At 45.2% G+C, this 72,089-nt stretch overlaps 1 protein-coding gene across 1 annotated transcript; it reads right to left on the bottom strand.

Annotated features, from left to right (window-relative positions):
- Positions 1-62,800: 62,800 nt before the first annotated feature.
- On the bottom strand, positions 62,801-66,054 carry LOC120991637 (bone morphogenetic protein 2-like). Its single transcript, XM_040420429.1, has 5 exons — positions 65,760-66,054; positions 65,388-65,530; positions 65,085-65,207; positions 63,963-64,155; positions 62,801-63,207 (listed from the first exon to the last, which is right to left on the bottom strand). The coding sequence occupies exons 1-5, from the start codon at positions 66,052-66,054 to the stop codon at positions 62,801-62,803; spliced, it is 1,161 nt and encodes a 386-aa protein (XP_040276363.1).
- Positions 66,055-72,089: the final 6,035 nt, after the last annotated feature.

Genomic DNA, 72,089 nt, shown 5'->3' with positions numbered 1-72,089 from the left:
ATCATGGTATTTATATTAACATCATATGTATTTATGAATATTTGATTGATGTGATATATATTATATGTCTCTGATATGCCTTAAAATCATAGGACTTAGATGTTATGCAATATTGGGGAAAAGATTGCGATAGGATATAGTTATATTATAGACTCTCATATAGACCTAGGATATTCCGCTCGACTCCAGTGCGCATTGCGGGTCAGGGGTGGGCGGACTTGAGCTATCCCGTCACTAGTGTTCCTTGTGATGTCAGACATTGTGCTGCCCTTGCTGGGATCACATAGACGGAAAGTTAAAAAGACCTCCAATTAAACATTGTAGCCACTCCTCCTGAAGAAGCAAACGCGAAACGCGCATAGAGGGGCACGCCAGCTAGCGACCGCCAATCCTGTTTGACACACACCTGGGGCATCAGGTAAGAGAGGATTAGATTGAGATACCACATTCCTTGGACATAGTTTAGATATGTGTCGTCATTGACCTATATGAATCCGTTGTGTTCCTTTTCACGCATTTGGAATGTATGGGTATTAGCTAGTATGCACTGTAGTATGTGATTCCCGGATGCATGCCAGGTATGCATTATGTTTGGCTGTTAGGACAATCTGAGAGGAGATGTATATAGATGCGCAGATGGTCACCAGTTGGTAGTCCATGTCATATTTTATACGCGGTCTCACAGGATATACATGAGCTGTCGCTTCTGGCACTTTATGTTGTTTCCACATGTTTGTATATGTGTATGTATGATTTTAATGTGAATTTAATAAACTTTGATACATTGGGTATTTTGGTACTTGATCTTTGTGTTGATAATAGTTAAAGGAAGTACACCCTTGCATACACTGGTGGTGTCGATCCAGTTGAATAGTATTTAAAGCTTGTATTTCACACAGACACATGCAGCAAAGGCCCCAGATGTAGGGTATTGCCAAAAATGGGTGTTTTTTTTAAACCCAGAATATTATTGCAATATTTAAAGCTTGTATTTTACACTGACAAATGTAGCAAAGGCCCCAGATGTAGGATATTGCAAAAAAATATTTAGTTTTTTTAAACCCAGAATATTATTGCAGTATTTAAAGCCTTAATTACACACAGACACATGCAGCAAAGACCCCAGATGTAGGGTATTGCCAAAAAAGGGTGTTTTTTAAAACCCAGAATATTATGGCAGTATTTCAAGCTTGTATTTCACACTGACAGATGCAGCAAGGGCCCAAATTATGTATTTTGTCCAAAATAAGTGTTTTTTAATAACAGAATATTATTGCAGTATTTCAAGCAACTATTTCACACTGAAAAATGCAGCAAAGGCCCCAGAGGTAGTGTATTGCTAAAAATTTGTGTTTTTTTAAATCCAGGATATTATTTCAGTATTTAAAGCTTGTATTTTAGACTGACAGATGCAGCAAAGGCCCCAGATGTAGGGTATTGGAAAAATTGGTGTTTTTTTTAAACCCAGAATATTATTGCTGTATTTCAAGCTTGTATTTAACACTGACAAATGCAGCAAAGGCCCCAGATGTAGGGTATTGCCAAAAATTGGTGTTTTTTTTAAACCCAGAATATTATTGCAGTATTTCAAGCTTGTATTTCACACTGACAAATGTAGCAAAGGCCCCAGATGTAGGGTATTGCAAAAAAAATTGGTGTTTTTTTAAACCTAGAATATTATTGCAGTATTTAAAGATTGTATTTCACACTGACAGATGCAGCAAAGGCCCCAGATGTAGGGTATTGCCAAAATGGGTGCTTTTTTAAACCCAGAATATTATTGCAGTATTTCAAGCTTGTATTTCACACAGACACATGCAGCAAAGGCCCCAGATGTAGGGTATTGCAAAATTTTTTGTTTTTTTAAACCCAGAATATTTTTGCAGTATTTCAAGCTTGTATTTCACACAGACACATGCAGCAAAGGCCCCAGATGTAGGGTATTGCCAAAAATGGGTATTTTTTTAAACTCAGAATATTGTGGCAGTATTTCAAGCTTGTATTTCACACAGAAAAATGCAGCAAAGGCCCCAGATGTAGGGTATTGCCAAAAATGGGTGTTTTTTTTTAAACCCAGAGTATTATTGCAGTATTTCGAGCTTGTATTTCACACTGACAGATGCAGCAAAGGCCGCAAATTATGTATTTTGTCCAAAATAAGTGTTTTTTAATAACAGAATATTATTGCAATATTTCAAGCTTGTATTTCACACTGACAAATGCAGCAAAGGCCCCAGATGTAGGGTATTGCCAAAAATGGGTGTTTTTTTAAACCCAGAATATTATTGCAGTATTTAAAGCTTGTATTTCACACTGACAGATGCAGCAAAGGCCCCAGATGTAGAGTATTCCAAAATATGTGTTTTTTTAACCCAAAATATTATTGCAGTATTTAAAGCTTGTATTTCACACTCACAGATGCAGCAAAGGCCCCAGATGTAGGGTATTGCCAAAAATGGGTGTTTTTTTTAAACCCAGAGTATTATTGCAGTATTTCGAGCTTGTATTTCACACTGACAGATGCAGCAAAGGCCGCAAATTATGTATTTTGTCCAAAATAAGTGTTTTTTAATAACAGAATATTATTGCAATATTTCAAGCTTGTATTTCACACTGACAAATGCAGCAAAGGCCCCAGATGTAGGGTATTGCCAAAAATGGGTGTTTTTTTAAACCCAGAATATTATTGCAGTATTTAAAGCTTGTATTTCACACTGACAGATGCAGCAAAGGCCCCAGATGTAGAGTATTCCAAAATATGTGTTTTTTTAACCCAAAATATTATTGCAGTATTTAAAGCTTGTATTTCACACTCACAGATGCAGCAAAGGCCCCAGATGTAGGGTATTGCCAAAATGGGTGTTTTTTTAAACCCAGAATATTTTTGCAGTATTTCAAGCTTGTATTTCACAAAGAAACATGCAGCAAAGGCCCCAGATGTAGGGTTTTGCAAAAATGGGTGTTTTTTTAAACCCAGAATATTATTGCAGTATTTCAAGCTTGTATTTCTTACAGACACATGCAGCAAAGGCCCCAGATGTAGGGTATTGCCAAAAATGGTTGTTTTTTTAAACCCAGAATATTATTGCAGTATTTCAAGCTTGTATTTCACACTGAAAAATGCAGCAAAGGCCCCAGATGTAGGGTATTGCCAAAAATTTGTGTTTTTTTAAACCCAGAATATTATGGCATTTTTTTCAAACTTGTATTTCACACTGATAAATTCAGCAAAGGCCTCAGATGTAGGGTATTGCCAAAAATGGGTGTTTTTTTAAACCTAGAATATTATGGCAGTATTTCAAGCTTGTATTTCACAATGACACGTGCAGCAAAGGCACCAGATGTAGAGTATTGCCCAAAATGGGTGTTTTTTTTAAACCCAGAGTATTATTGCAGTATTTAAAGCTTGTATTTTACATTGACAGATGCAGGAAAGGCCCCAGATGTAGGGTATTGCCACAAATGGGTGTTTTTTTAAACCCAGAATATTATTGCAGTATTTCAAGCTTGTATTTCACACTGACACATGCGCAAAGGCCCCAGATGTAGGGTATTACCAAAAATGGGTGTTTTTTTAAACCCAAAATATTATTCGAAGTATTTAAAGCTTGTATTTTACACTGAAAAATGCAGCAAATGTCCCAGATGTAGGGTATTGCCCAAAATGGGTGTTTTTTTAAACCCAGAGTATTATTGTAGTATTTCAAGCTTGTATTTGACTGTTACAAAAGCACATATGCTGTGCTGGTGCACTGAACTTGCATAAAATGGCCGCCAACGCCCACCTAACTAACAGACAGATAAAAGTTATTTTCCTGTGTCACTGGGCTCAGGGAAGGGTAAAAAAATGGTGCACTGCACCCACAAAACAAAATCTCTGTAGACCGTTGAGTTAGGCCTCATGCACACGACCGTATTTTTTTGCGGTCCGCAAAACGGGGTTCCGTTTTTCCGTGATCCATGACCGTTTTTTCGTCCGTGGGTCTTCCTTGATTTTTGGAGGATCCACGGACATGAAAAAAAAGTTGTTTTGGTGTCCGCCTGGCCATGCGGAGCCAAACGGATCCGTCCTGAATTACAATGCAAGTCAATGGGGACTGATCCGTTTGACGTTGACATAATATAGTGCAATTTTAAACGGATCCATCCCCCATTGACTTTCAATGTAAAGTCAGGAGTTAATATACCATCGGATCGGAGTTTTCTCCAATCCGATGGTATATTTTAACTTGAAGCGTCCCCATCACCATGGGAACGCCTCTATGTTAGAATATACCGTCGGATTTGAGTTACATCGTGAAACTCAAATCCGACAGTATATTCTAACACAGAGGCGTTCCCATGGTGATGGGGACGCTTCAGGTTAGAATATACTAAAAGAACTGTGTACATGACTGCACCTTGCTGCCTGGCAGGTGCTGCCAGGCAGCAGGGGGCAGCCCCTCCCCACTGTAGTTAACACATTGGTGGCCAGTGTGGCCGGCCCCCCCCTCCCTCCCCTGTAGTTAACTCATTGGTGGCCAGTGGGCCCCCCCTCCCCTGTAGTTAACTCATTGGTGGCCAGTGGGCCCCCCCTCCCCTGTAGTTAACTCATTGGTGGCCAGTGTGGCCGGCCCCCCTCCCTCCCCTGTAGTTAACTCGTTGGTGGCCAGTGGGCCCCCCCTCCTAATTAAAATCTCCCCCCTATCATTGGTGGCAGCGGAGTGTACCGATCGGAGTCCCAGTTTAATCGCTGGGGCTCCGATCGGTAACCATGGCAACCAGGACGCTACTGCAGTCCCGGTTGCCATGGTTACTTAGCAATTTGTAGAACCATTATACTTACCTGCGAGCTGCGATGGTCTGCGTCCGGTCGGGAGCTCCTTCTACTGGTAAGTGACAGGTCCGGCCGGGAGCTCCTCCTACTGGTAAGTGACATGACCTGTCACTTACCAGTAGGAGGAGCTCCCGACCGGACGCAGACCATCGCAGCTCGCAGGTAAGTATAATGGTTCTACAAATTGCTAAGTAACCATGGCAACCGGGACTGCAGTAGCGTCCTGGTTGCCATGGTTACCGATCGGAGCCCCAGCGATTAAACTGGGACTCCGATCGGTACACTCCGCTGCCACCAATGATAGGGGGGAGATTTTAATTAGGAGGGGGAGGGAGGGGGGGCCCACTGGCCACCAACGAGTTAACTACAGGGGAGGGAGGGGGGCCGGCCGCACTGGCCACCAATGAGTTAACTACAGGGGAGGGGGGGCCCACTGGCCACCAATGAGTTAACTACAGGGGAGGAGGGGGGGCCCACTGGCCACCAATGAGTTAACTACAGGGGAGGGGGGGGGCCCACTGGCCACCAATGAGTTAACTACAGGGGAGGGAGGGGGGGGGCTGCCCCCTGCTGCCTGTCAGCACCTTCCAGGCAGCAGGGGGCAGTCATGTACACAGTTCTGTTAGTATATTCTAACCTGAAGCGTCCCCATCACCATGGGAACGCCTCTGTGTTAGAATATACTGTCGGTTCTGAGTTTTCACGAAGTGAAAACTCAGCTATGAAAAAGCTTTTATGCAGACGGATCCTCGGATCCGTCTGTATAAAAACTAACCTACGATCACGGACACGGATGCCAATCTTGTGTGCATCCGTGTTCTTTCACGGACCCATTGACTTGAATGGGTCCGTGAACCGTTGGCCGTGAAAAAAATAGGACAGGTCATATTTTTTTCACGGCCAGGAAACACGGATCATGGATGCGGCTGCAAAACGGTGCATTTTCCGATTTTTCCACGGACCCATTGAAAGTCAATGGGTCCGCGAAAAAAAACGGAAAACGGCACAACGGCCACGGGTGCACACAACGGTCGTGTGCATGAGGCCTTAAACAAGCACTTCTGATAAAAGTTTCTTTCCTATTCTCTCCCTCACAGTAGCAGCATCCAATCCCTACACTAATAAGAGCAGAGTGACTTGCAGCGCTAAGTGACTCAAGCTTATATAGAGGCTTGGTCACATGCTGCACTGGCCAATCACAGCCATGCCATTAGTAGGCATGGCTGTGATGGCTTCTAAGGGCACACGAGTTAAACGCTTGTTGATTGGCTGCCCTGCAGCCTTTCAAAAAGCGCCATTAACTCGCCGGGTTCGGGTCCGGGGTCCAGTTCTGGTTCGGGTCCGGGGTCCAAAAATCCTAAAGTTCGGTATGAACCTGAACTTTACAGTTCGAGTTCGCTCAACCCTAATCATATTCTTTGACACTGAAAAAAATTATGGAATTTAGGTAAAGGGCTTTCATCCAGTCTCCTGGAGGTGGATTCATCAGATAACATATCATACATTTATTAACTATAAGCATCTTTCTCCATAGTTACCACCAAACCACCCTTATCTGCCATTTTAATAATATGGTTGGAGTGTTCACTTAACTGTTTCCGATGTGGGGATTCGCTCTGGTAGGCAGATTAGCGGACGCAGTACAGAGGCAAAAATAAAGTCTTTGACTTAAATAATGCAGTGTTTATTCACACATAAACAAAAATGACAGTTCGTCGTCTTGGTGTTCATTCACACTATGGCAAGTGCACAGAACAAAAAGCATTCACCTTGTCAGCGGTTTTGGCAGTAGCAGTCTCCAACAGGCTTTAGGGCCTGCTTCCCAGCAATGCGTTTCTCACAGCCCTTTAGTACGGCACACATCATGTAGATCTCAAAACCACAGAGACTCCACAGAGAAGATAATCCACACCCAGCTAAGACTGCTGGCTGGGTTTTATATCCCTAACCAAAACCCGGCCTGGAATGTGGGGAACAGCCACGCACCCTACACTTTGGCTGCTCCCAGTAAGAGCCGGCGCGGATCGGCTTTACAGTCACACTAAATAACCAATAGTGGCAGTCAACACTAGCTGCCGCTGACACTTAAAATTTCCGGCTCTTACCTCACCGAGGCCAGCAACCTCGGTGACACATATCTTCCTTCAATGACGGCCCTTTGTGCTTTCCTACATACCTCCCCCCTTTGTTCAACCCAGAGGGGGTGAACACCTGCCAGACAGTGTACCCGGGACAGGGCATCTGCTTTTCCCTGTAACGTGCCTACCCTATGTTTTACTGAAAACTTGAAGTTCTGTAGAGACAAGAACCACCTGGTGACTCGAGCATTCCTCTCTTTGGCTTGGCTCATCCACTTGAGAGGGGAGTGGTCGGTTACCAGACTCGAGTGCCCACTTTTTAAATCGGACACTTCCCAGGTATAATAGAGCTATCATCTGGCCCCAGGAACACATCTCTGGTCACACAGATTAAGAGTTTGTATTAATTCTACTTGCACCTCAAGCAGCTTGGTATGTATGATCCCACTTAGTATCTAATGGAAACAACACAGGACGCAGTGATGCAGGTAATATCAGCCCATGCATTGTGTCACAGTATGACTGTCAAGCAATTGTGATTATGGTCTCATTGATTGGTTTGTTTATAACCCCTCTGTTTCAAACTCAGAATTTCATGAATATATGGTGCATGTAATATTAGTCCTTGCACTGTTGCATAGTATGAATGCTAAGGGACTGTGACTTATGTTGTTTCTATCTGTTGGTTACAACTCTGCCGAATTGTTTTGCCATAAACTCTGTATCTTAGGAGTACATGTGTGTACCACTGGTTCCATTTTTGTGCGTTTTGCACCTATATCAATACGCTGTTAGTCCATTAAGAGGCCGCACACTTTTTCTGTATTGACCCATTTAGGTATTGTCCCCTGATGAACTGTCACCGCCAGTTCTGTGAGAAGGTCTGGCAGACATCCTTCTCTACCTCTTGCATGATGTTCTTTGTTTTGGTTTCACTTTGTCATCTCCTTTCCTTCTCCCAGGTGTCACCTATTTAGACTAATTGTCTCCCTTTATATTCCCTCCCATACTGCCTCACTTTGCGGTTTATACTACTTCCTGGATGAAGTGTTCACTGCTGGAGGCTGCTGCTGTTTACTCAGATAAGTCTTTTCATGTATTGTGTTTCCTTGCTGGCTTGATTCTAGGTGTTAAGCCACTCACTGATATGACTAAAAAGGGGGTGGATTTTTCCTCGTGGTCGGTAGATGCGCTTAAAGCCTTTTCTAGTATCAAAGAGAGTTTTGCTTCCGCTCCCATTTTGGTACAACCTGATGTCTCTCTACCTTTTATTGTTTAGGTGGGTGTGGGTGCGGTCTTATCTCAGGGTCCCTCTCCTGCCAAATGGCGACCGTGTGCCTTTTTCTCAAGGAAACTCTCCTCTGCAGAGAGAAATTACGATGTGGGAGATAGGGAGTTGTTGGCCATCAAATTAGCTTTTGAGGAATGGCGCCATTGGTTAGAGGGAGCCAGACACCCTATTACAGTGTTTACCGACCATAAGAATCTGGCCTACTTGGAATCGGCCAAGCGTCTGAACCCAAGACAGGCCAGATGGTCTTTGTTCTTTTCTAGGTTTAATTTTGTTGTCACGTTCCGCCCTGGGGTTTAAAATGTGAAGGCGGATGCCCTGTCATGTTGTTTTCCGGGAGGGGAGAACTTTGAAGACCCGGGTCCCATTTTGGCTGAAGGGGTGGTCGTCTCTGCTCTTTATCCTGATTTGGAGGCAGAGGTTCAGGCAGACCAGGCAGAGGCTCCTGATCTTTGTCCTCCTGGGAGGTTGTTTGTGCCTCTCGCTTTACGACACAAGGTTTTTAAGGATAGGTCTCATCCTGAGAAGGTGGGCTCTGAGTGTCCGGAGTCCACCCGTAGAGGGAGGGGTACTGTCACCGCCAGTTCTGTGAGAAGGTCTGGCAGACGTCCTTCTCTACCTCTTGCATGATGTTCTTTGTTTTGGTTTCACTTTGTCATCTCCTTTCCTTCTCCCAGGTGTCACCTATTTAGACTAATCGTTTTCCATTATATTTCCTCCCATACTGCCTCACTTTGCGGTTTATACTACTTCCTGGATAAAGTGTTCACTGCTGGAGGCTGCTGCTGCTGTTTACTCAGATAAGTCTTTTCATGTATTGTGTTTCCTTGCTGGCTTGATTCTAGGTGACCCTGACTCCGTCCATATTAAGTGCAGGGAGCCGGTAGTCGTGTCCCCTCACTATTATAGGGTTTTCAGGTGTCACACAGTCTTAGGTACGTGGGCATGCAATCGTCTACCATTGAGACCCTTGCATGGGCCTAGCAGTCAGGGAGAGCTCTTAGGGTTTTATAGGTATCACCTATATGCTCCTTAGTTTGGGATCAAGCCAGTCGGACATTTATTCATAAGTTCCAGCTATCTGCAACTTCATCCGTGACATGAACCCTCTGTTGCATTAAGAGGGGAAACGCGTTGGGCCCTGTGAAATTGAGATACATCTTGTAATTACATCTTGTAATAGGGTCTTTTCAAGGACAGTTCAGTCCTAGGTACACGGGCAGAGTACACCTACCATTAAGGTGTATCTCTGGGCTGAGCAGCTGTGGAGGGAAAGTTTAGGGATAGTTATTCCCTGTACCCCAGTTTCTCAGCCTTTTACCACCCTTCTTTTACCGTTGATAGCTTTCTACACACCAATTAGGATTCCTTATCCAAGTTGTAATTTTATTTTATTGTGATTATAAATAAAAGTTAGGTTTTAGGTCCTTGCCCTCAGTGATACATTATATACATTAGCAAGGATCATTTGCCAATATACCTTCAGTGATTACCAATTCCGAATTGCCTCAATTTTGTTTACCTGAGGTTTAATAATTCCGCGCCCAATTACATACCCCATGTACTTGGTCTCTTCTAACCCTATCGCACACTTTTTTGGGTTAGCGGTTAAGCCAGCCTTCCTAAGGGAATCCACTACAGCCTGTACTTTAGGTAGGTGACTTTCCCAGTCGATGCTATAGATAAGGATATCATCCAGGTACGCCGAAGCGTACCGACGATGTGGATGGAGTACAATGTCTATTAGCCTTTGAAACGTGGCGGGAGCGCCATGTAGACTAAAGGGTAATACCTTGTACTGATACAGCCCCTCTGGTGTGATGAAAGCCATTTTTTCCTTGGCAGCCTCCGTCAAGGGTACCTGCCAGTACCCTTTGGTGAGATCCAACACAGAAAAATACTGGGCTTGGCCTAACTTCTCAATAAGCTCATCTAGTCGGGGCATGGTATACGCGTCAAACTTGGACACCTCATTAAGTTTGCGGAAGTTGTTTCAGAAGCACAATGTTCCATCCGACTTGGGTATTAAGACTATCAGACTGGCCCATTCACTTTTTGACTGTTTGATGACACCTAGCTGTAGCATTAGCGGTACTTCCTCTGCGATGGCTTGTCGCCGAGCCTCGGGTACCCGGTATGGTTTTAATCACAAATATTTTTATTATTTTAAAAGGAATAATAAGCAGGGACAGGGGGCAGGGAGGCAATTGCCCACCAGGCCGCCCTAAAAAAACGGCCGCTGGGCCGTATTTAACAAATAATTTATATTTATTTATTTTATTCCTCAGGGCCGCACCGCCGATCACCACAGGCGGCGCAGCCCTGGATGTAATTGGAGCGGTGGTGGTGGCGGCGGGCAGTAGGAGATGAGCGCTTCCATTGTGAAAGTGTTCATCTCCATATTCATCTGTATCACTGTCCTCAGGACAGCGATACAGATGGCTGTGCTGTGGGGCAGGGGAGGGAGAGGCGTCTCCCTCCCCTGTTCTTCTGATAGGCTGCAGGCACTAATGCCTGCAACCTATCAGAGGCCGGCTCAGGCGTCGCAATGACGTCATTATCATCGCGCCGCCTGAGCTGTGCAGCAGATAGCGCGGGACAGAGGCCGGAGGTAAGTATTAGTGTTTTTTTTCTCTTTGTGGGGGGAGCTGGCACTATGGGGGGGCTGGCACTATGGGAGGGAGCTGGCACTATGGGGGGGCTGGCACTATGGGGGGAGCTGGCACTATAGGGGGGCTGGCACTATGGGGTGAGCTGGCACTATGGGGTGAGCTGGCACTATGGGGTGAGCTGGCACTATGGGGTGGAGCTGGCACTATGGGGGAGCTGGCACTATATGGGGAGCTGGCACTATGGGGGGCTGGCACTATAGGGGGAGCTGGCACAATGGAGGGGAGCTGGCACTATGAGGGGGCTGGCACTATGGGGGGAGCTGGCATTTCTTACAGCCCCATTTTTTTGGGGGTGGCATTCTGGGGGCATTTATTTCTTGCCCATTTTGGGGGAGGCACTATGGGGGCATTTCTTACTGGCACATTATGTGGGGGCACCATGGGGGAGAGAAGCACTATTGGGGTATCTGGGGGCTCTAAAGGGGCTTTTTTATTATTGGCATATTATGGGGGCACTATAGGGGAGAGCGGCACTATGGGGCATCTGGTGTCACTATAGGGGCATTATTTGGGGGCACTATGGGGAAGTGGGGGCTCTAAAGGGGCCTTTTTTATTGGCACATTATGGGGGCACTATGGCATCTGGTGGCACTAAGGGGGCATTTTTTACTGGCACATTATGGGAGGCACTATAGGGGAGAGAGGCACTATGGGACATTATTTGGGGCATATGGTGGCACTAAGAAGGGGCATTTTTTACTGGCACATTATGGGGGAGAGGAGCACTTTAGGGACATCTGCTGGGGGCACTAAGAAGGGGCATTTTTTTACTGGCATATTATGGGGACACTATGGGGAAGGGGGAGAGGAGCACTATGAGGGCATTTACTGGAGCACTATATAGGGGTATTTTATACTGGCATACATTATAGGAACATTAGCTCAACTGCGGGCACTAAGCAGGGGTATTTCATGTATTGTCATATTATAGGGAGAATTATTACTACTAGGGGGTATTATGCGGAGCTTTACTACTACTGGGGGGCTATGAGGAACATGATTACTAGAGTATGGGCACTATATGGGCATTATTACTACTAAGTGTGCTCTGGCAGAGAATTATTTCTATTGGTGGGATTTTGGGGAGCACTGTTACTTTGGGGGGCACCCTGGGATAGTATCAGCTTAGCACAATTATTTTTGGGGGACATTATCTTTATACTATTAGTGTCTGGGCGCAGTTATTTTTTAAAGCACTGTGTGCCAATAATTGTTGAAGGGGGCACTATCTTTGTGGTAGCAGTACTTCCAGGGGGACTGTCTCTGCAGTATAGTATTGGGGTGGCAGGAAAGGGTGTTCAGAAGGTGTGAAGATGATGGAAATGTGGGAAACTAATGTCTGTTTGTCAATCTCTGCAGAGACTGGAGATGAAAAATTATCATGGCGGTCTGGTCTGAATGGAGAAGATGAGGCAAGAGAACGTCTACAACAAAGATGACATCACTGGATGTAAGAGGTATGAGGTGCTATGTAGGGGAGGAGATGCTCCGGCTCCTCCACCTGCCATTTGCAGAAGGAGGATTCAGAACTGGGTGAGGATGGCCAAAGGGGGCAGCAGGCTACGAGCGGGTGGCAGATGGTGGGGGGAACCACAAGCCTTGAGCAGGATCTGGGGAGGGAGGAGAGCGGAGGAGCTTCCTGGCTGTAGCTTGCTGTTTATTGTATAATGTGAAGCAGGCAGTGCAGCCAGGACAGGCCCTCCCCTCTCCGTATGATGTGTAGAGATAGGCCTCAACAATAGAATTTCAGCTGTACAGTGTTTGTTGGGAGTGGCCTATTATATGTAGGAGGGGCTTTTAATAATGGGTGGGGCTGAAATGTCCCACTTGACTGGATTTGCCCCCCAGGACTAAGGCTGCCAGCCCTCCCCTGATATTCAAGCTACAGTAAATGTACACATGTTACAAGGTAATAGAGACGCTAATAATGGTCAATAATGTAACAATGAATACATAATGCATTGAATACGTTCTTCAATGTACAGATGGCAATAATAGTCAATTACATGTGGACAATTATCAGTCTCTAGCCAGGGAGGTATCGGAATGACGAGGAAAGGAAAGGAAGGGAAAGGGGGAGGAAAGGATAAAATAAGAAGGAGGGGGAAAAAACTAAAACACACAAGAATAGAACAAAACTCGATTGTGCCGGAGAAAAACTGAGCAATTTCAATAGTAGTAACGCGTTGCTCACGCAGGTAAGCCAGCCATAAAGCCATGTGGTCAGTTCGGGTACACTACTAGTCACTTAGACCATTGTTTCAAATAAGCATCATAGGCCCCCCTACAAGAAGCTATCGTACCCTCCATTACGCAGTTATAGCCCACTCTGCGTACTATATCATCAAGTGAAGGAGTTAGAGTGGCGCGCCAATGTTTAGCTATTAACATCTTTACAGTTGTAAGAATCTGAAATATTATGATCCTATCTTCTCTCGGATAGTCCTCAATCCCTATAAGCAGTAGACAGAAAGCCGGATCCCTCGACATTGGGGTGTCCAAAATCTTCTCTAGCAATGACAGTGTTTTATCCCAAATGTCAACCAGAACTTCACATCCCCAAAATATGTGTTTTATGTCTCCCATCATTTTCTTACACCTCCAGCAGGTTGCTGACACCTCTGGGTATATTTGTGATAAGCGTTGAGGTGTCATGTACCACCTTTATAGCATTTTACATGAGGACTCAAGATGCATTGCCCAACTCGAGAATTTCCGTGCTGCGGTAAATGTCCCCTGCCAAATTTGCTCTTCATTAGGAAGGCCAAGCTCGGTTGTCCATTTTGCCTGCCCCGACACCCTATCAGTGGTTTCATGCTCCAGAAGTAGTTTGTAAATCTTAGACAAACCTTTAGTACGACCAGATGAACCCAAAAAGTACAACTCAAAAACTGATGTGGCGGGCTTCGGGGTTGTCGAAATGGAGCCTAAAAAGGACCTTAGTTGTAAGTATTTATAAAACTCTTTATTGGATATGTGAAAGGAACTAACCAGGGTTGAGAAGGGGACCAACCTCCCTGCATTCCAAATCTGATGGATTTTGGTGATTCCTGCAGCTATCCAATTTGAGAAAGAGATATCTGGAATAAGCAGTTCCACCATATTTAATGTGATGTCAAGTATTCACCAAGCAACCAATTGCTTTTTAACCATTTTAAGCCACGAATGTACACTTGCTTTCATCGGAGCCAGTGATGGGGAATGTAATGCGTTATTTATAAGAATTGCCATTAAACAATCATTTAGAGGCGCCTGCTTAATAGCATCTTTTTCTATCTGAGCCCACTGAGGTGCACCATCTCCACATAGCCAACACCTTACTTGATCAAGTATTGCAGCATGATAATTACAAAGCAAATTAGGCAGGCCCAATCGACCTTGCGCCTCCGATTTGTATAAGGTGGAAGCAGCTACCCTAGATCTCTTATTATTCCAAACAAAGGCATTTAATAATGACTGTAAATCCGTTATATATTTTTTGGGAAGATTCCTAAAGAGGTACAATATTTTGGGCAAGATCATCATTTTAGCAGTCACCCCCCCCTCCCCACCCAAGACACCTCCACCTTGGAGTAAGCTGCTATATCAGATTTGATCGTCTTAGTCAGAGGGAACATAATTATGGGTAAATAATTCTTTAGAGGGGAATGTGAGTGCTATTCCCAGATAGGGAAAATCTTCCTGAGACCATTTAAATGCGTATTGGGAAGATAGCTGAGCAGATACCCTGGGAGAAAGTCCCATATTTAACATAAGGGATTTGTTAGCGTTGAGCTTGTAATATGATATGTCACTAAATTGCGAAAGAAGGGCTATAACCTCTGGAAGAGACTCCTGGGGATTGGTTAAAGCTATGATGATATCATCAGCAAATAATCCTATTCTATGATCCACTCCACTGATGGGAATACCCGATATCTTTTCTGAGGATTTAATAGCTTCAGCCAGGGGTTCCATGACCAGCATGAATATCAAGGGAGAAAGGGGGCGCTCTTGTCTCACTCCATTTGTGACATGGAAGGAATCTGATAAGTGACCAGAGGTTAATACTTTCGCTGACGGCGTAGAATATAGAGCCAATATAGCTCTTTGGACTACTCCAACAATCCCAAATTTATTCAATATTGCCTCTAGGTATCCCCAGAGCACTCTATCAAATGCCTTCTCTGCGTCAAGTGAAAGCAGCAGTGAAGGCGTTCTACAGGACTCCACACTTCCTACCAGATCCAAAAACCTCCCTGTACCATCTGCTGATTGCCTTCCTTTGACAAATTCCACTTGATCTTTGTGGATCAGTTCAGGGAGAATATCCGCCAATCTGAGAGCTAATATCTTTGCATATAATTTCAAATCCTTGTTCAAGAGAGAAATCGGGCGGAAATTTTCAGGTTTATCCGTTTTTTCCCCCTGGTTTAGGTAAGTTGACTATCGTAGCTGAGAGTAACTCTGCAGGGAAGGACCCTGATTCACGCACGTAGTTGAACAATCTGCAAATATATGGCACCAGAACTGGGTAGAATTGCTTATAATAATCATTGGATAATCTGTCTGGACCTGGGGTCTTATTGGATTTAAGGGATTTGATGGCTGAAGTTATTTCTGCCTGCGTGAATTCTGATGATAAGCCCTCCAATCCAGATTCTTCAATTAGGAGGAGTTTCACAGAATCAAGAAACCTAGCAATATCCTTGGGCTTGGGCTGTTGCGTGTTTTCGTTCTCCCTTAGATTATACAATTTGGAGTAGAACCCAGCTATAGTATCTGCTATTCCCTTAGGGTCAAAGATCTTTTTCCCTTAGATCTTTTTCCCTTCCGGATCGCATATATAGGATACTTCAGATTTAGTCCGTAAGGCCTTCAATCTAGATGCCAGAAGGGAGGTGGCCTTGTTATCGTGACCATAGTATGATGCCTTAAGCCTTCTCAAAGCTAGCTCATATTTATGAAGCTGAAGAAGGTGTAACCTATGATGTAAGTCCTTAAAGGGAATCTGTCACCTGCTTTTAGCATTTTAAGCTGTCACCATCGCTATGTTCACTAAAGTATCTTATTTCCAGCAGTCTTCTTTTTACTTTATTTCGTTTTGTCCTTTTGATATAAAAGCGCTTTTTATGATATGCTAATGAGGGTCCAAGATGCCCAGAGGGGCGTTTTTTCCCCTCTCCGGTGCCCAGTGACGCCCCCCTGCAGTGCCCAAGAACGCCTCCTGATTCTGAAATAACCTCCCACAGCCCGGCAAATGGTTCTGCCCCCTCCCCACGTCATAGTCTACCTTCTAGAAATGCCCCGTCCTTCTTCCTGTCGGCGGCCAGAAAACTCGCGCAGGCGCAGTACCGCCTGCGGCCTGCGCGATCATCAACCTCCTGAGGGAAACCGCCTCAAAAGTCTCACTGGGCATGCGCCGAGCCCAGTGATGTAACCTGAGCACTGTTGCCCTGAGGAGGTTGATGATCGTGCAGGCGGTACTGCGCCTGCGTGAGTTTTCTGGCCGCCGACAGGAAGAAGGACGGGGCATTTCTAGAAGGTAGACTATGACGTGGGGAGGGGGCGGAACCGTTTGCCGGGCTGTGGGAGGTTATTTCAGGATCAGGAGGCGTTCTTAGAAACTGCAGGGGGGCGTCACTGGGCACCGGAGAGGGAAAAAAACGTCCCTCTGGGCACCTTGGACCCTCATTAGCATATCATAAAAAGCGCTTTTATATCAAAAGGACAAAACTAAATCAAGTAAAAAGAAGACTGCTGGAAATAAGATACTTTAGTGAACATAGCGATGGTGACAGCTTAAAATGCTAAAAGCAGGTGACAGATTCCCTTTAAGTTCCTTTTCCCTACTTTGATCGTATGACCTTTTATTCATTTGACTGAGCCGTATAATAGAGTTAGTAAGCTGCACACATTGAGCCTCCCTATCTGCCCTGTCCCGGGATGTTATGCTAATGTAATGGCCATTAATAAAGGCTTTATGAGCACACCACATTGAAGCAATGCTCGTATCGCTCCTATCGTTAAAAGCAAACTATTCTTCAAGAGTTGTCTTAGATTGGGATACATATTTGGTGGAGTGTAAGATCCTTCCGTTAATTCTCCATGGAATGGTAGGAGGAGAATTGTATAGTTCAGAGATCGTGACGGAGATAGGGGCATGGTCCGACATTTCTATGTGACCAATCGTACACAATGTCACCCACGTTATGTATTATAGTCTGTCAGGAAGAGATCTATTCTATAGGGATGAGCGAACCCGAACTGTATAGTTCGGGTTCGTACTGAATTTTGGGGTGTCCGTGACACGGACCTGAACCCGAACATTTTCGTAAAAGTCCGGGTTCGGTGTTCGGCGCTTTCTTGGCGCTTTTTCGATCTACAGCTGTGGATCATTGAACTGCTGCTATTCAATTGCTCAGTGTTTTTAGGGTGCCCAGAGCGTTTTTCAGTCACTTTTTTCTGGGGTGATCGGCGGCCATTTTGTGGCTTACTTGTGCACCAGCACAAGCTGCCACTAAGTACATTTAACCATCATTAGTGTGGTTATTTTTTGCTATATCCTACATCAGGGTCAAGCTTTCATCAAGTGCATTTAACCATCAATAGTGTGGTTATTTTTTGGCCATATACTACATCAGGGGCAAGCTGACCTTGTCACCCAAGTACATTTAACCATCAATAGTGTGGTTATTTTTTGCTATATCCTACATCAGGGTCAAGCTTTCATCAAGTGCATTTAACCATCAATAGTGTGGTTATTTTTTGGCCATATACTACATCAGGGGCAAGCTGACCTTGTCACCCAAGTGCATTTAACCATCAATAGTGTGGTTATTTTTTGCTATATCCTACATCAGGGTCAAGCTTTCATCAAGTGCATTTAACCATCAATAGTGTGGTTATTTTTTGGACATATACTACATCAGGGGCAAGTTGAGCCTGTCACAAAGTGCATTTAACCATCAATAGTGTGGTTATTTTTTGGCCATATACTACATCAGGGGCAAGTTGAGCCTGTCACCCAGCACCTAAAAAATAGGCCTCACATTTATATTAATCCAAATCTGTCATTACTGCTTTAGCTGGTCAAGTTATTTTTAGTGACCGTCAAAGTACAGTTTTTGTTCTGGGTTGAAAAACAATTCCCAAATTTGCAATTCTCAAAATTAGTGGTTTCTGCTGTATCAGGCCAACTTTAAATCTATCGCTAAAAGGGTATATTAGATTCAAGGTGCTGATAGGGTAATTCTCAAAAACTTAACACACACGCTACAGTGCAGATCCAAGTCTAATTCTGTGATTAAACGTATACCTGTCACCCAGCGCCTAAAAAATAGGCCTCACATTTAGATTCATCCAAATCTGTACTGTTTTAGCTGGTCAAGTTATTTTTAGTGACTGTCAAAGCACAGTTTTTGTTCTGGGTTGAAAAACAATTCCCAAATTTGCATTTCTCAAAATTAGTGGTTTCTGCTGTATCAGGCCAACTTTAAATCTATCCCTAAAAGGATATATTAGATTCAAGGTGCTGATAGGGTAATTCTCAAAAACTTAACACACACGCTACAGTGCAGATCCAAGTCTAATTCTGTCCGTAAACGTATACCTGTCACCCAGCGCCTAAATAATAGGCCTCAAATTTATATTCAGCTAAATCTGTCATTACTGGTGTGCGTGTATTAGTGTAATACGGTACCTAAATAGATAGCCAGATAGACTTAGTGTTAGGTGTCTGTAAAAAAAAAGGCCTGAATTTTAATACAATACATTGGCCCGAATAATATTTTTCTTATTGTGGTGAACGGTAACAATGAGGAAAACATCTAGTAAGGGACGCGGACGCGGACATGGTCGTGGTGGTGTTAGTGGACCCTCTGGTGCTGGGAGAGGACGTGGCCGTTCTGCCACAGCCACATGTCCTAGTGTACCAACTACCTCAGGTCCCAGTAGCCGCCAGAATTTACAGCCATATTTGGTGGGGCCCAATGCTGTTCTAAGGATGGTAAGGCCTGAGCAGGTACAGGCATTAGTCAATTGGGTGGCCGACAGTGCATCCAGCACGTTCACATTATCTCCCACCCAGTCTTCTGCAGAAAGCGCACAGATGGCGCATGAAAACCAAGCCCATCAGTCTGTCACATCACCCCCATGCATATCAGGGAAACTGTCTGAGCCTCAAGTTATGCAGCAATCTCTTATGCTGTTTGAAGACTCTGCTGGCAGGGTTTCCCAAGGGCATCCACCTAGCCCTTCCCCAGGGGTGGAAGAGATAGAATGCACTAACGCACAACCACTTATGTTTCCTGATGATGAGGACATGGGAATACCACCTCAGCACGTCTCTGATGATGACGAAACACAGGTGCCAACTGCTGCGTCTTTCTGCAGTGTGCAGACTGAACAGGAGGTCAGGGATCAACACTGGGTGGAAGACGATTCAGGGGACGATGAGGTCCTAGACCCCACATGGAATGAAGGTCGTGCCACTGACTTTCAGAGTTCGGAGGAAGAGGCAGTGGTGAGACCGAGCCAACAGCGTAGCAAAAGACAAAGAGGGAGCAGTGGGCAAAAGCAGAACACCCGGCGCCAAGAGACTCCGCCTGCTACTGACCGCCGCCATCTGGGACCGAGCACCCCAAAAGGCAGCTTCAAGGAGTTCCCTGGCATGGCACTTCTTCAAACAATGTGCTGACGACAAGACCCGAGGGGTTTGCATGCTGTGCCATCAGAGCCTGAAGCGAGGCATTAACGTTCTGAACCTTAGCACAATCTGCATGACCAGGCACCTGCATGCAAAGCATGAACTGCAGTGGAGTAAACACCTTAAAAACAAAGAAGTCACTCCGGCTCCCCCTGCTACATCTTCTGCTGCTGCCGCCGCCTCGGCCTCTTCCTACGCCTCTGGAGGAACGTTGGCACCTGCCGCCCAGCAAACATGGGATGTACCACCAACACCACCACCTGCGTCACCAAGCATCCCAACCATGTCACACGGCAGCGTTCAGCTCTCCAACTCACAAACATTTGAGAGAAAGTGTAAATTCCCACCTAGCCATCCTCGATCCCTGGCCCTGAATGCCAGTATTTCTAAACTACTGGCCTATGAAATGCTGTCATTTAGGCTGGTGGACACAGACAGCTTCAAACAGCTCATGTCGCTTGCTGTCCCACAGTATGTTGTTCCCAGCCGGCACTACTTCTCCAAGAGAGCCGTGCCTTCCCTGCACAACCAAGTATCCGATAAAATCAAGTGTGCACTGCGCAACGCCATCTGTGGCAAGGTCCACCTAACTACAGATACGTGGACCAGTAAGCACGGCCAGGGACGCTATATCTCCCTAACTGCACACTGGGTAAATGTAGTGGCGGCTAGGCTCCAGGCGGAGAGCTGTTTGGCGCACTTCCTTCCGCCGCCAAGGATCGCAGGGCAACATTCTTTGCCTCCTGTCTCCTCCTCCTCCTACTCAGCTTCCTCCTCCTCTTCTTCCACCTGCTCATCCAGTCAGCCACACACCTTCACCACCAACTTCAGCACAGCCCGGGGTAAACGTCAGCAGGCCGTTCTGAAACTCATATGTTTGGGGGACAGGCCCCACACCGCCCAGGAGTTGTGGCTGGGTATAGAACAACAGACCGACGAGTGGTTGCTGCCGGTGAGCCTCAAGCCTGGCCTGGTGGTGTGCGATAATGGGCGAAATCTCGTTGCAGCTCTGGGACTAGCCGGTTTGACGCACATCCCTTGCCTGGCGCATGTGCTGAATTTGGTGGTGCAGAAGTTCATTCACAACTACCCCGACATGTCAGAGCTGCTGCATAAAGTGCGGGCCGTCTGTTCGCGCTTCTGGCGTTCACATACTGCCGCTGCTCGCCTGTCTGCGCTACAGCGTAACTTCGGGCTTCCCGCTCACCGCCTCATATGCGACGTGCCCACCAGGTGGAACTCCACCTTGCACATGCTGGACAGACTGTGCGAGCAGCAGCAGGCCATAGTGGAGTTTCAGCTGCAGCACGCACGGGTCAGTCGCACTGCGGAACAGCACCACTTCACCACCAATGACTGGGCCTCCATGCGAGACCTGTGTGCCCTGTTGCGCTGTTTCGAGTACTCCACCAACATGGCCAGTGGCGATGATGCCGTTATCAGCGTTACAATACCACTTCTATGTCTCCTTGAGAAAACACTTAGGGCGATGATGGAAGAGGAGGTGGCCCAGGAGGAGGAGGAGGAAGAGGGGTCATTTTTAGCACTTTCAGGCCAGTCTCTTCGAAGTGACTCAGAGGGAGGTTTTTTGCAACACCAGAGGCCAGGTACAAATGTGGCCAGACAGGGCCCACTACTGGAGGACGAGGAGGACGAGGATGAGGAGGAGGTGGAGGAGGATGAGGATGAAGCAGGTTCACAGCGGGCTGGCACCCAACGCAGCTCGGGCCCATCACTGGTGCGTGGCTGGGGGGAAACGCAGGACGATGACGATACGCCTCCCACAGAGGACAGCTTGTCCTTACCTCTGGGCAGCCTGGCACATATGAGCGACTACATGCTGCAGTGCCTGCGCAACGACAGCAGAGTTGCCCTCATTTTAACGTGTGCGGACTACTGGGTTGCCACCCTGCTGGATCCACGGTACAAAGACAATGTGCCCACCTTACTTCATGCACTGGAGCGTGATAGTAAGATGCGCGAGTACAAGCGCACATTGGTAGACGCGCTACTGAGAGCATTCCCAAATGTCACAGGGGAACAAGTAAAAGCCCAAGGCGATGGCAGAGGAGGAGCAAGAGGTCGCCAACTCAGCTGTGTCACGGCCAGCTCCTCTGAGGGCAGGGTTAGCATGGCAGAGATGTGGAAAAGTTTTGTCACCACGCCACAGCTAACTGCACCACCACCTGATACGGAACGTGTTAGTAGGAGGCAACATTTCAATAACATGGTGGAACAGTACCTGTGCACAACCCTCCACGTACTGACTGATGGTTCGGCCCCATTCAACTTCTGGGTCTCCAAATTGTCCACGTGGCCAGAGCTAGCCTTTTATGCCTTGGAGGTGCTGGCCTGCCCGGCGGCCAGCGTTTTGTCTGAACGTGTATTCAGCACGGCAGGGGGCGTCATTACAGACAAACGCAGCCGCCTGTCTACAGCCAATGTGGACAAGCTGACGTTCATAAAAATGAACCAGGCATGGATCCCACAGGACCTGTCCATCCCTTGTGCAGATTAGACATTAACTACCTCCCCTTAACAATATATTATTGTACTCCAGGGCACTTCCTCATTCAATCCTATTTTTATTTTCATTTTACCATTATATTGCGGGGCAACCCAAAGTTGAATGAACCTCTCCTCTGTCTGGGTGCCGGGGCCTAAAAATATCTGACAGTGGCCTGTTCCAGTGGTGGGTGACATGAAGCCTGATTCTCTGCTGACATGAAGCCTGAATCTCTGTTATGGGACCTCTCTCCTCTGCCTGAGTGCCTGGGCCTAAATATGTGACAGTGGCCTGTTCCAGTGGTGGGTGACGTGAAGCCTGATTCTCTGCTATGACATGAAGACTGAATCTCTGTTATGGGACCTCTCTCCTCTGCCTGGGCCTAAAAATATCTGACAGTGGCCTGTTCCAGCAGTGGGTGACATGAAGCCTGATTCTCTGCTATGACATGAAGACTGATTCTCTGCTGACATGAAGCCTGAATCTCTGTTATGGGACCTCTCTCCTCTGCCTGAGTGCCTGGGCCTAAATATGTGACAGTGGCCTGTTCCAGTGGTGGGTGACGTGAAGCCTGATTCTCTGCTATGACATGAAGACTGATTCTCTGCTGACATGAAGCCTGAATCTCTGTTATGGGACCTCTCTCATCTGCCTGGGTGCCGGGGCCTAAAAATATCTGACAGTGGCCTGTTCCAGTGGTGGGTGACATGAAGCCTGATTCTCTGCTATGACATGAAGACTGATTCTCTACTGACATGAAGCCTGAATCTCTGTTATGGGACCTCTCTCCTCTGCCTGGGTGCCGGGGCCTAAAAATATCTGACAGTGGCCTGTTCCAGTGGTGGGTGACGTGAAGCCTGATTCTCTGCTATGACATGAAGACTGATTCTCTGCTGACTTGAAGCCTGAATCTCTGTTATGGGACCTCTCTCCTCTGCCTGGGTGCCTGGGCCTAAATATGTGACAGTGGCCTCTTCCAGTGGTGGGTGACGTGAAGCCTGATTCTCTGCTATGACATGAAGACTGATTCTCTGCTGACATGAAGCCAGATTCTCTGTTACGGGACCTCTCTCCTCTGCCTGGGTGCCTGGGCCTAAATATGTGACAGTGGCCTGTTCCAGTGGTGGGTGACGTGAAGCCGGATTCTCTGCTATGACATGCAGACTGATTCTCTGCTGACATGAAGCCAGATTCTCTGTTACGGGACCTCTCTCCTCTGCCTGGGTGCCTGGGCCTAAATATCTGACAATGGACTGTTCCAGTGTTGGGAGACGTAAAGCATGATTCTCTGCTATGACATGCAGACTGATTCTCTGCTGACATGTAGCCAGATTCTCTGTTACGGGACCTCTCTCCATTGCCTGGGTGCCTGGGCCTAAATATCTGACAATGGACTGTTCCAGTGTTGGGTGACGTAAAGCCTGATTCTCTGCTATGACATGCAGACTGATTCTCTGCTGACATGAAGCCAGATTCTCTGTTACGGGACCTCTCTCCTCTGCCTGGGTGCCTGGGCCTAAATATCTGACAATTGACTGTTCCAGTGTTGGGTGACGTAAAGCCTGATTCTCTGCTATGACATGCAGACTGATTCTCTGCTGACATGAAGCCAGATTCTCTGTTACGGGACCTCTCTCCTCTGCCTGGGTGCCTGGGCCTAAATATCTGACAATGGACTGTTCCAGTGTTGGGTGACGTAAAGCATGATTCTCTGCTATGACATGCAGACTGATTCTCTGCTGACATGAAGCCAGATTCTCTGTTACGGGACCTCTCTCCTCTGCCTGGGTGCCTGGGCCTTGTCGGTGGGTAATAATTCAATTAAGAATTATTAATTATGGTCATAAAAATTATTAACCATAAAAAAATAAAATTTATAAAATTTGTCATAAATTCTTAAAATCATGACCTGGTGAATTGTAGACAACCTAATTGATACAATTCACATCTGAGTCCGACTATTTCCTCAGATAAATAAGTTCTTTTTGACGTGAGATGACGTTAATGATAAAATGTAGTTCTGCATCATACAATAATACACAGGTATTATAAAAATATGCAGATTTATTGGTTACAAGATTATAAACATATATAAGCAAATAAACACAAAGATACATGCTAATGAATATATATAGCTTTAATATAAAGCATTACAAGCTTAACAATACATGTGAGTGGAAAAAACTTGTCACATTATAACCAAGCTATTATTAGGTTAGGATATCAAAATAGGAACATAAGTTATATACATTACTTCTGTTCAGAGAAAACCTCATGATATCAGGATGGGCCTGTCTAATCCTAAACATCAATATAGAATGCTAAATACATTCTGCCCCCCCTAACCAACTACACATCACATGACTTCAAGATGGGCAAATCCATTCAAGGAGATAACTTAGAAGAGACAACTGTATCCTTCCGCCCCATCCTGGACTATTTTCACACATATAACTTTGGTAAGACTATTAAGACAAATAACAGGGATCTAGGATCTTGCTAGACCATATCTTAATGGGAGGGACTTGAAATAAGTCTCTCCTGTGGGAATCCATCACTTAGCTTGGCGAAGAATGTTCTATCAATATATATATATATATATATATATATATATATAAGCAATTATTTAATGCTTTGTTAGATTATGAGTCTAGATTCTTCTGCAGATAGAATGAAGCCTCACAATATCCTAAGACTACATCTCAATATGGAGATGATCAATTAATTTAATTATTTACTTATTCGCCAATCTAGATGGTATAATTTCACCCACACTATCAAATTAGTCTTAATAAAATGAAATATCATTTTCTGTGTCTCTTACCAAGTCCTAGTAGGAATCTCACTTCTGCTCCTAGGAAAGCTGGGTTGTCCATCATAGCGCATCTCACCATGGCTTTCATCTTGATAGACCCCTCTAGAGACTCAACTTCTCTCTTTCCTCCCTCTTTCTCCTCCTTTCTTTACCTCTTACTGTGTATGGCTTATGATCACAAACTTATCAGTTAGACACACCTTCCTAGTTTGGATCTTTCCAATCATTGTCGGATGGGCGTGATCATTGATAAAAAAATGTGACATCATAACCTTACCCAGAATGCACTTTTGCTACTGTTGTAATGTCACCTACTGATACCTAGGTGGCACTGCTGTATAAGCTATCTGCATCATAGTCTAAAGGGTTAACTTATGTAGATCTGAATATACATTTTGACCTTAGAAGCTTTAATTCAAAGCTATAGGGATTAATTCTGACACTTGTAGCAATTAGAGACAGACCTCTAGGCGTCTCTTTTGAATGTTTCTCACACTTAATTTATGGATCGTAAATGGCTTGTTTTCTCAGAGAGATATCAGTACCTCCTGTCATACCAAAGATGTGATTAATTGTTACAAAACACACATCTTCACAGACACTCTTCTAATGAGAAAAATATACAATATACTTGTCACGACTGCTATCCCAGCAGCAGTCGTGTCGCACCAGACGGAGGGGAAGGGGGACCCTTATCTACGGATGGGAATAGAATGGCCACCCCTGACTAACCCTAAGCTGGCACCTGTCTGCCCTGATACCCTAGACGGGGTGTGCACCCGTGCGGCGAGCTGGATGCCTAAACCCTCAGTCACCCTAACAAGCCTAGAGTGGGGAAAGGCCGATGGGAGCACTAGTCACCATCACTCATGTCTAGGAGAACAGCAGGGGAAGACAGCAACAAACAAACTATAGCAGAGATAGACTTATCCAGTCACGAGCAGAGAAGGCGATCCCAATCACTACAGTCCACGCCGGACAAGAGGCTCCACAGCAACACCATCAAACGATCTCCTTCAATGGTCAGAATAGAACTGGAAGTAAGGACTATATCTGGCAATGACTGCAAGTGAAACTGAAACTAATATAGTAGCTGGGAGTGGCAGACAGGACTCACCTGAGAAGGATGCCTACAAACTCCCAGTCAGGACAAAAAGGTTCACAAGGCAAAACCCAGATGACATGCCCTGAACCACGGAGCAAACTCACAAGCTATCGCGAGTAGCAAGTCGCTGCGACCTTCTCCTCCCAGACCTGTCTGGATCAGTCACAGTTGTGACAATACTGGATACATGTTGCCTTCGTACATATAACAATATAATATAAACAAATATATATATGTCCTACTGATTGTCTTATGCTAAGGACTAACTAAGGCTCATTAAATGAATACATACATATCATATATTTTGCTTCATTAATAAATGCCTAATTGTATAGGTAATTATCACCAGCTGCACAGAGCTTATCTTTATCGCCCGTCATAAATTTAAAAGTAAACAAGGAGGCCTCTTCTCAGACTGGTACATTCATGAGAAGAATAACATTAAGCTTTGTGTGACCTTAATTTGGCCAGATTCTCTGTTACGGGACATCTCTCCTCTGTCTGGGTGCCGGGGCCTAAATATGTGACAGTGGCCTGTTCCAGTGGTGGGTGTTGTGAAGCCTGATTCTCTGCTATGACATGAAGACAGATTCTGTGCTGACATGAAGCCAGATTCTCTGTTACGGGACCTCTCTCCTCTGCCTGGGTGCCGGGGCCTAAATATATGACAATGGACTGTTACAGTGGTGGGTGACGTGAAACCAGATTCTCTGCTATGGCATGAAGAGACTGTTTCTCTGCTGACGTGAAGCCAGATTCTCTGCTATGGGACCACTGTCCAATTAATATTGGTTAATTTTTATTTATTTTATTTTAATTCATTTCCCTATCCACATTTGTTTGCAGGGGATTTACCTACATGTTGCTGCCTTTTGCAGCCCTCTAGCTCTTTCCTGGGCTGTTTTACAGCCTTTTTAGTGCCGAAAAGTTCGGGTCCCCATTGACTTCAATGGGGTTCGGGTTCGGGACGAAATTCGGGTCGGGTTCGGATCTCGAACCCGAACATTTCCGGGAAGTTCGGCCGAACTTCTCGAACCCGAACATCCAGGTGTTCGCTCAACTCTACTATTCTAGAATATTTCTTGTGGACAGAGGAGAAGAAACTATAATCTCTCTCGTTGGAGTGTTTCAACCTCCATATATCCAGTAACCCTTCTTTTTGCGTTAGGTAGAAAATCTTAGAGGGGTGGGTTGTTTTAGGAGTCGCCGAGGAGTCTAGCTCAGGCCACATAAGTTAGTTGAAATCCCCCATATACAGAAGGGACCACTTCTTGACTTTCCCCACCCTCGCATAAAGTCTTTTGAAAAATCTAAGTTGGTGCTTATTGGGAGCATATACGGCTACCAGAGTATATACCCTGTTATTAAGTTCACAAAATTTAAATAACTATGGTATCTCGTATTGCTAAAGAGACTCCTCTTTTTTCTGAGTCTGCAGTTGCTGATACTATGACTGGAAATCGCCGATGTTTGAGTCTATGGAGGTCGCCTGCAAGCAAATGCATCTCCTGTACACAAAAAAGGTCAGAATTAGTTTTAATGGCTTCACGCCATAGTTGAGATTTCTTAAATGTGCTATTTAGGCCTTTAGCATTCATTGAAGTAATTTTAAGTACAATTGTAATGTATCAGTAGGACTACTAGATGGCAACCTCCACTCACCCACATCACCGGCGACCTGCGCATTTCCAGTCTTCGAGCAGTGCTATGTTTCTGTGAGGCACTTTCTCCAGCTACAAACAACAAATAAGAACAAACAGCAAGTAAAACACTAAATATTAGATCAGAACACAGTGGTTCCATCTCAAGGAACACCTAACGCCTAGATCAGAGGCTAGAGGGGAAAATACAAAAAGGTCCCAGGATCAGCCAAACAGGCCTGAGACAATGAGAAATTATTCCTTAAAGCAAAAGGGAAGCTCAAGAGAAGAGCTTGTATGCTCACGATTAAGTTCAGTCATTTGGAGAGTTTCTTCGCCTGACTGTGGTCCATTCTTCTTCCAAGTGCGTGGGAGAAGCAGGTTTCGACGATATTGCCACACTAGGAGAACTAGTAAAGTTCCATTTGGAGATCAGTTGTAGAGCTTCTGACGGAGTTGATACCACCAGCTTGCCTCCCTCTCTAGATATTAGCAATTTAGCTGGAAAAGTACACTGCTCAAAAAAATAAAGGGAACACAAAAATAACACATCCTAGATCTGAATTAATTAAATATTCTTCTGAAATACTTTGTTCTTTACATTGTTGAATGTGCTGACAACAAAATCACACAAAAATAAAAAAATGGAAATCTAATTTCAACCCATGGAGGTCTGGATTTGGAGTCACCCTCAAAATTAAAGTGGAAAAACACACTACAGGCTGATCCAACTTTGATGTAATGTCCTTAAAACAAGTCAAAATGAGGCTCAGTAGTGTGTGTGGCCTCCACGTGCCTGTATGACCTCCCTACAACGCCTGTGCATGCTCCTGATGAGGTGGCGGACGGACTCCTGAGGGATCTCCTCCCAGACCTGGACTAAAGCAACTGCCAACTCCTGGACAGTCTGTGGTGCAACGTGACGTTGGTGGATAGAGCGAGACATGATGTCCCAGATGTGCTCAATTGGATTCAGGTCTGGGGAACAGGCGGGCCAGTCCATAGCATCAATGGCTTCATCTTGCAGGAACTGCTGACACACTCCAGCCACATGAGGTCTAGCATTGTCTTGCATTAGGAGGAACCCAGGGCCAACAAGACCAGCATATGGTCTCACAAGGGGTCTGAGGATCTCATCTCGGTACCTAATGGCAGTCAGGCTACCTCTGGCGAGCACATGGAGGGCTGTGCGGCCCTCCAAATAAATGCCAACCACACCATTACTGACCCAATGCCAAACCGGTCATGCTGGAGGATGTTGCAGGCAGCAGAACGTTCTCCACGGCGTCTCCAGACTCTGTCACGTCTGTCACATGTGCTCAGTGTGAACCTGCTTTCATCTGTGAAGAGCACAGGGTGCCAGTGGCGAATTTGCCAATCTTGGTGTTCTCTGGCAAATGCCAAACGTCCTGCACGGTGTTGGGCTGTAAGCACAACCCCCACCTGTGGACGTCGGGTCCTCATATCACCATCATGGAGTCTGTTTCTGACCATTTGAGCAGACACATGCACATTTGTGGCCTGCTGGAGGTCATTTTGCAGGGCTCTGGCAGTGCTCCTCCTGTTCCTCCTTGCACAAAGGCGGAGGTAGCGGTCCTGTTGCTGGGTTGTTGCCCTCCTACGGCCTCCTCCACGTCTCCCGATGTACTGGCCTGTCTCCTGGTAGTGCCTCCATGCTCTGGACACTACGCTGACAGACACAGCAAACCTTCTTGCCACAGCTCGCATTGATGTGCCATCCTGGATAAGCTGCACTACCTGAGCCACTTGTGTGGGTTGCAGACTCCATCTCATGCTACCACTAGAGTGAAAGCACCGCCAGCATTCAAAAGTGACCAAAACATCAGCCAGGAAGCATAGGAACTGAGAAGTGGTTTGTGATCACCACCTGCAGAACCACTCCTTTATTGGGGGTGTCTTGCTAATTGCCTATAATTTCCACCTGTTGTCTATCCCATTTGCACAACAGCATGTGAAATTGATTGTGACTCAGTGTTGCTTCCTAAGTGGACAGTTTGATTTCACAGAATTGTGATTGACTTGGAGTTACATTGTGTTGTTTAAGTGTTCCCTTTATTTTTTTGAGCAGTGTATATAGAGAAACGGGACGAAATCTTATTGGCACCGCCGGATTATTGCGCGCAGCCGCCATGAGGTTTTCCTTAATATGGAAGAAAGTAATGCGCGCTAATACATCCCTGGGAATGTTTGTTGGCAGCCTCTTATGTTTCGGAACCCTGTGCGCCCTATCAATAAAGAGCTGAGTTGGGGATGCGTCAGGTAACAGGACCTTAAAGAAATCTGTCAGATATTCATGCAACTGATCAGGTTTTACCTCTTCCGAAATTCCACGGAAGCGTATATTATTGCGGCGAGACCTATCTTCTAGATCTATGACTTTTGCATGAAGGGCCGCAAGTTCCTCATCTTTTTCATTGGTCGTGTCCACCAGCTCATTATGAGTAGAGTTGAGCGAACACCTGGATGTTCGGGTTCGACGAGTTCGGCCGAACTTTCGAAAAATGTTCGGGTTCGGGATCCGAACTCGACCCGAACTTCATCCCGAACCCGAACCCCATAGAAGTCAATGGGGACCCGAACTTTTGGGCACTAAAAAGGCTGTAAAACACACCCGGAAAGGGCTAGAGGGCTGCAAAAGGCAGCAAAATGTAGTTAAATCCCCTGCAAACAAATGTAGATAGGGAAATGATGAGTTAACATAAAATAAATAAAAATTAAACAATATTAATTGGAGTGAGGTCCCATAGCACAGAATCAGGCTTCAAGTCACCCACCAATGGAGAAGGTCACTTACTATTATTTTGACCACAGCACCCAGACAAAGGAGAGAGGTCCCACAGCAGAGAACCAGGCATCATATCACCCACCACAGGAGTAGGCCACCATTTAGTTACTTTGACCCCTACACCCAGACGGAGGAGAGAGGTTACACAGCAGAGAATCAGGCATTTAGATCACCCACCACAGGAGTAGGCCACCATTGAATCAGACCCCGGCAACCATGTCAGATGGCACAAGCATAAGCTTTATATCAATCAGCACAGGAGAAGGCGACTTTGACAGACTTTGACCCCTACACCCGGACGGAGGAGAGAGGTTTCAAAGCAGAGAATCAGGCATTTAGATCACCCACCACAGGAGTAGGCCCCAATTTAATGGGACCCCGGCAACCATGTCAGATGGCACAACCATCAGCTTCATATCAATCAGCACAGGAGAAGGCGACTTTGAAAGACTTTGACCCGTACACCCAGACGGAGGAGAGAGGTTTCACAGCAGAGAATCAGGCATTTAGATCACCCACCACAGGAGTAGGCCCCCATTGAATCAGACCCTGGCAACCATGTCAGATGGCACAACCATCAGCTTTATATCAATCAGCACAGGAGAAGGCGACTTTGAAAGACTTTGACCCCTACACCCAGATGGAGGAGAGAGGTTTCACAGCAGAGAATCAGGCATCATATCAACCACCACAGGAGAAGCCACCATTTAGTTACTTTGACCCCTGCACCCAGGAAGAGGAGAGAGGCACCACAGCACATATTCTGGCATCATATCAGCCACCACAGGAGAAGCCACCATTGAGTTACTTTGACCCCCGCACCCAGGAAGAGGAGAGAGGCACCACAGCACATATTCTGGCATCATATCAGCCACCACAGGAGAAGCCACCATTGAGTTACTTTGACCCCCGCACCCAGGAAGAGGAGAGAGGCACCACAGCACATATTCTGGCATCATATCAGCCACCACAGGAGAAGCCACCATTGAGTTACTTTGACCCCTGCACCCAGGAAGAGGAGAGAGGCCCCACAGCACATATTCTGGCATCATATCAGCCACCACAGGAGAAGCCACCATTTAGTTACTTTGACCCCTTCACCCAAACAGAGGAGAGAGGTTCCACATCAGAGAATTAGGCATCATATCAACCACCACAGGAGTAGGCCACAATTTAATGGGACCCCGGCAACCATGTCAGATGGCACAACCATCAGCTTCATATCAATCAGCACAGGAGAAGGCGACTTTGAAAGACTTTGACCCCTACACCCAGACGGAGGAGAGAGGTTTCACAGCAGAGAATCAGGCATTTAGATCACCCACCACAGGAGTAGGCCCCCATTGAATCAGACCCTGGCAACCATGTCAGATGGCACAACCATCAGCTTTATATCAATCAGCACAGGAGAAGCCACCATTGAGTTACTTTGACCCCTGCACCCAGGAAGAGGAGAGAGGCCCCACAGCACATATTCTGGCATCATATCAGCCACCACAGGAGAAGCCACCATTGAGTTACTTTGACACCCGCACCCAGGAAGAGGAGAGAGGCACCACAGCACATATTCTGGCATCATATCAGCCACCACAGGAGAAGCCACCATTTAGTTACTTTGACCCCTGCACCCAGGAAGAGGAGAGAGGCCCCACAGCACATATTCTGGCATCATATCAGCCACCACAGGAGAAGCCACCATTTAGTTACTTTGACCCCTGCACCCAGGAAGAGGAGAGAGGCACCACAGCACATATTCTGGCATCATATCAGCCACCACAGGAGAAGCCACCATTGAGTTACTTTGACCCCTGCACCCAGGAAGAGGAGAGAGGCCCCACAGCACATATTCTGGCATCATACTAACCACCACAGGAGAAGCCACCATTGAGTTACTTTGACCCCTGCACCCAGGAAGAGGAGAGAGGCCCCACAGCACATATTCTGGCATCATATCAGCCACCACAGGAGAAGCCACCATTTAGTTACTTTGACCCCTGCACCCAGGAAGAGGAGAGAGGCCCCACAGCACATATTCTGGCATCATATCAGCCACCACAGGAGAAGCCACCATTTAGTTACTTTGACCCCTGCACCCAGGAAGAGGAGAGAGGCACCACAGCACATATTCTGGCATCATATCAGCCACCACAGGAGAAGCCACCATTGAGTTACTTTGACCCCTGCACCCAGGAAGAGGAGAGAGGCCCCACAGCACATATTCTGGCATCATATCAGCCACCACAGGAGAAGCCACCATTGAGTTACTTTGACCCCCGCACCCAGGAAGAGGAGAGAGGCACCACAGCACATATTCAGGCATCATATCACACACCACAGGAGAAGGCCTCTTTCAGTGATTTAGGCCTTTGGACCCAGACAGAGGAGAGAGGCCCCACAGCACATATTCTGGCATCATATCAGCCACCACAGGAGAAGCCACCATTTAGTTACTTTGACCCCTGCACCCAGGAAGAGGAGAGAGGCACCACAGCACATATTCTGGCATCATATCAGCCACCACAGGAGTAGGCCACAATTTAGTTTATTTGACCCCTGCACCCAGGAAGAGGAGAGAGGCCCCACAGCACATATTCTGGCATCATATCACACACCACAGGAGAAGGCCTCTTTCAGTGATTTAGGCCTTTGGACCCAGACAGAGGAGAGAGGTCAGAGATTAGCTTCATATCCCCCAGCACAGCAGAAGACCGCTTTATTTGACTTAGGCCTCAGCACCCAGACAGAAGACAGAGGTAGCATGGCAGAGGTTATGGCTTCATGTCACCCGTTAGTTTAACCGGCCACTTTCATCTGGTTAGGCCCCGGCGCCCAGACAGAGAAGAGTTTCATTCAACTGTGGGTTTCATAAAATTTGTATCAAATAAAGAAGTGGCCCGTAGCACAACAAGACATGTTTTAGGCAGTTAATAAGGACTACTCTGCACAAGGGAGGGACAGGTCCTGTGGGATCCATGCCTGGTTCATCTTTATGAAGGTCAGCTTGTCCACGTTGGCTGTGGACAGGCGGCTGCGCTTGTCAGTAATGACGCCCCCTGCCGTGCTGAATACGCGTTCAGATAAAACGCTGGCCGCCGGGCAGGAAAGCACCTCCAAGGCATAACATGCTAACTCTGGCCACGTGGACAATTTCGAAACCCAGTAGTTGAATGGGACCGAACCATCCGTCAGGATGTGGAGGGGTGTGCAGACATACTGTTCAACCATGTTAGTGAAATGCTGCCTCCTGCTAACACGTTCCGTATCAGGTGTCGGTGCAGATAGCTGTGGCGTGGAGACAAAACTTTTCCACATTTCTGCCATGCTAACCCTGCCCTCAGATGAGCTGGCCGTGACACAGCTGCGTTGGCGACCTCTTGCCACTCCTCTGCCTTCACCTTCCACCTGTTCCCCTGTGACATGTGGGAATGCTCTCAAGAGCGCCTCTATCAGCGTGCGCTTGTACTCGCGCATCTTACGGTCGCGCTCCAGTTCAGGAATTAAAGTGGGCACATTGTCTTTATACCGGGGATCCAGCAGGGTGGCCACCCAGTAGTCTGCACACGTTAAAACGTGGGCAACTCTGCTGTCGTTGCGCAGGCATTGGAGCATATATTCGCTCATGTGGGCCAGGCTACCCATGGGTAAGGACAAGCTGTCCTCTGTGGGAGGCGTATCGTCATCGTCCACCGTATCCCCCCAGCCACGCACCAGTGATGGGCCTGGGCTGCCACCCCGCTGTGAACTTGCGTCATCCTCGTCCCCCTCCACCTCCTCCTCCTCATCCTCCTCGTCTTCCAGTACAGTGCCTTGGCTGGCGACTTGTGAACCTGTCCTCTGCTGCTTAAACAAACCTCCCTCTGAGCCACTTCGAACAGACTGGCCCGAAAGTGTTAGAAACGAGCCCTCATCCTCCTCCACCTGGGCCACCTCCTCTAACATCATTGCCCTAAGTGTTTTCTCAAGGAGACATAGAAGTGGTATTGTAACGCTGATAACAGTGTCATCGCCACTGGCCATGTTGGTGGAGTACTCAAAACAGCGCAGCAGGGCACACAGGTCTCGCATGGAGGCCCAATCATTGGTGGTGAAGTGGTGCTGTTCGGCAGTACGACTGGCGCGAGCGTGCTGCAGCTGAAACTCCACTATGGCCTGCTGCTGCTCGCACAGTCTCTCCAGCATGTGCAAGGTGGAGTTCCACCGGGTGGGCACGTCGCATATGTAGCGCAGACAGACGAGCAGCGGCAGGATGTGAACGGCGGAAGCGCGCACAGACGGCCCGCACTTTATGCAGCAGCTCTGACATGTTGGGGTAGTGGTGAATGAACCTCTGCACCACCAAGTTCAGCACATGCGCCAGGCAAGGGATGTGCGTCAAACCGGCTAGTCCCAGAGCTGCCACGAGATTTCGCCCATTATCGCATACCACCAGGCCTGGCTTGAGGCCCACCGGCAGAAACCACTCGTCGGTCTGTTGTTCAATACCCCGCCACAACTCCTGTGCGGTGTGGGGCCTGTCCCCCAAACATATGAGTTTCAGAATGGCCTGCTGACGTTTACCCCGGGCTGTGCTGAAGTTGGTGGTGAAGGTGTGTGGCTGACCGGATGAGCTGGTGGAAGCAGTGGAGGAGGAAGCCGAGTAGGAGGAGGAGGCTACAGGAGGCAGAGAATGATGCCCTGCGATCCTAGGGGGCGGAAGGACGTGCGCCAAGGAACTGTCCGCCGGGGGCCCAGCCGCCACTACATTCATCCAGTGTGCAGTTAGTGAGATATAGCGTCCCTGGCCGTGCTTACTGGTCCACGTATCTGTGGTTAGGTGGACCTTGCCACAAATGGCGTTGCGCAGTGCACACTTGATTTTATCGGACACTTGCATGTGCAGGGAAGGCACGGCTGTCTTGGAGAAGTAGTGGCGGCTGGGAACCACATACTGCGGGACAGCCATGGCCATCAGCTTTTTGAAGCTGTCTGTGTCCACCAGCCGGAATGACAGCATTTCAAAGGCCAGCAGTTTAGAAATGCTGGCGTTCAGGCCAAGGGCTCGAGGGTGACTCGGGGGGAATTTGCGCTTCCTCTCTAAGGTTTGAGATATTGAGAGCTGAACGCTGCTGTGTGATATAGTGGAGACGCTAGTTGACGGTGGCGGTGGTGGTGGTGTCGGTGGCACATCCTCTGTTTGCTGCTCGGCAGGTGGCAACATTCCTCTCGAGGCGGAAGCCGAGGCAGCAGCGGTAGAGGGAGCAGGGGGAGCCTCAGCGAGTGCCTGGTTTTTAAGGTGTGTACCCCACTGCAGTTCATGCTTTGCATGTAGATGCCTGGTCATGCAGGTTGTGCTGAGGTTCAGAACGTTAATGCCTCGCCTCAGGCTCTGATGGCAGAGCGTGCAAGTCACTCGGGTCTTGTCGGTAGGACATTGTTTAAAGAAGTGCCATGCCAGGGAACTCTTTGAAGCTGCCTTTGTGGGGCTGGGTCCCTGTTGGCGATGTCCAGTAGCAGGCGAACTCTGGGGGCGGCGGCTCGTCTGCTTTGGCCCCCTGCTCCCTCTTTGGCTTCGCTGTTGTCTCGGTCTCACCACTACCTCTTCCTCTGAACTGTGAAAGTCATCGCCACGACCTTCAGTCCATGTGGGGTCTAAGACCTCATCGTCCTCTGCATCGTCTTCCACCCAGTCTCCCTCCCTGACCTTCTCCTGTTCAGTCTGCACACTGCAAAAAGACGCGGCAGTGGGCACCTGTGTTTCGTCATCATCAGAGAGTCGGTGACTCTGCTGTGGTGGTATTCCCATGTCCTCTTCATCTGGAGACATAAGTGGTTGTGCGTCAGTGCATGGTATGTCTTCCTCCACTGGGGAAGGGCTAGGTGGACGCCCCTGGGAAACCCTGGAAGCAGAGTCTTCAAACAGAAGAAGAGACTGCTGCATAACTTGTGGCTCAGACCGTTTCCCTGATATGCTTGGGGGTGATGTGACAGACTGATGGGCTTGGTTTTCAGGTGCCACCTGTGTGCTTTCCGCAGAAGACTGGGTGGAAGACCATGTGGTGAACGTGCTGGAAGCACTGTCGGCCACCCAATCGATTAATGCCTGTACCTGCTCAGGCCTTACCATCCTAAGAGCGGCATTGTGCCCCACGAGATATTGCGGTACATTCTGCCGGCTAGTTGAGGGAGTTCGTTCCCTACTGTGTGCGCCTGGGGCCGAACGGCCACGTCCTCTACCAGCAACAGAGGCTCCACGGACACCACCACGACCGCGTCCTCGTCCCTTAATAGTATTTTTCTTCATTGTTGCGATTCAACTCGCACCACAATGAAATATATTATTTTTTATAAGCAAAATCCCCTCACTGGAATACTTTCAGTCTTTTGACTGTATGGATTACAGATGGAATGACTGTTATATGTGAGTACCGCTTTCTTTGACAGATTCTAGTATGGGTACATATATGTTTTCCCAACCCCAGCACATTAGTTTGCTAATTCCAGATGTATGAAACGCAGGCCTAACTGTATCTAGTATATTGAACGCCAGATAAACTAACTTGGCCTTTTTTAAATAAAAAAAATTCCCTCACTGAAATACTTTCAGTCTTTTGACTGTATGGATTACAGATGGAATGACTGTTATATGTGAGTACCGCTTTCTTTGACAGATTCTAGTATGGGTACATATATGTTTTCCCAACCCCAGCACATTAGTTTGCTAATTCCAGATGTATGAAACGCAGGCCTAACTGTATCTAGTATATTGAACGCCAGATAAACTAACTTGGCCTTTTTTAAATAAAAAAAATTCCCTCACTGGAATACTTTCAGTCTTTTGACTGTATGGATTACAGATGGAATGACTGTTATATGTGAGTACCGCTTTCTTTGACAGATTCTAGTATGGGTACATATATGTTTTCCCAACCCCAGCAAATTAGTTTGCTAATTCCAGATGTATGAAACGCAGGCCTAACTGTATCTAGTATATTGAACGCCAGATAAACTAACTTGGCCTTTTTTAAATAAAAAAAATTCCCTCACTGGAATACTTTCAGTCTTTTGACTGTATGGATTACAGATGGAATGACTGTTATATGTGAGTACCGCTTTCTTTGACAGATTCTAGTATGGGTACATATATGTTTTCCCAACCCCAGCACATTAGTTTGCTAATTCCAGATGTATGAAACGCAGGCCTAACTGTATCTAGTATATTGAACGCCAGATAAACTAACTTGGCCTTTTTTAAATAAAAAAAAAATTCCCTCACTGGAATACTTTATGGCTTTTCACTGTATGGATTACAGGTGGACTGGTATTAGTAGGGGTGACACAAGCACACCCAAGTCCCTGATGTAGGATTTCTATGGCACAGACCACTATTACAAGTGATTAATGGACGTTGGGAGAGATTGTGCTGCAGCACTAGTCCCAAGATGGCCGCCGCCTATCAGCCCAGTAACATGTGCCACAAAATGGTCTGCACAACCTTTAAAAAAAATAGCCTTGGACTGTGCTGCTAAATCGCTATTGGTCTGAATCCCAGGTGTAGATGTCTGACTTGTTTGGAGCTTTGGAATGCACACTGTGGCAGCTTCTGCTGCAGCACTACAAGTCGCAAAATGGCGGCCGGCGGTCAGCCCGGGTACATGTGGATGGAAAAATCACTCTGGCCACTCTAAAAATAGCCAATCCCTATCAAAAAAGCAGCTCAGCTGCAGTTGTTCAGATGAATCACAGGTGGAGGAGAGAAATTTGCTTCCAGTTATTCAATTATCCCTGCCTATTCTCGCCCTAGCATCAGCTGCGTCTAACCCTGTTCTATTCACATCGGGAGTGAGCACGTCCCGACGTGCGCACAAGCTTATAAGAGGCTGAGTCACATGCTGCACTTGGCCAATCACAGCCTTGCCAATAGTAGTCATGGCTGCGATGGCATCTTAGGGCAAGTAGTATGATGCATGTTGATTGGCTGCTTTGCAGCCTTTCAAAATGCGCCAAAATACATGCCGAACGACGAACCCGAACCCGAACTTTTACGAAAAAGTTCGGGTTCGGGTCCGTGTCACGAACACCCCAAAATTCGGTACGGACCCGAACTATGCTCGAACTGTTCGCTCAACACTAATTATGAGCTTTAGCAAATTCAGACATCTTTTTTTCCAAGTGGGATGTGCGGCTTCCCACTTCTGTAATTTCCTTCTGCAAGGGAGTTAACATAGTACGAAAGTCCGCCTGTAAAGAGGCTCTCAGATCACTCATTAATGCTTTAAGAAGCGATTCTGTAACTGGTCTATCTGTACCAGTGTTGCTGATATTAGGATATTGTTGGGGATACATTGCATTTGTGCAATCCCCATATCTGTGATCCAGTGGCACAGCTTGCAGTAGGGATCTCCCATCAGATGTGGAGACCTGCCCTGAAGAGGTGTCCTGGCTGCCCTGTGTTATTGCCACACCAGTCCCCTGTATGCTATGGATGTGTTGCATTCCTGAGCTGCATGGGTAGGAAGCAGGAAACTGCAGCAAGGGCTCCTGTGTGGGAGATGCATGTGGCTGGGTACCTGCAGGAGAGCCTGTCCCCCGTGCTGCTTCCTCCTTACTTTTCAGCGCGCTGCCGCCGCCATCTTGAGGAGCTCATGTGGCGGAGAAGAGCTCCGTTAGCTTGCCAGTGGCCGCTTTTTCTCCTGGTCTTCGTAATACCTGGGTAGGTCAGGGTCCGAATGCCTAGGAGCAGGTGTCACTATGTGCCGGTTTTGAAGGCTTTGAGCCGCTGTCTAAGGGCTGTAGCGCCGGATCTGAGCTAGAACGCAGCTCACTCCATGCGCTGCTGGGCACGCCACCCCTACCAGGTATGGTTTTAACCGGACGTATGCCTGAGGCTCAGTGATAATGTAATGGATTAGGGAAGTGCGTCCAAGAAGGTCCGAGAACACATCCGTGTTCCGACTAACGAACTCCCTGGCTTCCTGAGCCTGTTTAGAGGAGAGGCTGTCAGCAATTTTCATTGTGGCAGCCGCTTCCCTTGCTTCAGACAGAGGGACCGAATCCGCTCTCCCTAGAAACCCTGGACGTGGGCTGTCTAGGGGGAGCGTTTTCCCTATCTTTCCAGGGTTTGAGCAGATTCACATGGTACACCTGCTCCGGCTTTCACCTCCCCGGCTGATGTACCTTGTAATCTACCTCTCCATTCTTTTCAAGTACCTCGTAGGGCCCCTGCCACCTAGCTAGGAACTTACTGTCTACGGTTGGTACCAGCACCAATACCCGATCACCCGGGTTAAAGTTCCTGACCTGAGCCTGCCGATTATAGACCCTACTCTGGGCTCGCTGCGCTGCCTCCATATGCTCCATAACCAGAGGTAACACTGTTTCCATCCGTCCTTGCATCTGGGTGACATACTAAACAACACTTTTGTGCAATGTGGGTTGTTGTTTCCACGTCTCTTTCGCCACGTCCAACAGACCGCGAGGGTGTCTGCCGTATAGCAGTTCGAAGGGCGAGAACCCAGTAGAGGCCTGGGGCACCTCTCGCACTGCGAACATAATATAGGGCAGAAGAAGATCCCAGTCTCTCCCATCCTTAGACACCACTCTTTTTAACATATTTTTAATGTTTGATTAAACCTCTCCACCAGGCCATCCGTTTGTTGGTGATAGACGGACGTCCAGAACTGTTTTATGTGGAGTCCTGGTCAGTCAGGACCTCTTTAGGCAGACCCACTCTGGAAAACATCTCCATTAACCTCTTCAGGACACAGTGTTCTGTCCCCACATGAAGGCGATTGAAGGTGTAACTGATAATGACTTTGTGACTGTCCTACCTTCGTATCCAAGCAGTGGAGCAGACCGGACCGGCAGATGCTCAGGTTAGATGGATCCAGACGTAGACATGAGGATGCAATCAAACGTGGGTTTATTTGATCCAGAGCAGTGACATACAGTGATGCAGTACAGGAATGCAGTAGATGCTGTGATGTGGATGTCTTTTCTGAGGCTAACTGCTGAGGCAACTGCTGGTCAAAAACTGATGCCTTCACAAGCCGAGGTGTGTGTCTCCAGTCACAAAGGATGCAGCACTGAAAAAGGCTACAGGAAGTGACCAGGCCCAAGGCTGCTAAAACCACGCCCAGAGAAAACTTTATAGACAACGAACGAAGCGTGCAGCATACAAATTCCGGCCAGCAGATGGCAGCAGAGAACAATAGATTTAAACAACATAGGTAAAAACAAGAAATAATACAGTGCAGAAATTCAATATGAAAGGAACAGCACACTCCCCGTCTGAAATTCACTTTGGGGATTTCACTATGACGAATGTCCATAAAATATAAACAACCTGTAAAAGAAAACATGTTAGAATGCAAACATAGATTAGTCCTGTTTTCCAACTTGGAACGGAGAAGATCTGCGAAGCTATATACAGTCCTGTTCACCCATCAGGGACGTTCTCGATGGGTCTCATCCAACTGGAGAAACGTTCAAAGCGCTGACAACTGAAGCTGGTGGTTTGCTTTGTATCAGTGACTAATGCACTAACTTCAGCGCGGATTTCTGGATAATTATCCGGATCCTGGATGTTGAAAACTTCCTGTACACATTCGTCTGCCTCTCCAAGCAGAAACTCTGGACCTGTAAGCCAAGTAGAGTTAGTAAAGGAGCCTATAGACATAGGCCTAGTGGCGTGATCTGCTGGATTAAGTTCGGATGGTACATAGTGCCATTGTTCAGGTTTGGAGGACCTCCTGATTCTCTCTATGCGGTTACTAACGTACACATAGAATCGCTTGGTCCGATTGTGGATGTAACCTAAAACGACCTTACTGTCGGTGTAATACTGGACTTCAGCTATGTCGACACCCAGTTCTTGTTGTATGAAATCCGCAATCTCAACTGCCAACACAGTCCCACAAAGTTCCAGTCTGGGAATAGTATGATCGGGCTTGGGGGCTAACTTAGCCTTACCAAAGACGAATCCAACGTGGTTTTGGTTGTTAGGTTCTGTCACTTTCAGATAGGCAACCGCTGCGATGGCCTCCGTGGAAGCGTCTGAGAACACGTGGAGTTCTTTCTTTATGCTAGAGGAAAGTGAGGTTTTAATATAGCATCTCGGGATGTGGATCTCATCCAAGGCACACAAAGATCGCTTCCAGGCTTCCCATTTTTGCTCTTTCTCGGAGGGAAGTGGGGTATCCCAATCCTTGACTGTTTCAGAAAACTGTCTCAATAGAGATTTACCTTGTATGGTAATGGGCGCTACAAATCCCAGCGGATCAAATAGGCTGTTTACCACTGATAGGACGCCTCGTTTTGTGAATGGCTTGTCTGCACAACTTATCTGAAAACCGAAGGAGTCAGCCGAGAGATCCCATCTGAGGCCCAAGCTCCTCTGCACAGGTGGACTGTCCAGTCCCAAGTTAATGTCCTTGAATCCTGGTGCATGATCGCCTGATTCGAAGGCCCTCATAACGGCCAGGCTGTTTGAAGCAATTTTGTGTAGTCTAAGTTTAGCTTGGTACAACATACTTTGAGTCCTTTTGAGCAGATCGATAGCCGCTTCTTCAGTCGGTAGTGATTTGAGTCCATCGTCTACGTAGAAGTCCTTTTCTACAAAGTCTCTGGCGTCTTTACCGTACTTGGATTCTCCCTCTAATGCAGTGCGCCGAAGACCGTAAGTTGCCACGGCAGGTGAAGGGCTGTTTCCAAATACGTGTACCCTCATACGATATTCTGCCATCTCTGCGTTGGTGTCGTTATTCTTGTACCACAGAAACCTGAGGAAATTCCGGTGGTCCTCTCTGACTACGAAACAGTGGAACATCTGTTCAATGTCAGCGGTGATGGCAACGAGCTCTTTTCTGAACCTCATCAGCACTCCAACTAGGTTATTCGTCAGATTAGGACCTGTGAGAAGGACATCATTAAGAGATACACCTTGATGTTTGGCACTTGAGTCGAAAACAACCCTAATTTGATTAGGTTTCCGTGGGTGATACACTCCAAATGAAGGCAAGTACCAGCACTCGTCGTTCTTCCCTAAGGATGGAGCTGGTTCTGCATGGTTGTTGCGAAATATTTTGTCGATAAAGGCAACGATGTGTTCTCTCATCTCAGGCTTGCTGTTCATGGTACGCTGAAGAGAGTTAAATCTAGACAGAGCTTGTTCCCTATTGTTCGGGAGTCTCACCCTGGTAGCTCGGAAGGGTAATGGAGAAACCCAGTGATTGGTTTCGTCTTTAAGGAACTCATTGTCCATTATCTTGATAAATTCTCTGTCCTCTACTGACAAAGCTACTTTATCATCGTCCTTGCTTGTGTGAAAGACCAATCTTCCCAAGTTGTCAGCAAAGGGAGGAATGTCGTCAGGTGGTTGTATGAGGTCTGGAGGCTTCTCTTTCACCTCATAGTGATGAGGGCAAGGCTTAATGCAAGTTGTGCGTCCATCTCCACGCACGTACGTTTTGAATGAGCGGATTCTTAGTTGATCCAAGCATACATTTCCTATGACCACCCATCCCAAGTCCAGTCTCTGGGCGTATGGTGCATAGTCGGGACCATTACACTGTTGACGCACCTTGTGTACCCTTAGATTGTCTCTGCCAAGCAGGAGTAGAATCTCAGCGTTGTTGTCCATAGGTGGGATAACGTTGGCTAGGTGCCTTAGGTGTGGATGGTGAAATGCAGCTTCCGGGGTAGGAATTTCATCCCTATGGTTGGGTATTTGATCGCATTCGATCAGCGTCGGTAGAGGTATTTCTGTATTTCCACTGACGGAACAAGCGATGAATCCTTGTGCCCTCCTGCCGCTAGTCTCTATGCGACCCGAGCAGGTGTTTAAGATGTAGGGTTCTGACGGTCCCTTTATTCCAAAGGCTTCAAAGAATTTAGGTCCTGCTAGGGAGCGGTTGCTTTGGTCGTCAATGATGGCATACATTTTTACTGCCTTTTCTGGTAGCCCCTCCGGGTAGACCTTGATTAGGCATATGCGGGCACAACATTTCTCACTCTGGCCCTCCCCACATACGTCCAAGCATGAGCAGGAAACAGCAGTGGCTGCGTTAGCGTAGTTCTGGGGCTCCCCGCCATGACTCGGAGCAGGACTGGTGGTGACAGCAGCCGGTGAATCCCTTGTGAGTGAAGTTGGGTGCATAGCTGAGGCATGTCTCTCACTATGACACTCCTCACACTTGATAATGGATTTACAGTCCTTAGCCATGTGCTCCAATGAAGCGCAGCACTTGAAACATACCCCAAGCTCGTTCAGGACTTTCCTGCGCTCCTGTATTGTTTTGGATCTAAATCCTCTGCATTTGTTCAGTGAGTGTGGTTTTTTATGAATGGGACATTCACGATTGAAGGCCTTGTCTCCTGATGAGGTAGTGTACTGTCTACCAGTGGGTACTGCAGATGATGGTAGGTTAGTCTTTCTAACATTCACGCTGCTCTTAAAGTCTTTGTGTTTATGTACAATACTTTCATACCTTGATGATGGTGTCACTGAGGCTGTAGTATTGAACTCCAGGAAGTCGAGGCTGGGGTCATTCCTCATCTGGGACTGTTCATCGATGAATCTACAGAAATGAATAAATGGGGGAAAGGTGACGTCATGCACTCTTTTGTACCTTGAGACTGATGCCGCCCACTTCTCTTGCAGGCTGTATGGTAGCTTCACGACAATTGGGTTCACCCCATGGGCAGTATCCAGGTAGCACAGCCCGGACAGACGAGGGTCTCTTTTGGCAAGCTCCAGTTCCATGAGCAAATCACTTAAATCCTGAAGCTTATGGACATCCTTGAGACTGATCTTGGGGACGTTTTGCAGTCTCCTGAATAGTGCCTTCTCTATTGCTTCTGCGCTGCCAAAGGTGCGTTCGAATCTCTGCCAGGCTGCAGCGAGACCTGCTTCTGCTTGTCCCACATAGACAGTTCTAAGGCTCTTGATGCGATTTGTGGAGCCTGGGCCCAGCCAGTTGATCAAGAGGTCGAGCTCCTGCTCTGCAGTTAGGTTGAGGTTGGCGATGGCGGCTATGAAGGTTGCCTTCCAGGCTCTATAGCTCTCCGCACGGTCATCAAATTTTGAGAGACTGGTGTTAATTAGCTCTCTGCTCACCATAAACCTGGCAAACTCAGACATATCTGATTTCTCACTGCTTGTTGCCATGACAACTTGTGATGCCCCTGGGGCGTATAGGTTGCGTGGCGTGAAAGGGTGAGATGCTTCCGGGTAGAATGATGTTGCTGCAGGGTTGAGCTGTGGTCTAGCCTCTGTAGATTCTGATGACTGCTGCTTGAGCTGTGGAGGTAGGCCAGGAAACACCTGGTAGCCATCTTGCTGTAATAACTGCCCTTGAGAGGGCGCGTCTGGGCAACTGTTATTGGATTGCTCGGGTGCTGTGGGTATCGCTGCCACTGCAGGTAGAGCTGACTTGGAGGTTTCAGTGTTGTTGGCTTGGACAGTACTGCACACTGGGGGTGGTGCAGATAACTGTTTCAGTATGTAGTCGCTGGTGCGATCAGCTGGATCGTCTATCTCCTCTGGTGGTAAGCAGACTGAATCAAGGCCTTGGCTCAATGCTTGCTCAAGTAGTCTTACTCTTGCTAATGCGATTTCCTCTTCCCTCTCTGATTCAAGGATCTTTATTCGAGCCTCTGCTTCTGCCCTCTTGGCTTCTGTCTCCGCTTCTGCCCTCTTGGCTTCTGCCTCCGCTTCTGCCCTCTTGGCCGCCGCCGTCTGTGCTTCTGTTCTCGCAAGGACTTCTTTTTCGGTGAAGGAACGCCTCACTTTGGATAGCTCTGCATTTATGCGGGCCTCTAGTAATCTGTCGCTCAGGTTGGAGCTTCTAGAGCATGATGATCTGTAGGACCGTGAGGAATGTTTAGACGAATGTGATCTGTGTGATCTAGTTTCTTGCAAATGAGAGATGCGGAGTTCCACTTTATCTTTAGCATCCAGCACCATGGCGTCTCTTTGTCTGTCTATTGATTCTGCCTTGCACAATTCTGACGGGGCTTCTTCAATATTAGAGTCTTTTAGAAAGGTTATATACCTTGTGGACAGTTTCTTGTACCTTTCATGGGCTGCGTTCAGCCGCCCGACGGCAACTTGTAAACTGGTGGTGTCGCCTGAGGAGGACTTAAGTCCTGATATGAGGGAGGAAACTCTTTCCCATAGCTCTTCCAGGTTGTCACATAGCTTATCTTTCCTGGTGTGATAATTTTCTGTGATCTTTATAGTTGGTTTGAGAGAGCGCCTTGGTCGCGTGACTTGGTCTGCTGGAAGTGTGGGTTCTACCTCCAGCTCTTCATAATGATCAGTATCAGGTTGCATTTGCTTTGTTTCATCACTGGGGAACTGTACAAGGTCCTTTTCGGACATTTTGATTTAAGGTGCGCTGTCTCTTTAAGAAAATGAACTTTTGAATTGGGGGCTGAAAATTGCAGTGCGGCTCGGATGAGGCACCCCGATGAGTTTCCCAAGGTGTTTTAAGTGAATAGCGGGGTTTTGGTTTGAGGGAGGCCCCGCGTGCGTGAACAGTCCTTATATCATGCGAGCAAGGGTTAATATAGGATGTAGAAAGTGGCTTGGCGAGTAGTGGAGGACTTCCAGGCGAGAGTATATCTACTGCGGACACGCCGTGCTTCCCCTTGGGCTTATGGGACGAGCACTGTTGCTGGGCAGATTTGCTGGGAGTGGGCCTGTTGCAGGGGAGGTTCCTGAGTGTGGCACTGGGCTCTGAGGGAACCTGCAGCCGGGCATTGGACATTCAGACGGATATTGACTGGGGTACAAGGCTTTAAGGCAGTTTTTGACTGTTCTGTCCCCACATGAAGGCGATTGAAGGTGTAACTGATAATGACTTTGTGACTGTCCTACCTTCGTATCCAAGCAGTGGAGCAGACCGGACCGGCAGATGCTCAGGTTAGATGGATCCAGACGTAGACATGAGGATGCAATCAAACGTGGGTTTATTTGATCCAGAGCAGTGACATACAGTGATGCAGTACAGGAATGCAGTAGATGCTGTGATGTGGATGTCTTTTCTGAGGCTAACTGCTGAGGCAACTGCTGGTCAAAAACTGATGCCTTCACAAGCCGAGGTGTGTGTCTCCAGTCACAAAGGATGCAGCACTGAAAAAGGCTACAGGAAGTGACCAGGCCCAAGGCTGCTAAAACCACGCCCAGAGAAAACTTTATAGACAATGAACGAAGCGTGCAGCATACAAATTCCGGCCAGCAGATGGCAGCAGAGAACAATAGATTTAAACAACATAGGTAAAAACAAGAAATAATACAGTGCAGAAATTCAATATGAAAGGAACAGCACACACAGGGCGTACAGGTACGCCCTTATGTCCTGGTACTTAAGGACACAGGACGTACATGTACGCCCTGTGTATTTTCGATCACCGCCGTGCAGCGGGCGGTGATCGGAAGCCGGTGCCTGCTCAAATCATTGAGCAGGCACTTCGGCTAAATGCCCGGGGGGGGGTCCCGTGACCCCCCCACATGTCGGCGATCACCGCAAACCGCAGGTCAATTAAGACCTGCTGTTTGCGGCTTTTCTAAGTTGCGGTGGTGGCGTGTGGCGGTGCCATCGGGTCCCCATGCGGCTGTAGGGGGGACCCGATGGCTTGGAAGGCAGTGCGATGTCTATGTCTATGGAAGGCTGCCTTCCGGTGACGAGCCTGTGAGATCCAGCCCCCTGGATCTCACAGGCCGGAAGCTGTATGAGTAATACACACAGTATTACTCATACAGCCAATGCATTCAAATACAGAAGTATTGGAATGCATTGTAAAGGATTAGACCCCCAAAAGTTCAAGTCCCAAAGTGGGAAAAAAAATTAAGTGAAAAAAAAAGTAGAAAAAATAAAGTTTTCCCCCCAAAAAATTAAAAGTTTCAAGTAAAATAAAGAAAAACATAATTTTCCTCAAATAAAGTTAAAAAGAATTGGTAAACAATAGGGGAAAAAAAAAAGTATACATATTAGGTATCGCCGCATCCGTATCGACCAGCTCTATAAACATATCACATGACCTAACCCCTCAGATGAACACCGTAAAAAATAAAAAATAAAAACTGTGCTAAATAAACCATTTTTTTGTCACCTTACATGACAAAAAGTGTAATAGCAAGTGATCAAAAAGTCACACGCACCCCAAAATAGTGCCAATAAAACCGTCATCTCATCCCGCAAAAAATGAGACCCTACCTAAGATAATCGCCCAAAAACTGAAAAACTATGGCTCTCAGACTATGGAGACACTAAAACATGATTTTTTTTTTTGTTTCCAAAATATTATTGTGTAAAACTTACATAAATAAAAAAAAGTATACATATTAGGTATCGCCGCGTCCGTATCAACGGGCTCTATAATAATATCACATGACCTAACCCATCAGATGAACACCGTAAAAAATGTTAAATAAAAACTGTGCTAAATAAAAAAAAAATTGTCACCTTACATCACAAAATGTGTAATAGCAAGCGATCAAAAAGTCACACGCACCCCAAAATAGTGCCAATAAAACCGTCATCTCATCCCGCTAAAATTATACCCTACCCAAGGTAATCGCCCAAAAACTGAAAAAACTATGGCTCTCAGACTATGGAAACACTACAACATGATTTTTTTTGCTTCAAAAATGAAATCATTGTGTAAAACTTACATAAATAAAAAACAAAGTATACATATTAGGTATCGCCGCGTCCGTATCTACCGCTCTATAAAAATATCACATGACCTAACCCCTCAGATTAACACCGTAAAAAATTTAAAATAAAAACTGTGCTAAATAAACAATTTTTTGTCACCTTACATCACAAAAAGTGTAATAGCAAGCGATCCAAAAGTCACACGCACACCAAAATAGTGCCAATAAAACCGTCATCTCATCCTGCAAAAATCATACCCTACCCAAGGTAATCGCCCAAAAACTGAAAAAATTATGGCTCTCAGACTATGGAAACACTAAAACATGATTTTTTTTTGCTTCAAAAATGAAATCATTGTGTAAAACTTACATAAATTAAAAAAAGTATACATATTAGGTATCGCCGCATCTGTGACAACCTGTTCTATAAAAATACTACATAATCTAACCTGTCAGATGAATGTTGTAAATAACAAAAAATAAAAACGGTGCCAAAACAGCTATTTCTTGTTATCTTGCCTCACAAAAAGTGTAATATAGAGCAACCAAAAATCATATGTACCCTAAACTAGTACCAACATAACTTCCACCCTATCCCGTAGTTTCTAAAATGGGGTCACTTTTTTGGAGTTTCTACTCTAGGGGTGCATCAGGGGGGCTTCAAATGGGACATGGTGTCAAAAAAAAACAGTCCAGCAAAACCTGCCTTCCAAAAAACGTATGGCATTCCTTTCATTCTGCGCCCTGCCGTGTGCCGGTCCTGCAGTTTACAACCACATATGGGGTGTTTCTGCAAACTACAGAATCAGGGCCATAAATATAGAGTTTTGTTTAGCTGTTAATCCTTGCTTTGTTACTGGAAAAAATGGATTAAAATGAAAAATTTGCCAAAAAATTTTAATTCTGAAATTTTATCTCCATTTGCCAATAACTCTTGTGGAACGATGTTTGAAAAATCAGTTTTAAATACCTTGAGGGGTGTAGTTTCTTAGATGCGGTCACTTTTATGGAGTTTCTACTCTAGGGTTGCATCAGGGGGGCTTCAAATGGGACATGGTGTCAAAAAAAACAGTCCAGCAAAATCTGCCTTCCAAAAACCGTATGGCATTCCTTTCCTTCTGCGCCCTGCCGTGTGCCCGTACAGTAGTTTACGACCACATATGGGGTGTTTCTGTAAACTACAGAATCAGGGCCATAAATATAGAGTTTGGTTTGGCTGTTAACCTTTGCTTTGTAACTGAAAAAAAAAAATTAAAATGGAAAATCTGCCCAAAAAGTGAAATTTTGAAATTGTATCTCTATATTCCATTAATTCTTGTGGAACACCTAAAGGGTTAACGACGTTTGTAAAATCAGTTTTGAATACCTTGAGGGGTGTAGTTTCTTAGATACAGTCACTTTTATGGAGTTTCTACTCTAGGGATGCATCAGGGGGGCTTCAAATGGGACATGGTGTAAAAAAAAACAGTCCAGCAAAACCTGCCTTCCAAAAACCGTATGGTATTCCTTTCCTTCTGCGCCCTGCCGTGTGCCCGTACAGCGGTTTACGACCACATATGGGGTGTTTCTGTAAACTACAGAATCAGAGCCATAAATATTGAGTTTGGTTTGGCTGTTAACCCTTGCTTTGTAACTGAAAAAAATTATTAAAATGGAAAATCTGCCAAAAAAGTGAAATTTTGAAATTGTATCTCTATTTTCCATTAATTCTTGTGGAACACCTAAAGGGTTAACAAAGTTTGTAAAATCAGTTTTGAATACCTTGAGGGGTGTAGTTTCTAGAATGGGGTCAATTTTGGGTGGTTTCTATTATGTAAGCCTCACAAAGTGACTTCAGACTTGAACTGGTCCCTAAAAATTGCGTTTTTAAAAATTTCTGAAAAATTTCAAGATTTGCTTCTAAACTTCTAAGCCTTGTAACATCCCCAAAAAATAAAATATCATTCCCAAAATGATCCAAACATGAAGTAGACATATGGGTAATGTAAAGTAATAACAATTTTTGGAGGTATTACTATGTATTATAGAAGTAGAGAATTTTAAACTTGGAAATTTGCTATTTTTTACAAATTTTTGCTAAATTTGGTATTTTTTTATAAATAAAAATTGATTTTTTTTTACTTTATTTTACCAGAATGGCCTGGATAAGTCAAAGCGTTTTAAAGTTATCACCACTTAAAGTGACATTGGTCAGATTTGCAAAAAATTGTGAAATAAGGCTGTGTCCCTAAGGGGTTAAAGGGATATTCCCATCTTGTTCATCATGTTTGATTCAATTATATACCCCCCAGTGAGCCTTTCACTAAATATAATGTCTTTTTAAAATCCTATAGTTTTCTTCTAAAATCGAAAAATCCCATTCTATTGTTTATACTCGCTGCCCATGGATACGGCCCCCGATCGCCGGCCGCATCCATGGGCCACGCTTGCGCAGAGCTTACCCTGGTGATCCAGTTGCTGGCCTCTCTTACATTCAGGGAGCGCACATGTCGGGCGGCCGCGCATGCGCTGATCAGCACAAACGGCTCCTACGCAGCACAAAGGAAGATAGTTTAGCGCATGCGCGGCCGCCAAAAACAATTCATCAGAGGAAGAGACGAGTCCAGACAGCGTCAGAGAGCCAGCGGAGGACCGGGACACTACTTCAGAAGGGGTGAGTATTTTTACATCCACCAACGATTGGGGGCTGATGGAGGCACTTTAGGGGGCTGATGGAGGCAATTTGGGGGGCTGACGGAGGCACTTTGGGGGGCTGTTTGAGGCTGATAGGGTCTGTTTGAGGCATATGGGGGCTGTTTGAGGCATATGGGGGCTGATGGAGGCATATGGGTGCTGATGGAGGCATATGGGGGCTGATGGAGGCATATGGGTGCTGATGGAGGCATATGGGGGCTGATGGAGGCATATAGGGGTCTGTTTGAGGCATATGGGGGCTGATGGAGGCATAGGGGGGCTGATGGAGGCATAGGGGGGCTGATGGAGGCATGGGGGGCTGATGGAGGCATAGGGGGCTGATGGAGGCATAGGGGGGCTGATGGAGGCATATGGGGGGCTGTTTGAGGCATATGGGGGGCTGTTTTAGGCATATGGGGGGCTGATGGAGGCATAGGGGGCTGATGGAGGCATAGGGGGGCTGATGGAGGCATATGGGGGGCTGTTTGAGGTATATGGGGGCTGATGGAAGTAGCAGAGCTGAATATGCTGCTGTTCAGCCATAGTTCTAGTGGGGAAGGGAGTCAGCATCAATGCTGGTGGAAGAGAGAAACTGATGTAGCAGAGCTGTATATGTGGCGGCACAGCATCAATGCTGGTGGAAGAGAGAAACAAATGTAGCAGAGCTGAATACGCTGCTGTTCAGACACAGTTCTAATGGGGAAGGGAATAGACAGATGTTGCAGAGCTGTATATTTGGCGGGTCAGCAGCAATGCTGGTGGAAGAGAGAAACAGATGTAGCAGAGCTGAATACGCTACTGTTCAGACACAGTTCTAATGGGGAAGGGAATAGACAGATGTAGCAGAGCTGTATATTTGGCGGGTCAGCAGCAATGCTGGTGGAAGAGAGAAACAGATGTAGCAGAGCTGAATACGCTGCTGTTCAGACACAGTTCTAATGGGGAAGGGAATAGACAGATGTAGCAGAGCTGTATATTTGGCGGGTCAGCATCAATGCTGGTGGAAGAGAGAAACAGATGTAGCATATACTGAATATGCGGCTGTTCTGACACAGTGCTGGTTGAAGAGATAAACAGACATATGTAGCAGAGCTGTATTTGAAGCTTTTCAGACACAGTGCTAGTGGGGGAGTAGAATAAAGATGTAGCAGGGCTGTATAGGAAGCCATTCAGCCAAAGTGATGTTAGGGGACTGGAGAAGACACATGTAGCTGAGCTGTATATGCATCTATAAAGATACATAGTGTAAGGTTTATATACAACTGGAGTACAGCTGTAATGGAAACAAATATGCATCAGTGCTGGTGGGTGGGGGTTGGTCAAGCTTTTGAGCTAATGTATAATATGGAATTATAGTTTTTGATGCACAGAATGGGTTTGTAAAAGATCAGACTGAGATTTTGTGTGTAAAACTGTGCAGAAGATCCACGTGTTACTGTACACTGAGCTCACTTCCCATGGCTCTCTGATGATTCCCCAGCAGGGGGAGGGGCCTCACAGACACTGCAGGCTGCCAGACTGATGAGTCATACTCTTCACATGAACTAGCAGCAAGGACTGAGTTCACAGTGTGATGTCATAAGGAGGAGTTGCCGGCCTTTACTCAAACAGCCTAAGCCCACCCGGCCTTAGCAGCGGAAAACCAGGAAGTGAACAGCTAGCTGGCAGCAATTGAGGATGAAGTAGCAATATGGGAATACCCCTTTAACTCCTTAGCTATGAGTTTGGCTGATGTATGACGCAGTGGCACCGCCTCCGGGTACCGAGTGGCGTAGTTGAGGATGACCAAGATGTGTTGGTGCCCTCTAGCGGACTTCGGTACTGGGCCTATGAGATCGATAGCGATCCGCTCAAATGGAACTTCTATAGGGAGAGGGACCAGGGGACTATGGAAATGTGGCTGGGGGCTGGTTATCTGGCAGGTTGGGCAAGACTTGCAATACTCTTCCACCTCTCTGAACACACTGGTCCCCAGGTGTCCCCCAAGAACATGTTGGTTGGCTAACTCCAACACAAGCTTGCGATATGCCTTGGGCACCACCAACTGTTCAATGTGTTCACCCCGTAGTTGATTTATCCGGTACAGCATCTCCTGTTGAACCACAAAACGGAGGAACATAGACTCGGCTCCCTGGTTGTTGCGGCTCACCCTCAAATATTACCACATTTTCCCAGGCTCGAGACAGAGTTGGGTCCTAGTGCTGTGCTGTACCAAAATTATCCCCAGAGACATTGAGGTCTGCCATCGCAGGACCCGGCGGCAAGTGCTCCACATCTCCCACCATCACACTTAGCGGGGTTGTCTCCCCCTCTTTTACCAAAGTGGCGGTCACCCCTACTGCTGGCCCTTCTGACTCAGGTTCCCAGGGTTCTGGTCTCCCCCCTGAGCCCGGCCACTCTGCTAGGGTTACATCTGTCTCCCGGGTATCGGTAACTTTCTTATCCGGCTATAGTGCCGGGAAACCGGGGAAGTCTCTCCCAATTATTAACTCATAAGTAATTTTGTGGCGTCCACCTACCGGCCACCATTGACAGAGAGACCAGGGCGGTGGGATAGTCCTTTAAGTCCCCATGAATGCAGACAACGCCGACTTTTCGGCCAGTATACTCGGCGGGCCGCACCAGGGCGGCTCTTACCCGAGACACCAGGCTCCTTAAATCCAGCAGAGCCACTGCCAGAGTGTCCCCCACTTCCACCTGGCACAGGTGTCACGACTATGCTGTGGTCGTGACTCTTAGAGTCCACATGCAGTTGTCAGCGTTTGTTTTGTTGTTCACCGCAGCTGTGGGCTGTGAGTGTTTGGCCTCACGTGCGGTTGCCGCTGGCAACATGGTGTTCTTGGCAGTGTAGCAGCCTGAGCTTGTTGCTGGGCTGCTCACTGTCCATGCATGCTGTTGCCTATGGCAACTTGTGTTTATATGTGTGCACATTTCCTGTTTGGTGTGCACGGGGTTTATGTGTGTATGCACTTTCCCTTTAAGTGGCATCACTTCCCTGTTTGGTGATGGAAGGGTTAACTCCTTTCCTAGTGCGTGTGTGGGTGTGGCTGCTTGGCCTATTTAGCTCCTGCTGGAAGCCAGAAGTCTGAGGGGTACTCCAGGCATGTTGCTGGAGTCATCCTCCTGGTAGCCTTATGTCATCTCTCCAGTGAGGGCCACCCTTGCGGTCATAAAGAATGTTGTGATGTTTACTTTATGTTCCTGTGATGTCTCTTCTTACTGCAGCTATATGGATCTGGTTTCTTGTGTGAGTCATGTTGTGTGCTGTGTCCGTTTGTGTTTGGTCTGGACAACAGCATTTGAGCACGGGTTCCAGTCAGTGTGTCTGTGGCAGGTAGGTGTGGAAGTGTTTCACTCACCTGCCATATCCTTATGCTGTTGATGTTCCCCCTTCCTTGCAGCTTGGCCAGTGAGACTCCTGTTCATCCGTGTCCTGGAGGAACAGGTCGTCTTACCCTGCTCCTAAGTTCAGGGATCCCTTGAGGGCTAGTAGGGACCCGAGGTTCCTGAGTATGAGCCCTCCTACCATCAGCGTCGGCTCATACAGCTAGGAGTTAGGGTCAGAGTTAGGGACGCTGTAGGAGGTGACCTGCTCCCTAATTCTGTTGTTTCTGGCCTAGCAGCTTCCCTTTCCGTTAACATCGCACGGATGAGAGTTTCCCCCACTGTCATCCGTGACAACAGGTGACTATTGTCTACAGTCTCAGAGGCACCTGTGGCGAACAGCTTCCTGGCATACAATAAGTGGCGGTAGGCATAGTTGGTTTCCATGGGTTCACCCCGATGGGGACAGGCAGCTCTTATGTGTCCAGGCTCGTGACACCGCCAGCAGGCCACCGGGGCTGGGTCTGCAGGGGGTTCATCCCACCGGGTTTGGAGTGGAGATTTCCGGGGTTTGACTGCCCCCCCCCCCCCAAAGAACTCCCCTGCAGATTTCTGGTGGCCTCAGAGCACTCCACCAGGTCGACCATCTCCAAGGCATTAGCCGGAGACACCTGGCTGATCCACTGGAGAGGGTACGGCAAAGCCCTCTAAAACACATCCGCCAACAGCCGATCCAACATAGCAGTGGGAGTCAATATGTCAGGCTGCAGCCATTTTTGCAATTGGGCAGCAGATCATAATATTGTGGTCTGGCGGGATCAGCCGGGTTAAATTCCCACTGATGCACCCGCTGGGCCCTGACCAATATATTCACCCCGAGTCTCGCCAGGATCTCACCTTTTACTGTCGGGTAGTCGGCCGCTTGATCATCAGGGAGATCAAAAAATACTTGCTGGGGACCAGACGCCATTTTCCCTCATGGCCACCTTTTTAAAGACCACCAGATAGGTCTTGAAGTCATCCGAGGGGGGCATCTTAGGAATCGCCGTGCGGACAGCTTTCCGGGCATCGTGGACGTTCTGGGACGCTCCTGCCGCTTGCAAAGCCATTACATGTCGTAAAAGTAGCTGGTTAGTTTCTTGTTGCTGCTTGTTAGCCTCCCTCTGCTGCAAGTTAGCCTCCATGCAGGCCAGTCGCTAACAGACAGGCAAAACAAGCAATTGCTTGGGGCCCCGAGCTGGCCCGGGGCCAACTTCCAGCCAGGCCACTGAGTAACTCAGAAGATCTGATGGTATATTCTAACCCCCAGGCGTTCCCATGGTGACGGGGATGCTTGCCTGGGGGTTAGAATCTACCATCGGATCTGAGTTTTACGAGCTCAGTGAGATCGTAAAAACTCAAATCCGATGGTATATTCTAACCCCCAGGCGTTCCCATGGTGACAGGGACGCTTGCCTGGGGGTTAGAATATACAGGGCCACGCCGCTCACAGCAGTATATTTATAAACTAATCAGTAACTACTTTAACTTTAATCATTGCTCATTGCTGAGCTCTTTACTTGGATTATTTGGATATCTTACTTTGTCTTAGCTCCGGTAATAGCAGGCAGTGCGGGGGGCGGCGCTCACTCACTGACGTCACACGCCTGCTCCTCCCACTAGGCGGGGAGGGGGATCTGTGGATGGCACTGTAGGGGGATCTGTGGATGGCAGTGCCATCCACAGATCCCCCTACAGTGCCATCCACAGATCCCCCCTCCCCTAAACAGTGCCATCCACAGATCTCCCCCCTAAACAGTGCCATCCACAGATCCCCCCTAAACAGTGCCATCCACAGATCCCCCCCATCATGGCACTGTTTAGGGGAGGGGGGATCTGTGGATGGCACTGTTTAGGGGGGATCTGTGGATGGCACTGTTTAGGAGGGATCTGTGGATGGCACTGTTTAGGGGGGGGATCTGTGGATGGCACTGTTTAGGGGGAGATATGTGGATGGCACTGTTTAGGGGGGATCTGTGGATGGCACTGTTTAGGGGGGATCTGTGGATGGCACTGTTTAGGGGGGAGATCTGTGGATGGCACTGTTTAGGGGAGGGGGATCTGTGGATGGCACGGGGGGGGGGGCCCATAAATTTTTTTGCTATGGGGCCCATGCATTTCTAGCTACGCCCCTGGTCAGGCGGCTGCAGCACTCCTGGTTACCTCCCGAGTTCCTCCTCTGCTGACTGCTGCTCTGTAGCGTGGCCGGGCTCTCCTCCTCTACCTCCTGGCTGTCACTCAGTCCGGCCGGGTACCGCGCGGTACAGGAACAGGGATTCAGTTTCCTGTTCCCGGCCGGACTGACAGGAAGTGTACACTGAGTGCTCACTTCCTTTTAGTCCGGCCACGGCCGGGAACAGGAAATTGAATCTCCTGACCTGTACCACGCGGTTCCTGGCCGCACTGAGTGACAGCCAGGACTGGAGGTAGAGAGCGAGGAGCTCGGCCACGCTACAGGGTCCAGGGAAGGAGCCGGAGGACTGAATTAACTTAGGAACTTATCTAAGGTAGGGTAGGGAGTAAAAACAAAACAAAACAGGGAGGGGGAGAGTAAGTAGGACATTTGTTGAAAATGTTCAAATTTCATGCACATTAAATGCAACAGCAGTATTTGCACTGTAAACCTCCTTTTTTATTTATATAAAGTGTGGGTGAACTTAAACTGTATGGCTATACTGTGGTTCCTGTAGGCTTTGCGTGCGTAAGGTGGGGAGGGCGTGGAGGGGGGGCCTCCATGTCTATTTTGCTTGGGGCCCCCAAATTCCTTCAAACGGCCCTGCCTCCATGAGGGCTTTCACGACCGCTTAGTCAGGGGACACGGGTCGTAACCTTGCCGGCTTAATGTAGGACATGCACTTGTGCCAGGGAAAAACTAAAACTTTTCGGCCTTCAGGCCTGCCTCACTGCGTTTGCCCGCATCCTTTACCAAATGTGGGGATTCGCTCTGGTAGGCAGATTAGCGGACGCAGTGCAGAGGCAAAAACTTAGACTTAAATAATGCAGTGTTTATTCACACAAACAAAAATGACAGTTTGTCGTCGGGTGTATATTCACACCATGACAAGTGCACAGAACAAAAAGCATTCACCTTGTCAGCGATTTTGGCTTTAGGGCCTGCTTCCCAGCAATGCGTCTCTCAGCCCTTTAGTACGGCACACATCATGCAGATCTCAAAACCACAGAGACTCCACAGATTCACTGTGAAATGGAAGATAATCCACACCCAGCTGAGACTGCTGGCTGGGTTTTATATCCCCAACCAAAACCCAGCCTGGAACGTGGGGAACAGCCACCCACCCTGGACTTTGGCTGCTCCCAGTAAGAGCCGGCCTGGATCGGCTTTACAGCCACACTAAATAACCAATAGTGTCAGTCAGCACTAGCTGCCGCTGACACTTAAAATTTCCGGCTCTTACCTCACAGAAGCCAGGAACCTCGGTGACAGATATCTTCCTTCAATGACGGCCCCTTGCGCTTTCCTACACAGAGCATTACGTTGTTTAATACTAAGATTATGGGGTTTATATTTATTAGAACAATTTCTGTTACTAACATAGATGTCTGTAAGTTCCCTTTCCAGGGTTTCCTGGAAAGTATCCATGCTGCATGTTCGTGACTGCACTGGATAGTATTTAGAATTACTAGTTTTAAACTCATGTCTGCTAACAATACCCTCAGAACCCCCACCAGTTTTCTGCAAATCAATCAAATTGGCCAATGAGACTTGTTCACAAAATGACAATTCTGCAAATTTATTCTCTATATAGGAAGAAGATTCCGATAGTAAAGCACTCTGTGCAGATGTCATGTCGGAAAAATGTCTTCTCAAGGTCAAATACCTGACAAATTTATTGACATCTAAAATAGTACTAAACAAATCGAAATCCTTAGAGGGAGCAAAATTCAAACCCAAAGATAGGACCTCCATTTCATCCGATGTTAATACAGTGTCTGCTAAATTAATAACATCCAATGATTTATCTGGTGGAATAGAGGCCCCTTTTTCTTGTGAAATCTGGTAGTCAAAATATGAGTTTTTTTTTCGGGTGTTTGCATACACCACGTCTTGTTTGTTTTTTGTAGAATCGCCATGTCTGTTTTTTTTTTAACCCCTTAGTGACCAAGCCTGTTTGGGCCTTTATGACCAAGCGTTTTTCTTCCTTTTTTCATGGTCTCGTTTCAAGAGCTATAACTTTTTTTTTTTTTTTTTTTTCGTCTATATAGCTTTATGAAGGCTTTTTTTTTACGGGACAAGTTGTAGTTTTTAATGGCGCCATTTTGGGGTACACATAACTTTGATTAACTTTTCTTAACTCTTTCTGGGAGGGAGATGAGGAAAAATAGCAATACTGCCACTGCGTTTTTACATTATAAATTTTACGGCGTTCATTTTTCGGTACAAATAACATAAGATCTTTATTCTCTGGGTCAGTACGATTACAGTGATACTAAATACTTTTATGTTTTACTACTTTTTTTGCAATAAAACCCCTTTTATTAACCCAAAAAATAATTTTGCATTGCCACTTCACAAGACCCATAACTTTTTTTTTTTTCTATGGAGTTGTGTGAGGGCCGCTTTTTGATCGCTTGTTATTACGTTTTTTTCAGTGGAAACTAAGAATAAATTCGAAATGCTGTCTTTTTTTTTATTTTATTTTTACGGAGTTCACCATAGGGGATAATTTATGTAATATTTATGTAGTCTGGGTCGTTTTGGACGCGGCAATACCAAACATATGGGGGATATTTTCTTTTTGCAATTTTTTTCATTGAAAGGCATATTTTCAATGGAAAAAATGCATATATTTTTTTTTTATGGAATTTTTTAAATTTAATAAATGTGTATTTTTTTTCTATTTTTTTTACTACTTAATAGTCCCACAAGGACTATAATATACAGTATTTTGATTGAATTTATTCTGTTTCATCTTCAAGCTCTTTAATAGCTCCTCCAAAGCCACATATTCAGGCATATTGGAATATTTTCTTCAATTTACAACTGGATTTGTGCAAGCCTGTCACTTTCGTATTCAATAATAAGCGACATTAATTGTAGCAAACACTGTGATAGTGTCTCGTTCCATCTCTGTACAAAGGTATCAGAAAAAATGGTCGTGGGTATTTTTTTTAATTCTAAGGCCACGAGGGATCATGGATTTCTCCATGTATTTAGTCAATGTGGTGTGATCTAACCAGATTCTCAGCTCTTGTAGTTGCAATTTCTCAAAATCAAGCATCTTTCGTTTCATATCCAATTGATCAGAAACTAGCTGGTCTTGTGTTTTACTACTTTTTTTGCAATAAAACCCCTTTTATTAACCCAAAAAATAATTTTGCATTGCCACTTCCCAAGACCCATAACTTTTTTTTTCTATGGAGTTTTTGATCGCTTGTTATTACGTTTTTTTCAGTGGAAACTAAGAATAAATTAGAAATTCTGTCTTTTTTTATTTTATTTTTACGGAGTTCACCATAGGGGATAATTTATGTAATATTTATGTAGTCCGGGTCGTTTTGGACGCGGCAATACCAAACATATGGGGGATATTTTCTTTTTGCAATTTTTTTCATTGAAAGGCATATTTTCAATGGAAAAAATGCATATATTTTTTTTTTATGGAATTTTTTAAATTTAATAAATGTGTATTTTTTTTCTATTTTTTTTACTACTTAATAGTCCCACAAGGACTATAATATACAGTATTTTGATTGCTTTTAAAATGTAATGCATTATCTCTATAATGCATTACATTTCAATAGCAATGCTATTCAAACATTGACCAGCAGGCTGCGCCAGAGAGGCACAGCCTGCTGGAGATAACTGAAGACAGGCTCAGGGCCCTGATCGGAAGCAAGGTAAGCTTCCCAACACATCAGCACCCCGCGATCGCATTTTCGGGGTGCTGATGGGAGACAGAGGGAGTCCGCTCTCTCTGTCACCACTTTACATGCAGCCAGTCCGGGCTGTGAGAGCCGGGTCCGAGCTCCCCGCTGCAGCGCTTAGACTGGGCCGCCTAAGGCCCCTTAGTGACCGCCGTAAAAAGGCCACTAAGGGGTTAAAATATGAAAGTATGAAAGTTTTGTCTGAGTCAAAGGTGTTTCCTGAGACTCAATAGGGAGCTCCTTCACTGATTCCTGTGAATCGCTGGTCATCCTTGAGTCCTCCAAGTCCGTAGATGTAAAACTGACTTTACGTGCCGATTTGGTTTTAGATGTTTAATTCCGCCGTTTATTATTCTGTTTTTTTAGAATGGACCTGAGAGTGCGGTGGGGATTCTACACCTGCTCCATTCATAAACTTGATCATTGTTGTAGTCAAATAGATCTCTTTGGAATTTATTCTGTTTCATCTTCAAGCTCTTTAATAGCTCCTCCAAAGCCACATATTCAGGCATATTGGAATATTTTCTTCAATTTCCAACTGGATTTGTGCAAGCCTGTCACTTTCGTATTCAATAATAAGCGACATTAATTGTAGCAAACACTGTGATAGTGTCTCGTTCCATCTCTGTACAAAGGTATCAGAAAAAATGGTCGTGGGTATTTTTTTTAATTCTAAGACCACGAGGGATCATGGATTTCTCCATGTATTTAGTCAATGTGGTGTGATCTAACCAGATTCTCAGCTCTTGTAGTTGCAATTTCTCAAAATCAAGCATCTTTCGTTTCATATCCAATTGATCAGAAACTAGCTGGAAAAAACTCAGTCCGCTTTCAATCTGCGGTCCGCAGTTGCTATGGAAGCCATTGTGCGTCAAGTTTCAAAAGTGCAACGGGAGGAGAAAGGGGAGGAAGTCCAATACTGTCACATTTATGAGGTAAGGCTTACAACTCCACAGAAGATAAATATATAACTGGGAAGGTGAGACACGGACAACCTTGACAATAATCCGAACATAAAAAGAAAAAAGTCCAGCCCACCAAATATCTATCGTGCAGCGGAAAAGCCAAGGCCAGCTCTATGTAGCAAACTTCAAAGAAGAAGACTTCCAGCATGTAGTAGATTAGAAAATTGCATCCTCTTTATTCCAAAAACGACATCGTGACTAAAGTAAAATGGACAAACCTCCCGACACCTCCTGTCAGATCAACAAGTTTTGAACCGGTCGGTTCTTACTCATGATCTGATGACTGCCTGGATTCGAGCACCCTTGTAAAAATCCACCAATCAGAAAAGAGGAGATGGGGGAGGGAAGGAAAGAGGGGGGAGAGGAAGGAATAGGGAAAAAAATAATTCTGTATAATCCCTATATGATCTCTTTTCAAGAGAGAGCATCATGTCAGTCACTGATCAAATAAGATGACCTGCTTCTAGGTGTGCTGCAGCAAAGGTGTGAAACAGAGCTATTTCTCAAAGGGTAACAGCCCAATTGGATAGTTAGTAAATTAAAACATAACTTTTAATATCGATATTCTAAGATAAGAAAATGAAAAATATAGGGTAAATTCCCTAGTAGATAATAAAGAAACAAAATGAGGAACACATTGGTATCTGGGTGCACGACGGCATCTAAACAGAACAAGAAAGTATGAGACCCAATTGACCTAGCGCATCCAAATTATTCATGTTGTTGTTCCGGGTTGTTTCATTTTCTCCTTATCTTAGAATATCTATATTAAAAGTTATGTTTTAATTGACAAACTATCCAATTGAGCTCTTACCCTTTGAGAAAAAGTTAAATTTATCCCGGTGACATTTGTACACTGGAGTTAATGTTTAAGTAAAACAGAGCCAACCACAGCTGACACATCATACAGTACCAGCCACAGGCTGCTCCTCAGTGCAAACCATAATACACCCTGTGTATCAGCCAAAAATCCCCCATTGCCTTACACAAATTGTTTTACCAAAATTTTAATAAGCATTTGTAATTTTCAAATGTACATTTATAGCACATCTGTTCATTTACAAATATACAAATACTATAGTCCAAGATCTAGTCATCAACAGTTATATATTAACATTTTATTTATATACATATGATACAAGTTATAGTATTTGACACAGGTTAACATAGGTATAATAGCAACCACACAGTGGCAGTTAGAGGAATTAATGAGTATCAGAGTGATCTGTCTCTTACATGTGCTTTTATAGATGTTTTATAGATTTTTATTTTATAATTAAAATATATTTTAATTAATGCAAAAATATAAGCAGAAGTGGCATAAAAGAATCCCTCTATCGTGTTCCAGTATTAGCAAATCAGCTATGTTCACATTCAAGTCATTGCTTCAGTTTACAACAGAGTCATGACAGCTATGCGAGACTAATTTCAAATGGATATCGGCAAACCTAGACAAACCCCATTTACCTTAACATGGTCCATCAGGGTTCCAGTATTTTTGGCTGCAAGAAGTGATGTTCAGACTGTAATAAACTAGCCATCAGTATTACCGGAAAAGCAATATACCAGAAAGGTATATTTCAACAAACAAAACAATTTTCTATTATAAACATACCAAATTTAGTGCAGTTTGGTACTTTTTCTGTTCGCTCAAGGCAACCACAATATCAGCTGCCTCCTTTAAAAGGAATTAATAGCAAGCATTTAAATAACTACTTGCTTTGCATTTGTTACCATGATCCTCTAGTGCTTCAAAACAATTATTAAACTTAAAAAGTAAATAGGTAATAATTATTGGACCATTCAATGCATGCCGCAGTGCCTGCCTTGCTGTCCAAGTGACATCTGTACATTAAGTCTTTAGTGGCATCCACAACTACTAGCAACCATATCATCATACTGCTTCAAGACAACATTTTCATCATCATCAAAGTAAAGCAAGTTTATAGAGAAGAGTTTGTCAGGGACACAGCATGGGCTACTCACACCTTGTGCCAATTTGAGAGCGTTAATTATAGACTGCACTGTGGCATGATTAGTGGGTCTCATATTCTGACCCAGAGGGAATGGGCAAGACCCTTTACAATGATAAGCATTATATCCTCTTGGGGAGATGATCCAACCAGACCAGCCAATTTCTTCAAAGTCAACATAAAGTGGGTGTCTTTGGCAGGGCAAGTGTCCGTCCTCCTGCAAACCTCTTGCCATCCTTGTTCTATTTGATGCCGAGATATAAGGTTCATTGGGTATTGTCAAAGGAAGATTATCTATATAAAGGGATTTAATAATAGCAATAAGTTTAAAATAATAATGGTAACATGATACTGAAATACAGTACGGTCAGTATATTTAACCATGTATTTAATGTGTACTTATAGATATGTTCTGCCTTGTTTTGCATTTTAACCAATTATCAAAAACACTAAATGGCTCAAACCCCAAAAACTGCATTTCGCCTTGCTTGTGCAACAAAATTTACAAAACATTTATAGCAGACCACAAAATATTATGTTATTTTGAATTCAATAGAGCTAATGTACAACTGTCATGTATGGGTGTCCTAGGGTTAACTTTAAAGAGGAGCTATTACTATAAAAATACAGTGCAATCTTCAGGAAGTGTGTTAGAGAGCAGGATAGGCTAAGCAGATTGATATATAGTACTATAGAAAAATACTCAGTATAGCCTGTATATCATTCATTTATTTTCAGCACATTCTGGGCTTTGAAGTCAAGGACGGTCCTATGAGTGATTAACAGCTAACTGTGCTTCTACAGTCACAGAGGGCACGATGTCAGTCACTGATAGGACCACATCATTGGCTTCAAAGCTCAGAATGAGCAGGAATTTAAATGAATAGAATTCATATATTGCTGAATCATTTCCAATGAAGCTATATATCAATCTGTCCAGCTCCTACCGTTCTATAACATGCTTCTTGCACATTGTATTTGCATGTTGAAAGCTTCCCTTTCAACATTATGGGAGTCATAACATATTATTAAGATGGTGTCCATCTTACCTGGCTGATTACTCATAGACACAACTCCTCTTCTCCCATCATCGGTGAAGAGAACAAGCATTGGTTGCTTGCTTTCATGATGATCTTTTCCTGAGGCAAAGCGAATAACATTAGCATCAGCTTGCCCTCCTCCGAGATTCTTCACTGTCACAAGAATACCACGATTGTGTCTTTCATCATTCCAGGCACGAACCTGTCAGATAAAAAGATAAAATTACATTACTTCTGGGTAGTGTTCTTTCTAAACTATCCTAACAATTAAAGGCTGTATTAGATTAAACGATCCTGCAAGCGATTGTCGGGAGGGAAGTGCTCGCTAGCAGAGAAGACTGCTGCTATTACATGCAGCAATCTCCTCCACAGTATGGGGACAAGTGATTGCTAATGCCATCGCTCATCCCCATACTGAATCATTGTTTGCCAGCAGCAGATCGTGATTAGATGGCATGATCTGCTGCCGGCAAACAATGATTTTTAAACCTATTGAAAGATTCCAATTGCCCAATGAACAAGTGTTTGCTCGTTCATCTGGTAATCGGCGGCAGTATTACACTGCCAGATCATCACTAACGAGCGTTCTTGCAAACGCTCATTAACGATTAACTGGCCAACCATTGGCCAGTATGATACAGCCTTAAGTTTTCAAATTCTCTCATGAGGTACAAGTAACTTAAAGGGGTTGTCCAGGCTTTTAAATATTCATGACCTATCCTCAGGATAGGTCATGAATATCAGATCGCTGGGGGTCCGACACCCGGCACCCCCCGCCGATCAGCTTTTTGAGGAGACAGTGCAAGTGCGGTCTCCCTTCTCTCTTCCTGCTCGCTGCTGTATGTCTATGGGACAGCAGCAGAGGGCAGGAAGAGAGAAGGGAGAAGGCATGTGCGCATGGCGTTCGCTGTCTCCTCATACAGCTGATCAGCTGGGGTGCCGGTTGTCGGACCCCCACCAATCTGATATTGATGTCCTAGCCCGTACAACCTCTTAAAAAAATATTATAAAAGTTTTCAATGCAAATGATTAAGACAATGCTTCTGAAATGCATCATTCTCCAGAACTAATCTGGGAAGTAATGCTACATATTCTTATAAATAGATAGTAGAACAAAAACAGAATACTCACTGCTTGCGTGATTGAAAACACTTCCCATCCTGAAGAATGAAAAGGGACAAGTTTTGATGATAATAGCTTTCTTCCTTGTGCTAAATGCATTTTATTTTTGTCCAGAACCAGGTACACACTTATCTGTGACAGAAAGATAGGGTTAGTAAATCATCAGCTTCAGATTAAGAGTGAAGTAAACTTGGCTCATCATATTAAAAGGCACTATTCTTGTGATAGTCTAATATAATATAACATTTAATACGTTTAAGTGTTAAACATTCTTACATATTCTATTTAATATTTCCAATTTCAGGCCCTCACCTGGCAGAAATGATGTCTTTTGAAGTATGCATGTTCTGAAGGTCTTGGCTTAAGTTTGAAAAGGTGCATCTCGGCTGTTAAAATCTTCTCATTTTTGGTTACAGTTGAGAGGTTGAACAGAAAGTACATCTGGTCACTGTGGACTGAGAGATTATGGGAGATAAAGAACTATAATATATTGCATGGTTTTATTGTAAACTAAATATTTTGAATAATATAGCATTATGTATTGTATGGTAGTTGTTAATATCTAAAATTAAAAAGCCAGTAACTGCAACAATAGGATTGCATAGTATCAAATAAACTAAATTATAAATATGAAAATTAAACATGAAATTTATGAATGAGCATTTTCATGAAAGCAGGATTTACCTTTGTCAAAGAAACTTCTGACTGTGTTGCCCTCCAAAAGATCTGGGTCTTTGGTAACACCATCTGCATCAGCTACAGTGTTGTAAAGGTCAATCATGTACTGGGGTGGTTGTTTGACATGATGAAGAGAATGAGGTGGGTCTTCAATGCCAAAAACTTTTAATAGCCTTTTCAAAGCTTCAGATCTTACTTGCTCGGGGTCTTCTATGTTCACTGTAGTTTCAGTAGGCCTTGAGATACATCCTTGGAGGAAAATAACCGTGACCACTAAACCCAACATCTTTGTGTGGACCATGTCTTCCAGTTGCTTCACTGTTAGATCTCTTGCAGTTGAATGGTCCACTGTGTGCCATGTGCCACAATTTATAACAATGCTACAAGACAGCTGCACCTTAAGCTCTAAACCAAGATGGAATTAAGTCAAGTATGCAAAACAGCAATCAGTAAATGTAAAGAAAGCTAATTGCAGTGCTAACAAGGTGTGAAACAAGACTAGCAATGCTCTGTTAGCAATTATCCTACAGTACACAATTTATGTGAAACTGGAAGCTGTTGTCCTGTGTACATTCTTTATTTTAAAAGAGAATAAAGTAGGCTTGTTTTAGAAGAACAAGCAAGGATTTCCCCACCTGGAGAGGATTGGTTTGTTTATCATTTTTCTGGACTAAATGTGAAATTATTCCATTGTAACAGGCTGAATGAGGACAGTTTGCTCACAGTGGGAGACTAACTTCCTTCTAATGAATTTATTAATGGGGACAAACAGGAGAACATTGACTTGCACGAATTAAACTCTGTTAAGCAAATAAGTGATACACCTAAGGTGGCCTGGAGAGTAGATATCCTATTTGCTACAATTGAGTGCAATTTAAAAATACATATTAAAAATCTATTCATTTTTGGTGGACAATTATTTAAAAATATGTACAAAAGGAAAAGCATTCAGAAGGGAAATATGTTTCCCCAAAAACCCTGCCCATTTCATGTTAATAAATGTAATATTTTATACCTAATACCCACATACACATAGAACCAGATATAACTTGATATGTGCTGTCTTGTTTTTTTCTAACCCTAACAGCAGCAAAAATGGTGATCTTATTTATTCTGATAAAAGCTCGATATTGTCCGTTATATTTTTTTACTTTTTGATTATTTTTTTTATGTGGACTGAATATAACACATGGGACACAGGAAAATGTGACAGTAATCAGTCATTCCTAATCTACATTTCTATATTCCTTTTGTGTATTTCACTCCTGTGCAGACAACAACACAAGGGGCAGATTGCACTCAACATTAATAGAAGGATTCATAATTTATATTGCTATACTTTTGGATTGATTAGATGTGACATACAATCTAAAACATAATTTAATCCCAGTTGTACATAATCTGGAGTATTCAATCTGAGTCTGTGCTTGCACAATTCGCTAGTGCCTCATCATTACAAAGTCGGTAATAATTAAAAAAAATCTGCATTGTCACGTGGAGTTGTCCTTCTGGAACTTGATTAAAAAACCAAATCCCAGAGTAAAACCTTTTAAGGTTAAACAGAAACTGCTTCTACTAGAGTCTTTTGGTAGCCTACATTATGTTTTCAGCTGTCAGGTCTATAGGCAAAATAGACAGGGATTTGGTAATCCCATTAGTGGTGAAAACATTACCAAATTCCATGTATTTTATGGAAATACATTTATGTTTTCCAAAACAAGCTCCAAGCTGGACATTCATCTTAATCATACATATGCATGCAATCATGAAATAGGATATTTATATACACACAATGTAAGTAATTAGCACGAATGTAATCAAACGCTGGCTGTATACTTTTTTGAATATTTAATTTTAAATACGGTACATTCCCACATTAAAACAAATACATGAAAATAATATATTAATAATTACAACCTTTTTCTCAACCCAGACGGTAAAAAGTAAAAAAATAAATTACTGGGGTTATTTACAACCATATTCCCGATTTTTAGGAATTCATCTTATTTTATCATATGTTTACTAAACGAATTTTTCATATTTAACCGTTTGTTTTACAATATTTAACCAGAGTTCTACTGAAAGAGCACAACCAGATTCTTGCTATTACCATCTGAGTCAAAAACAAGCACTTAATTGAGAAATTTCCCTGTGAATTGCATACTCCAGAGAACACAGTATCTCTCTCACAACATTGTAAACACCATAAACTAATGTTAGACCCTACAGCAGCTCTAAGGGTACTTTCACACTAGCGTTTTGGTTTTCCGGTATTGAGTTCCGTCACAGGAGCTCAATACCGGAAAAAAATTGATCAGTTTTATCTACATGCATTCTGAATGGAGAGAAATCCGTTCAGGATGCATCAGGATGTCATCAGTTCAGTCACTGAACAGCGTTTTGGACGGAGGAAATACTGCAGCATGCTGCGGTATTATCTCCGTCCAAAATTCCGGATCAGTTGCCGGAATGCTGTATCCGGCCTTAATTTGCATTGAAATGTATTAGTGCCGGATCCAGCATTAAAAATACCACAATGCCGGATCTGTACTTCTGGTCTGCGTATGCGCAGACTGGTAAAAAAAACAAAAACAAACATAGAAACGGATTAGTTTGTCCGTATGACAAATGGAGAGACGGATCCGTTCTTGCAATGCATTTGTGAGACGGATCCGCATCCGGATCCATCTACAAATGCTGTCCGTTTGCATACAGATTGCCTGATCCGGCAGGCAGTTCCGGCGACCACTCTGCCGCAAGTGTGAAAGTAGGCTAAAACTATGTAACAAAATCTGCCTTGATATAAATACCCTTTGTTTCCCAAAATTCAAACCCTTCAAGACACACCAATTCCCTCAAGCAAAAATTGTTCCAAAGGTGAGTGCAGGAAAGTACAAATCTGCTGAAGGCCAATCCCTAAATTTCCACTAAGCTAACGTATTATACACTGCCTGTCCACAAAAAAAGTTGCCACCTGGATTTAACTAAGCAAATAGTTATGAGCCTCCGATTGGATAATTACTGCATGGGCAATTATCTTTCAGCTGGCAACAAGTTATTTAACCCCAACTGGTGCAATGAGTTGCTTCTCATGTCGAAAGACGCATCTCGTGGTCGTGGAAAAGATGTTAGTCTGTTTGAGAAGGGTCAAATCATTGGCATGCATCAAGCAGAGAAAACATCTAAGGAGATTGCAGAAACTACTAAAATTGGGTTAAGACCTGTCCAACGCATTATTAAAAACTGGAAGGATAGTGGGGACCCATCGTATTCGAGGAAGAAATGTGGCGAGAAAAAAATCCTGAATGATCGTGATCGGCGATCACTTAAACGTTTGATGAAATCAAATCAAAGAAAAAACAACAGTAGAACTCAGGGCTACGCACAATGCGAAGGGAACTCAAGGGATTGGGACTGAACAGCTGTGTAGCCGTAAGAAAACCACTAATCAGTGAGGCAAACCAGAAAAAAAGGCTTCTATTTGCTAGGGAGCATAAGATTGGACTCTGGAGCAATGGAAGAAGGTTCTGTGGTCTGAGGAGTCCAGATTTACCCTGTTCCAGAGTGATGGGCGCATCAGGGTAAGAAGAGAGGCAGATGAAATAATGCACCCATCATGCCTACTGTACAAGCCTGTGGGGGCAGTGATATGATCTGGGGTTGCTACAGTTGGTCAGGTCTATGTTTAGCAACAGTATGTGCTCCAAGAATGAGGTCAGCTGACTACCTGAACATACGGAATGACCAGGTTATTCCATCAATGGATTTTTTTCTTCCCTGATGGCACGGGCATATTCCAAGATGACAATGCCAGGACTCATCGGGCTCAAATTGTGAAAGAGTGGTTCAGGGAGCATGAGACATCATTTTCACACATGGATTGGCCACCACAGAGTCCAGACCTTAACCCCATTGAGAATCTTTGGGATGTGCTTGAGAAGGCTTTGCGCAGCAGTCAGACTCTACCATCATCAATGCAAGATCTTGGTGAAAAATGTATGCAACACTGTATGGAAATAAATCTTGTGACATTGCAGAAGCTTATCGAAACAATGCCACAGCGAATGCGTGCCATAATCAAAGCTAAAGGCGGTCCAACAAAATATTTTTGGTGGCAACTTTTTTGGGGATGGGCAGTGTAGTTCAACAATTGAAATATATTTTGATATAATACGAGAAAATACGTTTACATTTGGTAGTGACAAACCCCCATGCTCCGCCGAATGGCTGTAAAATATGCTATGATTTGTTATAATTTCTCTTGTTATTCATTATAGCAGCATGACTTGGGTTCCTTATAAAAATGTTGATTTATTGAAGAAAGTCTTATTGAAATTTGTAGCAGGAATTATGAGAAAAATATTAAAAGTAGTTACAAACCTGTGGTTGCAGCTGTGATCTGAGACCTCATTGGCATGTAGGCCTCATATTAGAGGGTTACAGCTTCCTCATGGGTTGCTCTGCTTTCATTTGCCTGTATGTCAGTTATATACAAAAGTTATAGGTGTGTTAGGAAAGTTGGGTCTTTGTATCTCTGTATATATGGAAATAATATATAATATATAAAAAATACATTAATAAATCCATGGCCATATTCTTTAGAAAGAACAAAAGGATCAAGCATGTTTAAAACCAACTGTCTGACCCTTATCTCCATCGGAGGGGGAAGTCAAGAGGCTCCCATATACATTACTGGTTGGCCTGTCCTGTCAAACTCATCAGGTTTGTCCTATATTAATCTACTAGCTGGAATGGCCGTCTTAAGCTTTTTTCAAATGAGTATTTGAAATGACAGTATTCTGTCCCGGCATAGAATTAAAATACCGGAATTGCCGTATCAAGTGTATGATGGATGCTATTCACAAAAAAAAAAAGTCCACCAGTTTTCCACCATAAATACCAGCATTCTTCCGGACAAAATACCACTGCAGGCAGAACAGAATATCGGAATTTTAAAATGTCAGTGTGAACGTATCTCAAGATGGTATTATAATGGAATTTAGTAAATAAAGAAAAGTAATGAACTATAGGCTGAATAAAGCAGTAGAGCAGTACAATTCTGAAGAAACATGAAATAGAACCAGCTACATTACACAGGCCATTCATTTTCTTTGTGTACTGTGTATTCACTGAACGCCATTTACATTATTAAAGAGCTTCTAACATCAAACGAAGAACGTCAAGATTGGATAATGATTTTATTCTGCATACATTCTTAGTCAGAGCTATCTTTTAATCATCTATGATCAAGCTGTTGTGAATGTAAATAAGTAAATCAACAGGGTGCAGCCATGTTGATTTCAATGAATGAAGTATGGATTAAAGCAATGTTTTTTAATCAAGGTTCCCAAGAACCCTTTCTCCCTGATCACTGGCTAACTAGTAGACAGCAACAAGACATGTCACTTTTACATAAGGAAATTTAAACTGATTTCAGACTTCAAATTATAACATTGGGCAAGAACTATATAGTTCTTCTTTACCCATGCCTACAATGAAAGTATGGGCAGCAGTCCCCTGTTGTGGAAACATTTATAACAAGGTTGAGAATTACTTGTTTAAATTATTGTTTATTTTCACTTTTTAAATATTAGCTTTGTATAGGTGTATCTACTTCTTAGGTTTAATCAAATTTTAAATAGTATAAAAAAAAATTGGGCAGCGCACTAGTGTGTACTGTTGGAAGAGGTAGAGCAAATGATGGCCTGAAACCCATAAAGGAGCAACAAAAAAACAATATATCAACTAAATGTCTCTCAAGCCTTCTCCATCGATTGCTAATGTTTCAATATAGTCATTGTAATAGTTTTAATGGTTGATATAGTTGTGAAAGTAAATGTAAATCTATAAAATTCTATGTATTTAGAAAAGATAAAAGAGGTGGAGGGGTTGGTCTTTTTGTAAAATCCAACAAATTAAAGGTTCACTGAGTTTTGATAAAACTTTTTATATGTCATAGAGAAATATTAAAAGTTTTGATTAGTAGGGGTATGAGTGCTGAGACCTTCAGTTATTGCTAGAATGAGGCGAGAGAATGACTTGCACATTCTTCTCTTTCACCTCACTGCAGGAGAGGAAGCAAGAGGGACTCAATAGAAAATCTATGGGCCCGTCATGATGCCATCTCCTGAAGTGAGGAGAGTGAGTGTCATATGCGAGTGCTTCTTTCTCCCCACTCTAGTAGTACTCAGCACCCCCCCCCCCCCTTCTATCAAAACTGAGGGTTTTGTCCGGCCGCCTCTCGGCATGTTTTCCGTTCTGTGGCCGCATCTGCCGCCCGTCCCCATTATAGTGAATGTGACCGGGCCGGACTTCTGTCAGCACACGTGTGCAAGC

Source organism: Bufo bufo, chromosome 2 (assembly GCF_905171765.1).
Source record: "Bufo bufo chromosome 2, aBufBuf1.1, whole genome shotgun sequence".
Taxonomy (NCBI): Eukaryota; Metazoa; Chordata; class Amphibia; order Anura; family Bufonidae; genus Bufo; species Bufo bufo.
The sequence above is the reverse complement of the archived record's forward strand: the minus strand, read 5'-3'. Positions and strand labels throughout refer to the sequence as shown.

Coding starts and splice junctions, on each gene's coding strand:
- LOC120991637 (XM_040420429.1), bottom strand. CDS start 66,054: ATGGTCCACACAAAGATGTTGGGTTTAGTGGTCACGGTTATTTTCCTC. Junction 64,156..65,084: donor TGTTTTCAATCACGCAAGCA/GTGAGTATTCTG, acceptor TTTATCTGACAG/GTTCGTGCCTGGAATGATGA. Junction 63,208..63,962: donor GTCTATGAGTAATCAGCCAG/GTAAGATGGACA, acceptor CCCTTTATATAG/ATAATCTTCCTTTGACAATA.